The sequence below is a fragment of the Pyrgilauda ruficollis genome, unplaced genomic scaffold (assembly GCF_017590135.1).
Source record: "Pyrgilauda ruficollis isolate IOZ18807 unplaced genomic scaffold, ASM1759013v1 scaffold308, whole genome shotgun sequence".
Classification (NCBI taxonomy): domain Eukaryota; kingdom Metazoa; phylum Chordata; class Aves; order Passeriformes; family Passeridae; genus Pyrgilauda; species Pyrgilauda ruficollis.
The window spans coordinates 76,625-143,330 of NW_024524467.1; the positions used below are offsets into that span (position 1 = coordinate 76,625).

Below are 66,706 nucleotides of genomic sequence, written 5' to 3' on the forward strand. Positions count from 1 at the left end.
TCCACGTGGGGAAAATCCATCCATCCACGATGGGAGATTCTGGATTTTAACCTGGGTGCCAGTTTGAGCTGTGAAAGGAATAATGCACTTTTCATTCCGTGTTTTCAGCTCACAAATCCTTCCCTCCAGTGGTGCTTCCCAGGTTCATCGTGTTTGTCAGGGATTATTTTCTTTCTGAAATCACCTGGTGTGCTCGGTGCAGTCAGACACCTCCCATGCCAACATCCTCCCCCGAGCTAAACCACGTTGTGCTTCGCTTTTACAAGATCTCAGATAAAGAACTCGGTAATTTCTGGTAATTAAGGCCAAATCTTAGTTCCAAGTGGGGCTGTGGGTGCAGCCAAAGGAAACGTGTGGTGGTTGAAGATCCGGTGGATGAGTTCACTTCGATTCTGTCACTGTTGCTCCTTGCAGATGTCTGTCAGTGTGATGTAAAATCTGTTTTTCTGGGGTGTGTTCTGCTAATAACAACGTGCTGGGAGGCAAAGAGTGAAAAAATACAGACTTAACTCAGCAGGGAAAAAAAGATAAAACTTCCACAGCAAAGAGCTTTAAATTTGCAGCTCTGCAGTAATTTTTGGGCTGCTTTAATCTGCAAAATATTCACTTTTCATTTTAAACGTGCCTGCTTGTTTCCTGAAGAAAATTTTGGGGTTTTTAAGGATTTATTCTGCCACTTCTTCGCTGGCTGAGTTTTGCAGGAATTAAATGGTCTCCAGAGGAGAACAAGAGAACGGGGCAGCCAGGGAGATCTTTTTGCCCCTTGAGCCAAGCTGAATTTCCTTTGTGGCCTTTGGGATTTGTGGCAGGGCCACGTCAGGTGTTGGGTTTTACCTTTCCAGCCCCGAACAGAAAAAATTCCTTTCTGCCCGTGGATCTCTCCCGTGTCCCGAAGAGCAATTTAACAAGCTTAACAGAAGCACTTGCAATTATCTAACAGCACCTGAAAATTGCTTGCTAAATGACAGCAGGAAGTTTCATTTGCATTCCATATCTGATGTTCCATCTGCTAATCCTCCACTGAGCCTGCCAGGAAAAACAATGTCAACAGACTGGAATTTTATTAAAATCAGAGAGCAGGGATGCTGCTTCCCACTTTTCCATCACTCCCTGCGAGGTTCCAGCCTTCTGGAATATTTTAATTCCTTCAGCCGTTGTGTTCCTGGTTGTTTTCTTGAAATGGGATTTAGTCACAGGGTTTTTTATAGCACTCAGCCCTTCCCTTTTGAGTTGTCTTCCCTCCCCCAGGAAAGCTGGAGCTCCCTGTTTGCTCCTGTTTATATAAGTTAATCTTCCATGTTGTGACATTTTTCCCCCCCTCATTAATGAGAGCTCCTAATTGGGCCTAATGAAACATTTACTCACTCTGCTAGACAATATTATCTGCCAGCTCGACAGAGATAAGGCTCTGTGAAGAAAATAAGCTTTTGAAAGATCCTGGGTGAGATAGGAAAGCCATTTATGGGCCAATATTTTCTTGTTTGGTTGGAGAAGGCCCTGGCGGTGCAGCTGTGTAACCAAGCCATGGCAAACAAAATCCATTATTTATTGGCCTGCTTGGCAAACAAGGACACCTTTGACTGCATCAGGTTGGGAGGTCGATTTACTGAGCCTTGCCCCCAGCCAGAGTCACTTTTTTTTTTTGTGTTTATGTTCCCCTCAGATTTTCCATTTGGCACTGGGGAAAGCCAGAGGAGCCTGGAGGAGGGGGAGCCTGGGTCTGCACAATTCCACAAGTGGAATTGTGCCTTTTATTTCTGCCCAGGTGCTTCAGATCCAGTTACAGCCCGTAAAAGGAGAGTTTCCTTCAGCCAGCAGCAAATACAGGACAAGGAGAGAAGTCCTGGAAATGTTGGAATGATTCAATTGCCTCCCTTCCTGCGGAGTGAAATGGAAATAATTTTAAAATGCTTGAAGTGCGCGGTGATTTTGTGGAATTCTTGATCAAAACTGGGTTGCTTGAGCTATTCCAAGGATATAATAAAGATATTCCAAGGATTTAAATGTCCCAGGCCAGGTTGGAAGGGCTTGGAGCAAGCTGAAGGCGTGGAAGTGGAAGGGAGGTGGAACTGGATGAGCTTTAAATTCCCTTCCAACACAAACCATCCTGGAATTCCAGGATAAACAGTTATTTGTGAGGCATCCAGGAAGGAGAGCGAGGACTTGAGGCACAGAAAAGACTCTTCTCATCTCATTACCAACATCCCTGAAGCATTTTTAAGGTTAGGAGCCTTCTTGGAGTCAGGAAATTTGCATCCCTGATGGTGCAGGGGCACAAGGATGGGGTGATTGGGATCAGGAATGTGGCTCTGGCAATTGCAGCCTTGGAATGACCTGGAATTCCAGGAATTGGATCAGCTCCACACACTGGGGGGAACTGTTTGTTCATCAGCCCCTCACTGGTTTGTCTTCACTCCCTCAGGTTCCCTTGCTGCTGATCTGTGCTTCTGTTTTGGGCAGAATCCTGGGGAAAGCTGGGATATCCCTGGAATGGGAATGTTCACTGGTGTGGTCCCACCCAGGTCATCCCCTCAGCAGTGGTTTTCCTGGAGGAAACTCATCCTCGGGGGTGGGCTGAGCCTCATTCCTTCACTTTTTGTCTTTTATTTGTCTTTTATGGCACTGGAATATCGCAGGAAGGCGGGAATTTCAATCCCCACGAAACTCGGTGAGAGCCATATTGTGTAGTTCAAGTGCTTCTGCAGATATTTCATTATAAACCCCTAATTTTTATCTTAATCTAATGCTAATTTTTTTTCCAGAAAAGAGAATTTTGATGATCTGTTGCTGTTTGTTCTCCACAGATTCTTCTGCTTACTCCTTCTGATCCTGAGCTGCAGCCAGAAGAAATCTGGACCATCCTATGGAAAAGAGTGTTGGAAGTACACAGGGAGCAGAGGTAGGCTGTGACTTTGGAATTTCTCCTGAAATAGATCCATAAAGCCAAGGTTTAATTATCAGATCTCAAGAAGTGCGGTTAAATTCACAATAAAATTCACACTTCCTAAAATTCTGTTGTTTGCTTGGTTGGCAAAACCATCTCCACTGGAAAAGGAAAAACCCCAACCAATCCAAAAAATGCAGGGAAAAGAGGGAAATTCCTGGAATTCACTGCTGAGCCCCATTTCCAGCCTGGCCAGGGTGTGCCTGGAAGTTTGGAGGGAATGCCTTTGGCTCTGGTTCGGCAGGAGCCTCCAGTCCAGCTTGTTTGTCCTGCTGGGAATTTGCATGGGAGGAGTGAGGCTGTGATTTGTAATATCTGAACCAGGCTCCAGGGCCACTGGAATTTGCCACAATTCCCTGTGTTTGTCTGGAGGTGTGGAAATCTGAATAGCAACCTGAACAAAATGCTCAGTTCATCTCTCTAAAGCAGAGCACCCGGGGGGCCACAAGTAAATGGATTTTTGGGGTGATTGCATCTCATCCCTGTGAACTTTCCACCCTGCCTTTCTCCAGCACGTCTGTGCCATCTTCCTTAGCATTCCCTTGGGATGCACTTAAAAAGAAATAAATTGAATTTACACTTAAAAATTTTAATGCTGTGACAGTGCAAAGTGCACTTAAAATTCAGATGATGCAGCTTGTCTGAAGTGAAATTTATTTATCTCAGGTAAGGGATTGGTTGTTGGTGTTAAAATTGAGATTCCTCTGCGTTTAGTGCTGTTTATTCCGCCCTGTTTCAAGTCGGATCTAAGGCACCTCAATCCTGTTGATTTTTAGGAATCCTCTCGAGGGATTTTTAAGGCTCAGGAGGACAAATAGATGAAAGGAATAACGTGAACTTGAGTTTCTTTTGCGAGTCCCAGCCCTCTGTGAGGGGTTCTGGCCAGCAGAAGGCACCACCAGCTCAGCTTTGCGCCGCTCAGCCGGCGTTCCCGGCTGCATCGCCACACTTCCAGCAGGATTTGGCAGGAAATTCATCACCCCCCACCTCAGGTCCTCACAATTCCCACTGAATGATGTGTCCCCGTGCTTTTGCAGGCCTGAGGCGTGGGGGTTTCCCCGCGCAGTGATGCCCGGGATGGGGGCGTCGCTGGCCGCAGCCGTTCTCCCGTTCCTCATCCTCTCCGGACATTGGGCTTCAGCTGAGAACATCAACTTCTACAACATCAGGCCTCCACTAGACCGTAAGTAGCTTTTTGGGGTTTTTTTTAATGGAATTCTGGCCTTTTCTATACAGAATTCTAGCTTAAAATTGTAAATATTTGCCCCATCCTCGCGGTGCTTTGGGTTTCAGCTGTTCATCTCCAAAGAAACTTTAAAATAAACATTTTGCTTCTCAACCTGCAGCACTTTGCCCTTAATATCTGACAAGCTGACTGAATGAAAATGAATCAAATCATTGCAAAATTAGAGTGCACGAGGAGTTTGGCATTTTAAGGGCTTTTCTTGTATTATTTCTGTCTCCCTGCAGAGGAAATTATGCAGCGGTTTCCTTGTAAATAATCCAGAACAGGTGGTTTTGGTCTTTTATCTTGTTGGGGGTTTTGTAAGGGGAGGAATAGGTGTTGCTGCATGCAATTAATTCACTCTGAAGGTAATTAAAAACCTCGTGGGACCTGTGAAGCCAGTTGGCATTAATGGCATCTCTTTTTTTTTTTTTTTTTTTTTTTTTTTTGCCTCTTATCTGGCATCACCAGTGTTCCATCCCTTCATTTGCATTATCTGCAGCCAGGAAAAAAAGGATAAAAAAAACCAGCCAGGATATAGTAGCTGGAAATAATACCTGCCCCTAGTGAACCCTGCACCTTCCAATAATTCATTGAATTAATGGAAATAAGATTTTAAAAGACCTTTTGTTTAGAGGATCCAACTTCTCCTTCTGAGTGGGAGTTCAGGCTCTGGAGCTGCTTTGGAAATGCAGTTTTTCCATCAAAGGAGAATGTAGATTTATGTTTGCTCCACGAGGAGGGAGATAAACTCTTCCTTCTTCCCTGCTTTTCCCACCACTGCCTCAATTTTGGATTATGAGAGCGAAAACATGAGGATGTATTTTGAGTTCAAGCCTAGAGAAAACAAAAAGCTTTCTGCAAAACTTGTTTTATTTGTCTGACAGCGAAAAGATGTAAATATATATAATTCATTCCTGTAAATACATGTGTGTACAAGCATAATTTTGAATATCTTAATTTTTTTTCTCAATACTTCCAACCGGCTGTATTTTAATGCTTTTTTAACCCTTTCCAAGCCACTCCATTCCCAAACAGTTTCAAGTGCTTTACCTGTGACAACGCGGTGGACAACTACAACTGCAACAGATGGGCTGAAGACAGGTGGTGTCCTGAAAGTGAGTAAGGCTGGATGAGGAGATATTCAATATTTGTGACATTTAACCTTGCTTTTCCCTGACTCACCCCCTTGGAGAAGTCAGGCTCATTCATGGCACTGATGTGCCAGCACAGTTTTGTTGTTGGTAGTGCTGAGTCAGGTAATTTCTGCTGGTGTGATAATTTTGGCCATTCCAGAGTGTAAAGCAACAGGGAAAAGTTATTCATCTCCATCTCCCTCATTTTTATATAATATATATCAAAATATTATTATACAATCATTTAAATATGGTAATATTTTAATATGAATTTAAATGTTAATATTCAATTTATTAATAATATTTTAATATAACATTATTTAAAATAATTTTAGTATTTTTAATAATAGATCAGTATTAATTACCTGTGTATGTTTCTGTTTGTATATATATAATAATGTGCCTCCCAAGAGTCAATTTTAATCTTGTTAAAAAACCTGAAGAATTTCCTCTGTAGCTTTATTCCCTCAGAGTGTAAAGTGGCAGTCAAAAATTATTTATCTCCATCTCTCTCAGTTTTATGTAATATATAACAATAATATTAATATACAGATTTTTAATAACATATCAGTATTAGTTAACTACCTGTGTTTTTCTGTGTATATGATTATGAGTTTCCCAAGAGTTCATTTTAATCTTGTTTAGAACACCTGAAGAATTTCCTCTGTAGCTTTATTTTCTTCAGGGTTGTAAAGCAACAGTGAAAAATCATTTATCTCCATCTCCCAGTTTTATATTACAAAAAAAATTAATATTCAAACAGATTTTTAATAATACATCCATATTATTTAACTATGTTTCCCTGTGTATATATACATAATTATGTGCTTCCCAAGAGTTAATTTAAAGACGTTGTTTAAAAAACTTGAAGAATTTCCTCTGCAGCTTTATTCCCTTTCCTTTGGATGCCATCCCAAAAGTTCTTAGTGAGCAGCAGGACCTGCCTGACTGGGGCTCACACCTGTGCTGGGGAGGATAAAGCTCAGAAATAATGGAAACGTTTCCTCATTTTTCACCCCGGTGACATTCGCGGGAACGGTGGGAAAGGGGAAGAAGCAAAGCAGAGGAATGAGGAAACCAACCTGAAACCACGCAGGAACGTGCTGCCAAAAAGAGGAGAGAAATAAAAATAAACGCGTGGGTGATGGCGCTAATTAGTAATTTCAATCAAAGCAGCCTTGCTGGAGGTTTGAAGGGTCAGCTGAGATTTCACAGGAATTAATTTCTTGCTAAATGCTCTTTTCATCGAGTTGCAAATCATTCCGTCGAGCGATTTTCTGGGAATGTTTCCCTGAGCTGTGTGTGGATGTGAAGGGCTGTTCCCAAGGATCAGTGGTGGCAATCCAACCCCTGATTTGCTTCTGCAGGCACTCGGTACTGCCTGACCGCTCACCTCTTCACGGCGCGTGGGGAGAGCACCTCGGTCACCAAGAGGTGTGCCACGGGCGAGGAGTGTCACCTGGTGGGGTGCCACCGCCGCGGGGACAGCGGCCACACGGTCAGCGCCACGCTGCTGCTCCTGCTCTGCTCCTGCTCTGCTCCTGCTCTGCTCATGTCCTACTCCTGCTCTGCTCCTGCTCTGCTCCTTCTCTGCTCCTGCTCTGCTCCTGCTCTGCTCCTGCTCTGCTCTGCCTGCTCCTGTCCTACTCATGTTCTACTCATGTTCTACTCCTGCTCTGCTCCTGCTCTGCTCCTGCTCTACTCCTGCTCTGCTCCTGCTCTGCTCCTGTCCTACTCATGTTCTACTCATGTTCTACTCATGTTCTACTCATGTCCTACTCATGTCCTACTCCTGCTCTACTCCTGCTGTGCTTGTGTTCTATTCACACCCTGTTCCTGCTCCACTCGTACCCTTCTCCTGCCCTACTCCTTCTCTACTCATACTCTACTCGTATCCTGCCCCTGGTCTATTCCTGCTCTCTTCTGCCTGCTCGGGTTCTGCTCCTGCTCTACTCGTGTTCTGCTCACACCCTGCTCCTGCCCTTCTCGTGCTCTGCTCCCTGCTCCTGCTCTGTTCCTGCTCTACTCCTTCTCTGCTTTGCCCTGCTCATGTTCTACTCGTACCCTGTTCCTGCTCTGCCCTGCTTGTGTTCTACTTGTGCCTTGCTCCTGCTCTACTCCTGCTCTGCTCTGTCCTGCTTGTGCTCTACTCGTATCCTGCTCCTGCTCTACTCCTGCTCTTGCCCTGCTCCTGGCCTACTCCTGCTGTGCTCCTGCTCTACCCTGCCCTACTCCTGCCCTGCTCCTGTTCTACTCCTGCCCTACTCTTGCCTGCTCCTGGGGCTGGAGGTGGCCATTCCAGGGCTGGTTTTTCCAGGAGGATGTGCCAAGAGCTGCTCTGCACAGGGGAACAATGGGATTTCTGCATGCTCTGCACTGGGAGCAATGGGATTTCTGCATGCTCTGCACTGGGAACAATGGGATTTCTGCATGCTCTGCACTGGGGAACAATTGGAGGGGAAAACTGAGTGGGAACAAAGTTTTTAGAGTCAGAATTTTTCGGCTTAAGAAAAGCTGATATGTTGCAGAGCATATTTTGAGTTGATGTGTTAGAAAGGGAAGCTCTGTTTTCTGCAGTGTCAGTGTGGCTCTGTGACATCCCACTCCAGCTTGGGGACACACCTGGGGATGAGTGACTCCAGGAAAAAAACTGTACTCCTGATTTGGATAATTGATTCATGGATAAATTGGATTTTAGGATGATTTTTAGCATATCTGCTTCACCTTCTGCCCTGGCCAGGATGGGTCTGTTCAGCTCAGCTTTGCGACACTGAATGCGCATTTCTCTCTTAAAACCGCCCCGAATTAATTACCCCGAATTAATTACCCCGAATTAATTACCCCGAGTTAATTACCTTGAGTTAATGACCCTTTTCTCCCGGCAGGAGTGTGTTTCCTGCTGTGAAGGCATGATCTGCAATGTGGAGATCCCCACCAACGCCACCAACGCGGTGTTCGCCGTGCTGCAGGCGCGCAGGACGGCCGCGGGCAGCCGCGCCCTGCCCAGCCTGCTGCCACTGGTGACACTGGTGGCACTGGTGACAATGGCACTGTCCTGACACAGCACCCCCAGACAGAGCTGCTGGGACAGTCCCCGGGCCAGGAACCCCCAGGCTCTCCGAGGAGAAGTGGATTTCATCCCCCTCGTCCCAGCAGATTTAAGGAAAGGCGCATCCTGCACTCCTCGCGTGTTTTAGTGGGAATCCTTCCCCGTCAGTATTGGAAATAAACCCCACAAAAAACCCCCAGTGGGTGGAGCAGTGGGGAGGACTCGAGGTTTAATTCCCTGTTTTCTGAGGAAAATGCACATTTTTTTGGGTTTTGGGACGGAGCTGTGACAATCACAATCAAAAGGAGCTTTGAGTGGTTTGTCTGGAAAGGTGGGAACTGGATTTAAACCTTTTATGTGCAGAAACAACTCGGAGTTTCTTATCAAGGTGTGTTTGAGCTTATCTTGATTTCATAGCGAGCACCTCTGGTTTTCATAGAGAACAAATATGAGATTGGGTTTTTTTCTGCTTGATCAGAGCTCTTATTTCTCCTGGCAATAATACAAAGTTAATTATTTTCTTTCTGTAAAATGTCTCATCCTCCTCATGTTTTAAAGCTGTGGGAAATGTAGAATTCCTAAAAATCCTGTTGGAGCACCCAGAGCAGGATTCCTGATCTTCAAAAGCAAAAGGATTATTTCATTGCAATTGAGTCTCAACTCAGAATATCACAAAAATATTATTTTTGTGATATTGGGATATCACCACTTTCAAATCACAGCTATGGTCAAGCAGCTTCATTATCCTAAAAAATCCAAGTGGACACTTGGAATAAATAAGGAGGGAATTCTGCTGTGTTCTCTCTTGATTTGCACAGGTTTTTTCCAGGAATGTTATTGTCCTGGTGGATGTTTTCAGGAAGGATGGATCACTTAAACTGACTCAAAAAAGAGATTTGGAGCTGTTCCCTAAAAAATTTGAGTAGCTACAAATTTGGCTTCTTTCACATCAATATTGCCTTAATTATTTGCTAGTTTGTGTCACTAATTGTATTTAGTTATAAAAAAGATTTTGAAATATTTCCAGGCCTGTTGACATTCCGAAATTTCCTCCACAGTATTCTTAGAATGCAGAAAGGTGACTGAATTCGGTCTGTGGCTCCTGGACAGGCGATTGTGCACCTATAAAATTTGGATGGAAAAGCTTTTTCCTTGCCAAAGGAAATGGTTCTTGATGTCTGAGTCAAGGTTTTCCAAGATCTGGATTCTCATGAATCTCTCATTCCTCAAGATCTGGATTCTCTCTTTTCATATCTGGATTCTGTGCCACCCAGCAGGGCTGGAATTCTGCTCTGAAGCCAGGCTGGGAGAGCTGGGAATGTTCACCTGGAGAGGGGAAGGATGAGGGGAGAGCTTCCAGCACATTCCAGGGCCTAAAGGGAATCCAGGAGAGCTGGAGAGGGACTGGGGACAAGGGATGGAGGGACAGGACTCAGGGAATGGCTCCCACTGCCAGAGGGGCAGGGATGGATGGGAGATTGGGAATTGGGAATTCCTGGCTGGGCTGGAATTGCCAGAGCAGCTGTGGCTGCCCCTGGATCCCTGGGAGTGTTCAAGGTCAGGTTGGATGTAGCTTGGAACAATCCTTGTGAAGGCTGCCCTGGAGCAGAGGCTGGACAGAGTTCCAGAATAAAGCAGGGATTGATTCAAGGATCTCCTCCATGGATGCACCTTGGGCAGCACAAGAGCCCAGCCAGGGCTGCACCCAGGATGAACCCAAATGGTCCCAAAATGCACGAGCGCTCCCGGGGTCTCTCCCTGGGATCAGCTCTGCTCCATGTGCACATTGCAGTTCAGTGTCCAATTCCAGCTCAGCCCCTGCACTCCCATCCTGCTTGTTTTTCTCTCTGCAGCCCACGGGGTTTGTGCTCCTGGGCTGAGATTTGGATCATTTGTCCTTGGTGCCCAGCTGGAGCAGGAATTGTTTTGTGTCCCTGCTCTGTGCACAGAGCTCAGCAAGCCTTAATGTGAAGCTCAGAACTGCACACTGAAGCAGCACAGAGTCTGAAACACAGAAAAGCTGAACCTGAGGCATCGTTGGGACGGTGGGAGGTGTCCCTGGATGATCTGGGTGCGCTTTAAGATCCTTCCCAACCCAAACCATTCCAGGATTCTCTGATATCCCATAATTACCTTCATCCTTCTGCTCCATGAAGGATTTTTCCAGATGAAAGGATTTTTATTTTTTTTCTGGTGGACAAACCATTCCAGGTTTCTCTCTGCTCCACGGGGAATTCCTCCAAGTGGAAGTTGGCTCCCACATTTTGGGTCATTGGATTTTTCCTGCACAAATTGCTCCTAAATTCAATTTTGGGGAATAATTCTTGGAATCTCAACGAGGCCTCCAAGAGCTCTGTGGTCTTGTAGGGGTCACTGTCAATAATTTACAATAATCTCAGTCCTGAGGGGTTTTTTATAGTGGAAATGCAATTCCAGAGCTTTTGGGAATGGCAGGGAGGCCCTAAAAAACTGCTGCAGCAACAAAAAAAAGCACATTTCAGGAGGGCTTTTTTCCTCTGTTGAATGATTTTTTTTTTCCCCTCACTGGAAAGTGAAGAAATTATGAAATGAAGATTTTAAACCTCATAAAATGCCTCTGCTTTTGGGAAAGAATTGTTTGGGATAAACCCCAATAAATCAGCTGAAGGTTTAAGGATGCAGCCTGGGCCTGTGAAGGGATTTGACCTTGGATTTTATTTTTTTAAATCAGAATTTTAGAATTCCAAGAGTGGAGGATATTAATGATGAGGTTTAATCATTGGGATGAATCAATCCCTTTGTTATTGCAAATCTTGGGATTATTTTTAATGGGGAATTGAATATGCAAATGCTCTTAATGCAATGCAAAGAGGCACTTGGTAGAAGAAATATGGAATTTAAGAGGGAATTTCAGTTTTTCCCCTTGCTTCATCTCTTTTAATGGAAAACCCTGCTTGGATTTGATGTTAAATGCTGATTTTGTAGGAAAAACATGCTGAGAAAAGAGTATTGAAATTCACCATATTTTTGGCAGGATTAATGACTGTACAGAAATCCGACCTTAATTTATGGCAGAATTTTTATATTAAATATTTTCAGGTATCACAATTTTCAGATCTCTATCTGAAGAACTTTAAAAAGTATTACTGGATTTGATAAAACCAATTTTCAGTGATGTCCTTGTCTCAATTTGGGTTCAGATGTTGTAATTTAAATTGCAGGTGTTGTAATTTAAATATATTCAATTTTTCATGTGATAACACCAATTTTCAGTGATCTCTTTATCTCAGTTTGGGTTCACAGATGTTGTAATTTAAATATATTCCAATTTTCTTTTGATAAAACCAATTTTCTGTGATGTCTTTATCTCAGTTTGGGTTCACAGATGTAGCAATTTAAATATATTCAATTTTTCATTGCCTAAATCCACCCCTAAACTTTGGGAATGATGTTTCTGTAAATCCATCAATTTTTGAACCTGAAAATAATTCAGAAATAATGACAAATCCATCCGCTTGTGCAGTTAAATGTATTTTTTATGATATATATATATGTGTGTGTGTGTAATATGATTTTATTTACATTGCACTGGACAGCCTATAGAAGGTTTATTTTTAAAACTTAAATCCTGATAAATTCTTCATTATTCAGTGTTTGGATGTTTTCTTATTGCCGTGTAACTGCTTTAAATCTTCTCCAGAAATGGCACTTTTAATAAAAAATATTCAAATATTTTCTGGTGGAGAGCGTTTTTGCTGACAAATATTGCTTGGTAAAATCTTAATTTAAATTAAATTCTGCCCTGACTTCAGCTTAATTTAAATTTCATTTTCTTTGCTGTATCCCAGGATTATTTTTGGAAATATTTGCCCTCCCTTTTTCGGGTAATTTATTCTGTTAGAGACCCTCGGTGCCCAGAGGTATTTAAAAGCTTGAGGAAAACTTCATTTTATTTGCATTTTTTTAAAACTCTGATTGCTGGAATCGTGGCTAAAAGAATTTTAATTGTAGTTTTGTAGTGTTTTAATGAAGATAAAAAGAAATCTCATTTATTCTGCATCAAGGAGAGGCAGAAAAAGCAGCTGCAGGCTGGGGGCAGAGAGTGGCAAACAGAAAAATAAAAATATATTGAATATTCATAATTATTTTTGAATATTTAAAAGGGAAATGATTTAAGGATTTAAAGGTCACCTCACAAAATTCATTTGGGGTAATTTGTGCCAATTTCAGTGTGGGTTGTTGGGGACTTTTATTTTTTAATTTTGTGAGGGGAGTTGGGATTTTTATATTTGTCTTTTTTTTTTAGTTTTTTGTATATATTTATTTTTAATAGACTGTGTAATAATTTGGGAGTTTTATATTTATCTTGGAGAATTTTAAAGTTGTTATAATTTTTTTTTTTTTTTTTTTTACTTTTTGTGGTTTCTAATTTTTGGGGGGTGATTTTCAAATTCTTTGGGTTTTGTATCTCAATTTTTTACTGTTACTTTTTGGTGGCTTTAAAACATTTTTTATCCTTTTTCTTCTTTCTTCTGCTTTTAAAAGTTTAACAAATCCAAGTTTAAAAGTGTGACTAATTCAGGTTTAAAAATTTTAAAAATCCAAGTTTAAAAGTTTGACTATCCAGGTGTAAAAGTTTGGCTAATCTAGGTCTCAAAGTTTGAAAAATCCAAGTTTAAAAGTTTGGCTAGTCCAGGTTTAAAAGTTTAGCAAATAAGAGTTTAAAAATTTGACTTACTCAGATTTAAAAGTTTAACAAATCCAAGTTTAGATGTTTTTCTAATTTTTGGGGGGTGATTTTCAAATTCTTTGGGTTTTGTATCTCAATTTTTTACTGTTACTTTTTGGTGGCTTTAAAACATTTTTTATCCTTTTTCTTCTTTCTTCTGCTTTTAAAAGTTTAACAAATCCAAGTTTAAAAGTGTGACTAATTCAGGTTTAAAAATTTTAAAAATCCAAGTTTAAAAGTTTGACTATCCAGGTGTAAAAGTTTGGCTAATCTAGGTCTCAAAGTTTGAAAAATCCAAGTTTAAAAGTTTGGCTAGTCCAGGTTTAAAAGTTTAGCAAATAAGAGTTTAAAAATTTGACTTACTCAGATTTAAAAGTTTAACAAATCCAAGTTTAGATGTTTGGCTAATCCAAATTTAAAAATTTGACTAATCCAGGTTTAAAAATTTGGCTAATCCAAGTTTCAAAGTTTGACAAATCCAGGTTTAAAAATTTGACAAATCCAAGTTCAAAAGTTTGCCTAATCCAAGTTTAAAAATTTGGCTAATCCGGGTCTACAAATTTGGCTAATCCAAGTTTCAAAGCTTGGCTAATCCAGGTTTAAAAGTTTGGCTAATCCAAGTTTCAAAATTTAACAAATCCAAGTTCAAAAGTTTCATTTACTCAGATTTAAGAGTTTAACAGATCCAAGTTCCAAAGTTTGGCTAATCCAGGTTTAGAAGTGTGACTAATCCAGGTTTAAAAATTTGGCTAATCCAAGTTTAAAAGTTTGACTTTACTCAGATTTAAAAGTTTAACAAATCCAAGTTTAGATGTTTGGCTAATCCAAGTCTAAAAATTTGACTAATCCAGGTTTAAAAATTTGGCTAATCCAAGTTTCAAAGTTTGACAAATCCAGGTTTAAAAATTTGACAAATCCAAGTTTAGATTTTTGACTAATCCAAGTTCAAAAATTTGCCTAATCCAAGTTTAAAAATTTGGCTAATCCGGGTCTACAAATTTGGCTAATCCAAGTTTCAAAGCTTGGCTAATCCAGGTTTAAAAGTGTGACACATCCAGGTTTAAAAGTTTGACAAATCCAGGTTTCCAAGTTTAACAAATCCAAGTTTAGATGTTTGGCTAATTCAGGTTTAGAAGTGTGACTAATCCAGGTTTAAAAATTTGACAAATCCAAGTTTAGATGTTTGACTAATCCAAATATTCCGAGATTTTAAAATCTAATTCCTATTGTAACTTGTCAGGCCATTAGGTTTCTCTGCCTCCAGCAGCTCTGTTTCAATTTTATTTAAATTTCCAAAAGCTCCTGCGATCTCCCCTGTGAACATTCCTGAAAAGTTTGGGGTTCAGCTGAAATATCACCTTCAATGCCCTTTGTAATTTCATTTCATGGGCTTTATATTTTTAATTCAAATGTTCTATTTTCTTAATCATTATTATTCTTAATCAGTTTTCTTAATACCTCTTTGTATTAAACTTCTTTCAGACAGGGAATTTAAAAAAATATATCCAGGAAAATACTGGATGCACATTTTTGCATCAAAATTGGCCTCAGCCTCTGGCTGTAAATGAAACTTAAAAAGTCTTTGGGCTTCAAAGGACAGCTGAAATAGAAATATTTTAATGGGAAGTGGGAAGATTAGTTTTGTTAGGCTCAAGCTAGACCTAAGAAAAAAAATCCAAAATAAGTGTGGAAAAAAGCAAAATTCTGCAGAAAAAGGAAGACTGGGAAAGTGCAGGAATTAGGAGAGAAGGAGCAAGGAATGTGCTGTCCCTGCACAGCCTGGGGAGAGAGAGGCTCTGGAAAAACCAGTGACAGGGAAATTTGGGAATTCTGGGGGGAGGAAAGGCAAAACGCGTGAGGAAACTTGATCTGGGGAAATGTTCCTTAAAGGCAGCGTGGGGACTGAAAATGCCCAAGGATTCATCCTGCAATTCCAGGGTGGGAACTGCTTGTGGGACCTGAAACTGCGGCTGGGACAGGGAGGGAAGAGCTTTGGGAAGGAGAGAGATTGTGGGGCCCAGCTGTGACTGGGATCTGGGTTTGCACATCCCACTTTGGGATCTGGGTTTGCACTATTCCAGTTTGGGATGCAGATTTGCACATCCCAGTTTGGGATCCGGGTTTGCACATCCCACTTTGGGATTTGGGTTTGCACTATTCCTGTTTGGGATGCAGATTTGCACATCCCAGTTTGGGATCTGAGTTTGCACATCCCAGTTTGGGATCTGGGTTTGTAGGTCCCAGTTGTGACTGGGATCTGAGTTTGCACATCCCAGTTTGGGATCTGTGTTTGCACATTCCAGTTTGGGATGCAGATTTCCACATCCCACTTTGGGATATGGATTTCCACATCCCACTTTGGGATATGGATTTGCACATCCCAGTTTAGGATCTGAGGTTGCATATCCCAGTTTGGGATCTGGGTTTGCACATCCCACTTTGGGATCCGGGTTTGCACATGCCACTTTGGGATCTGGGTTTGGACATCCCACTTTGGGATCTGCGTTTGCACTATTCCTGTTTGGGATCTGGTTTTGCACATCCCAGTTTGGGATGCAGATTTGTACATCCCTGTTTGGGATCTAAGTTTGCACATCCCAGTTTGGGATCTGGGTTTGCACATCCCAGTTTGGGATCTGGGTTTGCACTATTCCAGTTTGGGATGCAGATTTGCACATCCCAGTTTGGGATCTGAGTTTGCACGTCCCACTTTGGGATCCGTGTTTGCACATCCCACTTTGGGATCTGAGGTTGCATATCCCACTTTGGGATCTGGGTTTGCACATCCCAGTTTGAGATCCAGATTTGCACATCCCACTTTGGGATCTGCATTTGCGCTATTCCTGTTTGGGATCTCAAAGGAACAGAGTGCAGCTGCTGCTGCTTCCAGAGACACCTTAATTCCTGACAATCCTTGTCCAGGGGAATTCCTGCTCGCAGCAGGATGCTGGCACAGGCAGCAGGACAATTCCCATCTGTCAGCAGCCCTTCCAGAGCTGTCATTACCCCTCAGCTCCCTGCAACTGCTGCGGAATTTGCTGTCCTAGGGCGAGGAATTTCAGAGCTCCCCGCTGTGACCCCCGGCCCTGGCTGCCATCAGTCCTGTAAATCTCTCTGCCCTCAATCCAGATGATTTTGGAGATAGTAAAAGTGGCTGGATTTCAGTGGGTTTGGGGGTTTTTTGTTACTTTACTGCTGAAAAAAAACCCGCAAAAAAGGTGGGGCGTAACTGTTTGGAGAAGGGTCTCAGTGGTTTGGATAAAAGGATAATCTGATGGATAACAAACAAAGAAAAAGCTTCCATAAATATCCAGAGTGCTGCTGAAATGGAGCCCAAACACCATTCCAGCATCTTTGGGTCCATCTGGGTGTCTCATCCCAGAGCAGCTCCATCCCCCTCACGATGGAGGCTCCAGAACTCTCCTTGTCCTCATTCCCTTCATTTCTGCACCTCATTCCAGCGTGATGATTGATTATTCCCATTTTTTATCTTTTAGTTGTTGGTGTGATGGGGCTGAAGGCACCTTTGCAACCCAACAGAAATCCTTTTTGGGTTCTTTTGGGGTTCTTTTTGGGCTGTTTTTGAGCTCTTTTTAGGCGGTTTTTGGGCCCTTTTCAGGGTCTTCTCAGGCCCTTTTCACTCCCTTTTTAGATATTTTTCAGGTCCTTTTTATGCTCTTTTTAGGCTCTTTTCAGGTTCTTTTTATGCCCTTCTCAGGCTCTTTTCACTCCCTTTTTTGACCTTTTCTGGGTTCTTTTTAAGCTCTTTTCATGCCTTTTTTAGGTCCTTTTAAGGCCTTTTTTATGCCCTTTTTAAGGCCCATTTTAGGCTATTTCCAGGCTCTTTCCAATCTCTTTTCAGACTCTTTTTAGGCTCTTTTCAGGATCTTTTAAGGCTCCTTTCGGGCTCTTTTCAGCCTCTTTCCAGACTCATTTCTGGTTCTTTTCAGGCTCTTTCCAGGCTCTTTTCAAGCTCTTTCCAGGCCTTTTTTAGGCCATTTTCAGGCTCTTTTAAGGCTCCTTTTTGGCTCTTTTCAGGCTCTTTTCAGTCCCTTTTCAGTTTCTTTTTAGACCCTTTAAAGGTTCTTTCCAGGCTCTTTTTTGGCCCTTTTTAGACCCTTTAAAGGTTCTTTCCAGACTCTTTTTTGGCTGTTTTTAGGCCCTTTTAAGGCCCTCTTTAGGCTCTTTTTTGGGTTCTGTGGGCTCTGTTTCCCAAATCCCAAGCCATATATGCAACAAGGACACGTGGCCTTTATCCTGCTTTTTTCCCTGGCCAAAAGCTGGAGGCCAACATCTCTCAAAAAGGGAAGAATTAATGTGGGGCCTCAGGCTAAAAACTCTCAGGTTTCCTTCTCCCTCACAAAGTGAAGCAAAAGGATCCATCTGCCAGAAAAAACCCCAAACTTCAGAACATAAGCTGGGAGGGTTGTAAGAAAAAACAAAACTCTTTGGAGGGGGAAAAAATAAAAAAAAAATCTATTTTTGTTTTATTCTCATGGCTTGCTTTGGTTTTTCACCAGGAAATGCCTCTGCAGATAAAATAATAAATTAAAATAGTATATTTTTTAAAAATCCCATTTGTTTCTCCAAACTACAAGTCCTGGTGTTATTTTGTGCCTTTTTAATGGGATTTTATTTGGGATTTTTGGTCCATTTAACCAGATTTCACCAAAACTAAAAACATGAACCCTTATCTTGCCCTGGTGTCCAGATCCAGCTCTTTAAATCCCTGATACTCCCAATGATTAAGCAGTAATTGAACCTCTGGAAAAGCTTCTCCTCATAAAGATTTTGTGGAAAAAACCCTAAAATGAGTGGTGTAAGAAAAAAAAAAAAAAACACTTTGGAGGGGGAAAAAATAAAAAAATCTATTTTTGTTTTATTCTCATGGCTTGCTTTGGTTTTTCACCAGGAAATGCCTCTGCAGATAAAATAATAAATTAAAATAGTATATTTTTTTTAATCCCATTTGTTTCTCCAAACTACAAGTCCTGGTGTTATTTTGTGCCTTTTTAATGGGATTTTATTTGGGATTTTTGGTCCATTTAACCAGATTTCACCAGAGCTAAAAACATCAAACCTTATCTTGCCCTGGTGTCCAGATCCAGCTCTTTAAATCCCTGATACTCCCAATGATTAAGCAGTAATTGAACCTCTGGAAAAGCTTCTCCTCATAAAGATTTTGTGGAAAAAACCCTAAAATGAGTGGTTTGAATGTTGGGGTAATTCTAATTCTTCTCCTGCAGTAACACTGTGTAACTATCTCTATATTTGCTCTCTCTAAAGTAATATTTATGTGTCAGAAGGGATATATTCAAAGGCAGTGAGCCTGGTTTAATTAACAATTAACAAATGTAATTTTATGTTATAAATGTTAAAAATATTCCTAAAGAATAACGTTAAAATGTTAATAATATAGATAATATTTAAACAAGTAGATAAATATAAGACATCTTTTAGGTCTAAAACATTACTATAATAGGTATAAAATAGATAATAATATATAAATACAGTATAGAAATAATCTATAAATAGATATAAAATAAATAATAATGTTAAAAATGTTAAGATAATTAAACCAGGGCTAAGCTGGCCATGTTTGTCATCCCAGCCAGTTTTGTGTAACCCCTGGCATTAAAAATTTTAATTCTGGGACCTTAAAGGACCAAAATGTCCTTTGTGAACTAGAGAAGGGACGGGGTGACTGGAATTCTCCTCACTTTCAATAACAAACAGGGCTGAATTTTGAAGTTGCTGCAATTTATATTTCACAGCAACCTTAAAAATCCCCCAAAATACCAAATCCACATTTCTAGGCTGGTCCGTGGTCTGGAAATCAGGAGGAAAATCAGAAATGTTGCCCAGAGAGAATAAAAATCATCCTAATTTCTATGAATCCAAATGGTTTTATTGCTGAAGCTGTCAGAGGTGCATTAAGAGCAGATTTTGGAGGGGTTTAAGCTGATGACTGATCCTGCCTGGGTTCAAAGGGGACAGCCAGCAGGAACACGAAATTCCTGCCAAATAAACCCAGAGCAATTTGTCTCACGTGAAAAGCTTGGCTGGCTCTGCCCTCCTCCCTCTGATTGTCCCCAGTTTCGATGCAACAACACCGGTTGCACCCAAAAATCCAGTAAAAACTACCAAGAAGGGGATGAATTTGAATTTTTTGGATTTTATTTTGGTTTTTTCCGTTGCAATCCAAGGCCAAGGCGTGCTGGGGAAGCACTGGGGTGATCCCAAGGGATGGCAGAGCTGGATGTCACCCGCTCCAGGGGACAGGGAACTGAAGCTGCAGAGTGCACGGCAATTACATCAAATTTGCTCAACTTTTTCCCGTATCTGCTGAAATCTAGGAGAGCAGGAATGGACTTTGGGAGGATGGGACCCTGGACAGGCCTCAATGGCTCTGTGTTTCCTGCCTGGATCCCCTCAGTATTCCCATTGTTAGCCTGAACTCCAGAAATCCAGGGAGGTGGAGCCCCTGGGAAGATGTTCGTGGGCAGGGAATTGTGTTTTCCCTCCTGCCCAGCCACTCCAAATCTGTACTTTTAATTCTAATTAGAGATTCAATCACTTTTATTTATATTATATTATATTATATTATATTATATTAATTATATTTAACTATATCTAAATAATATTTAATTATATAATATATTATATAGATTGTATAAAAATTTAAAATATAAATTATACAATGTAATATAGATATATTAATATATTTGCTAGAAATATATTTATATTTACATTACATTTTATTATATTTGTTATATTTATCGTATTATTATGTAATAATATAAATAATTTAAAATTAATAAATATTATAAATAAAAGATAAATGTAAATAACACATAATACTTATTTAATTAATATATTTATTTATTTATACTCTGGAATGCTTTTAAAGCCCCCCCAAACCTGCTCCTGGTGAGGAGGGGTGATCCCAAAGCTGCAGATTTCCCAAAGTGGTGTAACCCTAGCGTTGGGCACTGATAGGGGGCAACAATGGTGTTATTCATGCTGGGTTCAGGGACTGAAAATGAGTTTGGGGAGGCTGAAAATGATGAAAGGGGAAATCGGGGCTGGGCTCTGCTCCACAATTACAGAGGAAAAGGGATTTTGTGGGGAGAAACTGCATTTTTCATTCCAGGGGAGCAAGATCCACTGCTGGCTGTTTAAGCCATTTCCTAAGTGAAAATCGGATACATTAAATATATTTTATAAAACCAGATACATAAATATATTATATATAAGGCAAATGTACGACATTAAATGTATTTCAAGTATTTGATAATATGCTGGACCAATAGATATTGGTGTTCATCCTTTGTGCTTCCAAGCAGCCTTTCCCTCCACCCCTTCCCGTTTGGGATCTGATTCTTCGGGATGTCAGAGCCGGAGCTCCTGATTTCACTCTGGATGGTGGCACCGCCTCTGCCTTCCCTCTCACGGGGAGATCCAGGCTGGATCCTGAAGGTACGAGTTCCAAAATTCCCTGGGAATGAGGGTTTCCTTTCTGTGTGCGGGTTTGGGGCTCACACACCTGCAGGAAAGGGAGGAACGTTTTCCCCGTGGAATTCCTTACCACAAAAAGTTTGTGTTCAGTTAAGACCAGCTTTGCCCAGGCTCTGGCTTTGAAGAAATGTGGTTTGGTCAGAGCCTAATTTACGATCTAAAGGGAAGAATAAAACCCCCTCTGTGACAGTTCACTGGAAATTTCCAGGAGATTTTTGTGTAAAGGTTTTTCAGCACTCACCAAAACCTTCACCTATAAATCAGCTCAGGTTGAGGGAAGGATTTTTGATTTGCAGGTGCTGCAAACGTGAGCAGTGTTTGATTGTGGGACAACCTCTCCCTGTCTTAAAATGCCCCTCCACCTGTGGTCCAGGAAAATAGGATTGACTCCTAAATCTCTCAAGAACGCTTCCATAAATTCCCCCACTAATATAATATCAGCCATAAATCATTTTGCATGAGCAAATTGCTCTCGAAGGCATTTTGTTTCATGTTCCCCTTCCCCCCCTCCAGTTTCTGCCATCAATCTTTAAGACAGTGATCTCTTTCCAGCCTTTCAGATTAACAAGATAAATTATTCACTAATGTGTTGGAAAAACAAGTTAGAACTCCCAAATGCTGCTTGGAGTGTCCTGCATCCCTGGAAAAGGGCTGGGACTGCTGATCCTTGTCAAGTTGCTCTCAGAGTCTGGTTTGAGGAGTTTTTGGAGTGTCCAAGGCCAGGCTGGATGGGGTTTGGAGGAAGCTGGGATGGTGGAAGGCATCCCTGCCACGGCAGGGGGGGAATGGGATGAACTTCAAGGTCCTTTCCAACCCAACCCATTCCATGAATCTGTTGTGCCCGGGCTGAATTGATTGTCCCTTTAAGGGGGACAACCTTGAAGGACCCTTCCAACCTGAAGGAATTTTCCCTCTGATTCTGTCGGGAAATGTCTGTGGGTTGAGCAGCTCCCACCCACCCTTGGAACTCTCTCTGATGTGAGGTTTGAGCTCTGCTCTTTCTTCTTCCTCCCTCTGAGGTTCTCCCTCCTCTGCTGGTTGGGCCCCTTTGTCTCTCTCTCCTTCCTGCCCTAAATCCATGGCATGGGAGGATATGGGTGTCTGCAGAAGGCTCTGGGAAGCAGGAGAGGGAGGAGAAGCACAGGGAAAAGCAGGAGAAGGAATGTGAGGCTGAAGGACTTGGGGAAGATCAGGATCACCAGATCTTTTCTTCCTTTCCAATGGACCTGTTCCCATTGAACTGGATTGAATCCCAGTCCAAAACTATGCTGGGAACATGGAATGGGTTGGATTGGGAGGGACCTTAAAGCTCATCCCATCCCACCCCTGCCATGGCAGGGACATTTCCACTATTCCAGGGTGCTCCAAGCCCTGTCCAGCCTGGCCTTGGGCATTTCCAGGGACCTGGTGAGCTTCAACTCATTCCCATTCCTGATTAAAATCCTTGCCTCTCCCATTCCTGAGCCACGGTTGCTGCTGCTTGCCTGAGCATCCATCGTCCTTGAACAGGGAATAATTTTTTCAGCCTTTCTGTTTTTCGTGCAATGAACTCATCTTGGTGATGAAAATTTTTCTGGGATGAAAATAGTCCAGAGAAAATGAGTTTCCACTGTGCTATTTTAGGAACAGAATCATTCAAGTGGCAGCTAATGAGCTTGAAAATGTGCCAAAAAAAAATTATCAGCAGGAAAAAGCGTGAAAAGGGGTTTGGCTCCCACAGGTTTCCACTTCCAAGGAAGCAATAAATCACATTCACCATTTGAGATTCGTAGTGAAGATTTGAAAAAAAATAATTAAATCTGAATTTTTAATTTTGCGGGAAGAACCACAAAAGCACATTTAGGATTTTTTTAAAGATATCTGTGCATTCCAAGAGGAAAAAAAAATTGGGAAAGCAGCACTTCTGCAAATCCTCTGCGGGGCAAGGGCTGGATTTCAGTGGATTGTGCAGGTTCTGTGTTGCCCAGTTACTATCGGGGAGCGTTTGTGGGAGATCTCATCTCGCATTCCTCCCTGCTCCTGTGGATCCCTGCTGCTCCCAGGTGAGGGATTTATCTCCGCCCTGATGCAATTTTCCAGCTCCTCTGGTTTCTGTGAGGAGCAGACAGCTCGGCTCCGTGCCTGGGACACGAAAGGGTCCTGGGGAGGGAGCAGAGAGGAGGAATTGTGTTTGTTCTTCCTTAGAAATCCTTCCACATATTGCCTGCTCACCTGGTAGATGAGAGGATTCCTTGGAGCAGCTGTAATGCCACCACTCTCATTTGGAATTCCCTGGAAATTGCTATTAATTTAGGGGGAAAAAGTGAAGTTGTTGTGATAAATATAGTTTATATGTTATATAATATTGCATATACAAAAGAGATGGAGGGACAGGACCCAGGGAATGGCTTCCACTGCCAGAGGGCAGGGATGGATGGGATATTGGGAAGGAATTCCTGGGTGGAATGGAATTCCCAGAGCAGCTCTGGCTGCCCCTGGATCCCTGGAACTGTCCAAGGCCAGGCTGGATGGGGCTTGGAGCAGCCTGGGACAGTGGGAGGTGTCCCATGGCAGGGGAATGGAATGGGATGAGCTTTAAGATCCCTTTGAACCCAAACCAGCCTGGAATTGTGTTCAGAACTGCTTCCAGAGTGGGTGGCAGCAAGGGCTCAGCTGAACTGTGAAATCCATGTCCCAGCCGGGCTGGGTGGCAGTGCCAGGAGCCAAAGGGACCCGCAGGGGACAGCTCAGCACTGAGCTTGGACTGGGAACGAGTGCACGCTGGGCACGGCCTGGATCCCAGGAGTGAGTGAGGAAAAGGGAATGGAATCTGGGATCAAACCCTGCTGGGGAAGCTCCTGGCAGGAGCTCAGCCTGGATTGCATCACTTCGATCCCAGAATCTTCCAGGCTGGAAAAGTCCTCTGAGGTCATTGAGTCCAGCACTGCCAAGGCCACCACTTGTGTCCCCAGGTGCCACGTCCATGTGGGTTTGAGATCCCTGCAGGGATGGGGACTCCTGGATCGTTGAATTTGTATCCCAGGAACTCTCTGCTCATCCCAAAAAAGATGCTGGAACAGCAGGAAGGAAACACAGCAGGGCTTTCAGAGCTCTGTCACAGTCAGTTCCCACCACTGGAGTGAAATAACTGCACCAAATCTGTCCAGGCCATCTTTGCCTTCAAATTCCCAAAGTTTATCTCATCCTCTCTCACAAAGATTCCTTTTCAGCCAGCTTGGGAGCAGCTTAAGGGAAAATGAAGGGAACAAAGATGGGATCTTGGAGTGACATCCCTTAATGAGACCTCTTGAGCTTTCTCATTGACTCACAGCAACTGCAGACATCCAAAATTACACCAAGATTTTCTCCCCTAGCCCATAAATAGTCTGTGCTTAGGGTCCCCCACATTGTCTCCATCTTCTTGGCTTCTTCCCAGAGCTGCTTCTTTTGGCACGCTGGAGCTGATGGGAATGATCTTGTAGGAAGAACAAAGTGCATTTTTTTTCCAAAGGAAATAATAAATCTGCTGTGGGCTTTCAAAGCCAGCTGATATCATCAGCAAGGGAGGCTTTTTATGTGTTTTGAGAATGTAGGAAGAACACAGATGTCAGTTTGGACCATTCACATCTTAACTCTAAAGAGGTGCAAAGGATTTCCCAATGGATTTTCCTCTTTCTTTTGTTTATTTTCTTTTTTTTTTTTTTTTAATAAGCTCAAAAAATATATAATTTATGGAATTTAATTATAGGGAAAAATTAGATATATTTATTTCATTTCCACAGAATCCCAGGATGGTTTGGGGTGAAAGGGAAGTTAAAGCTGATCCCATTCTACCCCTGTCCTGTCCCATCCTACACCTCCCATTGTCCCAGGTTGCTCCAAGTCCTGTCCAGCCTGGCCTTGGAGACACTTCCAGGGCTGGAACATCCACATCTGTGGTTGATGCTAACTGAATTTTATTGCTGGTGTACTTCAGTTCAGGGTGGAAAGAGGAAAAACAGCAAGAAATCCTCAAAAGTTGTCCAAAGCCCCTTAGGAGCTCTCTGGTGTTTGCATTTTTCTGCCAATCTGAGAGGAAGAGTAGCCGGAATTCAGAGCCATTGTATTCCAAATTTTCCACCAGAAATTCCACAAAACCTCCAACCCCACCTCTCCTTAGGCTCCTTCTTAGTTTCCACTCCAGAATTAAAGTCCTGGTGCTCCTGGCAGACAATCAGAGGCAAACAGGGTCTCTTTCATTCCTGTCATTTGTCTTCCTTCTTTGGCAAAAAAAAAAAAAAAGACTGTGGGGAAAAAATTAACCCCTTTTTACACCATTAATTATCTTTTTTTTTTTTTTTCTTCATTCCATGCTTTTTCCAGCTGCTGCTGATCCAGGAGTGCTCCTTCTGTGGAGAATTTTCCATCCAGCAAAAGGTCTCACAGCTGGCGTTTCTACACTCTGTCCCTGCCTCTGGAATTTTCTTCCTGGCCCAGGAAAGCCTGGCAGAGCAGGAAAAACACCCTGTGAGTTTTTTCCTCCTTTTTTGGAAAACAAAAAAAAAAAAAAAAAAAAAAGACTGTGGGGAAAAAATTAACCCCTTTTTACACCATTAATTATCTTTTTTTTTTTTTTTCTTCATTCCATGCTTTTTCCAGCTGCTGCTGATCCAGGAGTGCTCCTTCTGTGGAGAATTTTCCATCCAGCAAAAGGTCTCACAGCTGGCGTTTCTACACTCTGTCCCTGCCTCTGGAATTTTCTTCCTGGCCCAGGAAAGCCTGGCAGAGCAGGAAAAACACCCTGTGAGTTGTTGGGTGGAATCTTCTTCTCCTTGGGCACGTTAAAAGTGGAGTTTAGAAATTGTGGGGTGTTGTTCAAACAGACCACACACCTCAAAACGTCCAACCCCATCCTTGAACATTTCCACGTTCCCACACCTCCTTTGGGCAACCTGGAATTGTTTCTCCATGTTATGTTGCCCCTGTGCCATTGAAATATTCCTATTTTTCCCCTCCAACTTTCCTTCACCTGCCCCTCTTTTTTACCTCACTCTTCCCTGGAATATTTCCTTGTTTATTTGAGGTATTTATTTTTTTTTAATTGAACTAAAGATGTGTTGAGTTTTGTTCTATCATGCAGTTTCTCTCACAGGGATGTCCAAGAGGAATTGGTTTTGGGAATTGTCATGGAAAATTAAGGGATGTGCTGAATTCCTTTTATTTTTGAGGTGCTCTGCTGGTTGGGGTGTTAAACTGGAGAGAATTAGAATTCATATGTATCACATTTTTTCCTCTGCTCAAATGATCCTTAAACCAGGAAGTGAAATGAGGGAGACAGGAATTCCCAGTTTATCCCGTTCTTCCTAAAATGCTGGGATTTAATAACACATTTCCAGTTTTACTACTGGGAAAGTAATCAAAATGCTGGAGACCAGCAACACCACGGATTTTTCCTTTCACTCCTTCTGCAGGACTGGAAAATTCAGTCTTTAAACTGCTCCTTCTGGCTGTGGGTATCTGTTGAAGGTTATTAAATGTTGTTAATTATGTCACTAATTCCAGGTGAAACCCAGGACTGTTCGGGCATGCAGGAACCTCAACCCCACGTTTGCAATTTCCCCATAAAACACCAGAAGCTTGGGATTCATCTCCATTCCAGGTTGTGGAATCTTCTCCCAAAGGACTTCCTTTGGTGGAATTTTGGTGGGGAATTTTGAGCTCCAAGTGTCCGAACTTGGTGCTTTGATGGTGTTTCTTGGATGTAAATTTTAATATTTGGATGCTGATTTTGGGCTCTTTCTGGCTGGCACTGCTGGGTCTTGCTGATGCTCCCTGGGGTCAGCACACAAACACCTCAGTTCCTGAGATCTGGAGGAATTAGGGGATGCCTGCAGGGTCATAATTTGGAAAATCTTGGGATGCAGCTCTGGGATTTCTGGGATTCCATTAGCACATAGGGCTGGGTCATATCCATCCTCTTATCCACCAAATCCTTCTCCTCAGGGCTGCTCCAACACCCAGCCCCAATTCTACCAGCCCAAAGGTGCTTCATGCTCCAAAATCTTGGTCTAAATCCAAAAGTTTATAGAAAATTAATCCCCCTTCAGGGACTACCCAAAATAACCAAACTGTTTCCAGAAACACCAAATGCTGGGTGCCCTTTGCTTCAGCAAAGGTTTAAATGGGATTTAAAATGGCAGAAGGCTTTTAAAAACGAGGACACAGCAAAATTTAATTTGGTCAGACATGTTTTGTTTGATGCTGATAGTGGAGAGCTATAAATAGTAATAAAATGTTATACTTAACAGCAGAATTACTGATCCGAGACACAGATAAAGCCCAGCTTTGTGCTAGACTAGACTAGGTCTGGCAAACATAGAATGAAATTATTACAGTCCCAGTTTAGCTCTTTCCCCAGTGTTTATGGGGAATTTGAGGAATCATTTCCAGCAGCTGATTGTTCTAAAAAAATCAGCTTTCATCTCCCTGAGCCATGAGCTGAGCATTCATGAACCACCCCGAGCCAGAAATGAATAAAAACCATTGAGAGCTGGCCCAGAAGGCAAGGGCTGAGCTGCAGATCTGGGAGCCACTGGTGGGGTTCATTCCTGGCCACTTAGGGAGCGTATGGAGAGGTGTGAAAATGAAAATCTATTTTTACTGAGTGCCCACAGGCAGAGCCACAGCCCTCAAAGCCAGTCCTGGAGGAGCAGATGTCCCTCAGCAGCAGGACAACGCCAGGATTTGTTACCAGCAGAGCTGGAGCTGCCCTCTCTGAGCACTCATTCTTTCATGTGATATTTTAAATTAATGAGTTCATAATTGCTGTTAATAACTGGATTTTGATGGTGCAGGATTTCCCAGTTTGGCTTGGCTTGAGACACCCCAGCACTTGTGGAATTTTTGCTTCTTTTTGGCCAAGGTCAGGACTAAATGTGTGAGATGGTATTTCTTACTGGGACTCAGATGTTTGTTAGTTCTTATCTCTGTCACACTCTCACGAACCCTGAGTTCTGCAGCACTGCACTCTGACACACTAAAAGTGGAGCTGTGTGTCTCTCTACAAGGCATTTTAAGGATAAACTGTCCAATTAAGAAATGACACCTCAATTATTTTCACTTTTATTTTCACCCAATAACCAACCACCCGTGCCTGCAGTGTGGACTTTTTAATTAATTACAAAAAAACACCCAAAACTGTGGAGAAGAAGGTGAAGAAGAAAGAGAAGAAAGAGAAGAAGAAGGTGAAGGAGAAGAAGGAGGAGAAGAAGGAGAAGAAGAAGGAGGAGAAGAAGGAGCAGCCTCCACCTCAAAACCTCCATCTTGCTCTACTCACATCACTATTTTCTAAACCCTTAGACTCTGGATTTCCCACCCTGTGATATCACACACTTCTATCGTGAAGGAGAAGAAGGAGGAGAAGAAGAAGAAGGAGAAGGAGGAGAAAAAGAAGAAGGAGGAGAAAAAGAAGAAGGAGGAGGAGAAGAAGAAGAAGAAGTAGAAGAAGAAAGGAAGAAGAAGAAGAGCCAGCCTCCACCCCAAAACCTCCATCTTGCTCTACTCACATCACTATTTTCTAAACCCTTAGACTCTGGATTTCCCACCCTGTGATATCACACACTTCTATCCAAACTCCACAGCCACAATCCCAGTTCTCACATTCCATTTTGGAAGTTTCTCCAGGGCCTCAGGTCAGTGCAGTGTTCTCCTGGGGGTCAGTGCCTGGCAGCACAGAAACTCTGAAATTCCCAGCACCAGGGTTCCCACCCTTCCTGGGCTTTTCTGGTAAATGCTGCCCCAAAGACCCCAAATCAGGGCTCAGACTCAGCACACGTGGGGCCGGGCTGCTCCTCAGGAGAAGAGAGAAATGTCTTTCCCAAAGAATCACCCAGCTTTTTGTTTTTTTAATGCTTGACATCAATTACTCCTTTAATCCTCACCTCTGTCTGGGAGCCTTAAAAGGATTCACAGTTTATTCCATGACTGACGTGATTTTATGAGTTCTTTTCACAACGAGGTTTCCCACAAAGGTTTGAGATCCCTCTGTGCATGCACACCCAGGCAGGGAGGGGTTCACTCCTGTGGATCCTGATGGGATAAATTGATTCATCTAAACCCCGTCTCCATGAAACAATTTGACCTCCTAATCTCCCTGCAGGACCACGAGGCTTTTGTAGCCTTCCCTGAGACTTGCAGCCCTTCTAATCCTGATTGTGGGTTGGGATTTTGTGATTTCTGTCCAAGTTTTCTTCTTCCTGATGCTGTCTTGCTGCTCCTTTTCACTAAAGCTCCTTGTTTTGTTACGATTGATTCATTGGGATGATTCACAGGCTCTGGGAGCAGCAGACAGATTGCTCTGTTCTGTCCATGGGATCTGTGGGGATAAATATGGAGATAATTAGGGTGTGTTATTAAATCCCATGCGTCAGGTGAGGGTTTTGGGTCTGTTGGGTGATTTGAGCTGAGTCAGGAGGGTGTCCACCCTCTCTTAGCAATGCTCAGGGTCTGTTCTACTCTTCTAATCTCTGAAAGGAGATTTCTTTCCCTGCCCATCTATTTTTGGGATGAGGTCGGCTGCCGCCGCCCTCTGTAGCGAACCACGGAATTTTTGCTGTGCCTCAGCCACTTCCACAGCTGCCACCTGATAAAATCCAGCGAGATGCTTCCTTTAACTAAAAGAGGGGAGATTAAATTGGATTTTAGGAAGGATTTCTTCCCTGTGAGGGTGGGCAGGCCCTGGCACAGGGTGCCCAGAGAAGCTGTGGCTGCCCCTGGATCCCTGGCAGTGCCTAAGGCCAGGCTGGAGCAGCCTGGGACAGTGGAAGGTGTCCCAGAGTGGGATGGGATGAGCTTTAGGGCATCTTCCAACCCAACCCAGTCTGGATTCTGGAATTCTTGGCCCAAGCAATGCCCTGTCTCTGGGCTGCTGTTCCTTCTTTCCCACACGGAATTCCCGGTTCCTGCCCTCTCCATCCCAGTGCCTGCTCAGCACCGAGCTCGGGTCCTCCACGCCCAGCCCTGACTCAGTCCTGACACCCAGATCTGCTTTTTAAATCTCCTGCCCGAGCAGTTCCTGCTCCAGAACTGCCCCAGCCCTGCTCCTGCAGCAGGGCAAGGACAGGGATCCTTCCCTGCCCTCACAGAGCTGTGTTCCTTACTCCTTCGAAGGTTTTCCCAAGACTTTTGATTCATTGCCTGTTCTTCTAGGCCTCATTCCACTATTTTTTTTTTTCAAGTCCTTCACCCTCCATCCTCTATCTGAATTTTGGGACACAGTGGTCTGAGGAGATCTTGACTCAGTGCTCAATTCCACAGCATTTTTCATGCAAAAGCCTAAGGAATTTTTTTAATTAATATTTATGCTTTAGTAACCCTAAGAAGAAAACATGGGCATCTCTGAGATGCCGTGTAGGTAAATAATAAGGGATTAATTCATTCATTTTGTGATTAATGTGATTTTGTGATTAATTAAGAGATTAATTGTGATTAAGTAAAAGTATTTAATTAATTAATTTTCTGACTCACAGGTTTGAGTCAGACTTTGCAGCTTTTTCAGGGCGTGATCAATGCTTATGTCAACAGAGCAAATTTTAGGAAAAGGTTCTTCCTCCAGAGGGTTATGGAACACTGGAACTGCTCCCCAGGGAATGGGCAAAGCCCCAAGGCTGCCAGAGCTTCAGGAACGTTTGGACAACACTCTCAGGAAGTGTTTTTGGGAAATCCTGTGCAGGGCCAGGGGCTGGACTGGATGATCCTTGTGGATCCCTTCCAGCTCAGGATATTTTGGGTCTCCGTGATGATAAATGGCATTATGCAGAGGAGAGAACGCGTGGCAGCGCTCAAAACCCAGAGGTCAGAATCGTCTCAAACCTGTCTGAGGGAGGTTCCGTTGTGGGGATGCTCTTCCCATGAGCACTGGAAGAGGAAGCAGGAGCAGCAGGGAGCAGGAAAGACCGGTGGTGCCCCCTGATTTGTGTGCTGGGAGTGAGGATGGCAGTGGGAGAGAGGAGCTGCAGCTTCTCCCAAGGGCATTCCTGCCTTTCTGAGCAGCTCTCAGCTGGCAGCCAGGGCTGATTTCATAGTAATGCTCTTTTTTTTTATGAATTGGTGCTTAGGCTGGTTTGAACACTCTCTGGTTTGAATACTTTCTGGTTTGAATACTTGGTGTTTTGAATACTTGGTGTTTTGAATACTTTCTGCATGACTAATTAATGTCCCGAAATGAATGAAGTCGTGCTGTTAAACCTCACCCGGTGTGTACAAACTACCCTCGCTCGACGTTTTTATCTCGGAATTCTCGGGGAGGGGGCATCGCCTGTTATCTAAAAGCCACTTAGCCGAGCTGAGATGTGATGTCATGCTCTGGAAATACGTGGGGCTTTTTGAGCTCAGCCTGCCGGGACACAGACGTGACTTCGCTGTGATAAACCTCATTAAGGTCCTTAAAACCTGCGAGCAGCAGAGATAACAAACTGCGAGCTGGCACGAGATGAAACCCCGCAGCCTGGCAGCCCGAGCTCTGCTCGGGTGAAGCTTTGCGGAGCTCTGGGCTGGGATCAGCCGTGATTCTTCCCGGTGATTCAGCGCCGGGAGACGCTCCCGGCTGGAGCAGGGAGCCGGAGCTCCCCGCTGACCCTCGGCAGCAGCAGCGGAAAAACGGGAATAAGGTAATCCCACCGGCTGGAATGTTTGTGCTCCGCTCTGGGATGGTGCTCCTGGCTCGCAGGATTCCTCTCCTCCTCGACTGCTGACTCCCTGTGCTTTTGAACTCATCCTTTGCTATCCATAGATTTTTTTTTTTTTTTTCCCCGCCTGGAACAAAGACAAGCAGGATAACCCGCTGATTGTTTGATCTGTCCACACCAGCCCGGAATAAAATCTCGTTTTTAATGAAGCACCAAGGAAAGCCGGAGCTCAGCACAATTCCCTGCCCGCCGGAGATCCTAATCTCTCCTTGCCGGCAGAGCAGAGCGGGCACAGCCGCTCCATGAGCCGGCCCCGGCAGGGAGGCGAGCCCACCCTGGATCCCGCATCCCCGGTTCCCGCATCCCCGGATCCCGCATTCCCGGCTCCAGCATTCCCGGCTCCCGGGCTGCCCCGGCCGCCGAGGGAGCGATGGAAAATCCCTGAGCCAGAGCCTGGAAAATCCGTGCCGCAAAGGTATGTCCCTGTCTCTGTTTAACCGCCCAAACCCCTTCTTTCTATCCCTTTTCCCTATTCTTTTCCCTATTCTTTTCCCTATTCTTTCCCCCATTCTTTTCCCTATTGTTTTCTCCATTGTTACAGCGGAAAAAAAGCGATTATTTTTTTGGTGGAGAAGTCACTCGGGTCGGCACGTGCTTAGCAAAACAAACCCGTGCCTGTGTGGGGTTAAAGGGAAAATGTCCATTTTGCCTTCGCTCAGCTCTGGCTCGGCGATTCCAGCCGGATTTGGGGACCCCTCGCTCCCCTCCAGAAGCAGAACCGGCTCCCCGAGGGATGAGCCCCGGGATGAGCCGGAGGGGTTTTTCCAGGAGCCCCCCGTGTTTGGAACCCGCCCTTCCCTTCCAAACACCCCCTTCTCCCCCCGAATTCCAGGGTTTTTTTGGGTCACAGCCCCAGGAGAGGGTGCTCCGGGTGGTTTTGGCTGCCGGGAGGCGATGGAGGCGCTCCCGGGCTGGTCCTGCCCCGCTCCCCAGCGGGGCTCTGGGGTTTGGCAGGAGGCTGGGACTGTGGTTATCACTGCTTTTTAATGTTTTTTCTGAGAGCCTCTTTATGGAAATGGGGCTCTTCACGAGTTGTTTTCCGAATGAAAGCAAAGGGAATAATTATATTTGTTGGGAGTAAAAGAGAGTCACGGTGCTGCTGCTGCTAAAGAGCTTCCTGCTCTTCTTCCCTGTTAATTAGAAATCCTGCTCTCGAAAAAAATCATGGAATATTTTGGGTTGGAATGGATCTTAAAGCTCATCCTGTTCCAATCCCGGCTGTGGGCAGGGACACCTTCCACTGGCTGCTCCAAGCCCCACCCAGCCTAGCTTTGGATTTAATTAAATTAAAAATGAAATTAATTTCATAGATAAATAGTTGTGTTTCCAGTTGCAGCCAGTGTATGTGCTCTTTCCTGCTTAAGTGGAGGGAATATTACCAATTTCTTAATAATTATTACATTCTATTCCTAAACAGCCCTTGCTAATACAATGAGCTGGATAATTATTTTCTATATCCACATAATTTCTCCTATATTTTGGGAATTTTTACTTGGCAATGGACATGGTCAGCTATGAAAACCTGCCCAAATTGTGGGAGTCCCTGCAGGAATACCCATAATTTGTAATCCACACTGGTTGATTTTTCCAGGGTCAGAAGCCCAGGCTGTGATTCATTTTTTAAAATCATTTCAAGATTCATTTTTCAGGCCACACCAGCTGCTGGGCTGGTGGATTGGGAACTTCCAGTGGGCAGAACTGCCACAATAAATACATTTTCTATATAAAAAATAATTATTCTGCCACTTCAGAGACCTTGTTCTGTGAGAATTGGTGCAAACCACAGAGATCCCAGTGGGAAGTGGGTGGAAATCCCTGGTGTGACTATTAATACACCTTCAGAACAACCCCTGCTGGATTTTTCCCTGCTTTTCCTGCTGTGGAAAAGCCATTTTGCACCGAGATGGGAGGACCTGGCTGGCTCAGAGCTGGCGCTGGTGGTGTCAGGAGGTCAGGCTGGCTCCGCGTCGCGCTCCAGCCCCGCGGAATCCCGCGGATCTCAGAGCCGTGCGTTATTTTCCTGCTGTGGAAACTCAGTGGTGCCATTCCCTCTGCAACCAATGCTGGAAGCAGCCCAAGAAAATACAAATTTTGATATTTTTGCCTGGTTGTGTTCAGTGCTGAGCTTGCAGAGCCCAGCTCTGAGAGGGACGAGGAGCGGGGATGAGTTTTCTCCACCAGATCCGTGTTTTCTCGGCGGCAGAACGAGCTGAAAACAAATCCTTGGTGAGACAAATGATCCCAAAATGATTTAGCTCATTAGGACTCTGGGATAAAATTATTCCAAACATTCCCTCATTAGTTATGCAAACACTAAGGACGGGGTTTAACCAGGCTTGCCCTCGAGTCTAACCCCGCTGCTTCCCTACAGCCCCAGGAGGTGCCAGCAGGGAGGGAATCCAACCCTTCCCATTCCCACTGGATTTATTTTTTAGGCCAGTGCTGACATAAAAACATCTGAAAAGTCCTCCTGGCCATGCTACAGTGGGAGGCTTGTTCCCCGTAAATCTAAAACTTTATTTATGCGTCAGCGATCCGCTGGTTCCATTATTTGGCGCTCGCGTGTCTGATCTCCAGGCTGATTTCCTGCCACTCTCTGGTGTAAAAGTAAAGGATAAGTTACAACGGAGCTTGGAAACGGAATAAATTATTTGCTTTCAGCTCTGCTCGTCAGCAGGGCTGGGGTTTTCCAATGGAAACCCAAGTTGCATCCCGCCATTTGTCGATCAGTCCAGTTTCTCATGGCCTGGATGAATAAAGGGGTTTAAGGAGCACTAAAAATAAACACTGGACATCCCTCAAGATGTTTTTTAGGACCTGAGGGCAGGAAACTCTGACCCTCCTCCTTTTCCTGCCCCGTTTTGCTCCTCATGTCTGTCAGATTGATGTGATGGAATGGGCAGGGCGAGTCCTTGGGGTCAAGGGATCCATGGCCCAGCTCGACCATGGAGAACTCTGGGGAGAGCTGGAAGTGTCTGCTGGTGCTGCTGATGGTCTGGCTCCACAAAACTCACTCAGGGAGACCTATTTAGTGAAAATGAACTCATTTAGCTGGAAAACAAACTGTTATTTCAGCCCTGGGGCGGCTGAGGCGGGCCCTGGGTGAAAGGTGCAGTGTCTGCCTTGCCGATTGGAATCTGCCTTTGGAAAGAGGTCTTGGCTCGGTGGCAACACTGAAAGGAGGTGGCAAGGTAGGATTTCTGGTGCCTCTTTGCCACTCTGGAGAGATTTGTACCTCAGACAATCCCTCCTTGTGGTGTAATGGGAGAGCAAGAGCAAAAGTACAAATAAATCCCATGATTATACCACCGCTTTTTAAAAACTATTTTGAATTCTTTTTTTTTTTTTTTTTGGTAGTTTGAACAAGGCTTGCAGGAAATCCATCTTTTTTCCTACAAAGTGAATAATTCCTCTTTTTTTTTTCCCTGTCCTAGGCCCATTTTGCCCCTGGTGAGTTTTCTGTGTTTTTTTGTGGCGTGGTGTGACCTACTCAGAGAGGAGCAGAGAAACAAACTGTTATTTCAGCCCTGGGGCGGCTGAGGCGGGCCCTGGGTGAAAGGTGCAGTGTCTGCCTTGCCGATTGGGATCTGCCTTTGGAAAGAGATCTTGGCTTGGTGGCAACGCTGAAAGGAGGTGGCAAGGTAGGATTTCTGGTGCCTCTTTGCCACTCTGGAGAGATTTGTACCTCAGACAATCCCTCCTTGTGGTGTAATGGGAGAGCAAGAGCAAAAGTACAAATAAATCCCATGATTATACCACCACTTTTTAAAAACTATTTTGAATTCTATTTTTTTCTTTTTGGTAGTTTGAACAAGGCTTGCAGGAAATCCATCTTTTTTCCTACAAAGTGAATAATTCCTCTTTTTTTTTTTCCCTGTCCTAGGCCCATTTTGCCCCTGGTGAGTTTTCTGTGTTTTTTTGTGGCGTGGTGTGACCTACTCAGAGAGGAGCAGAGCCCTTATCCCTCCATGGCCATATGTTCCCAGAAATAATCATCATTTTCATCAGAGCTGCTATATGGGCTCTTCCCCGTCCACTTTGTTGTTCCTGGTTGAGTTTTTATAAATCTGCTGTGGAAATGTTATGGGTTTCACAGAAGTGTGTGTCTGGAGGCAGAACTCCTTCCCCACCAACAATGAAGTATTGTTAACCCCATAAAAATCTATTTTGGACATCTGTACACCCAATAAACCCACGGTTTATCCCTTGGCACGTGTTAAAACGGGGAAAAATCCAGTATAAACGGCCATTTGTTCATTGCCCAGTTGTGCCTACGTGATCCCAGCTCAGCCCCTGCTCCAGTGATTCCCTGTGAATCCACAATATTCCCATTTATGGGGCTGCCAGCAGTGCCAGGGCAGGGAGTTAAGAGTGGGGCTCTCTCCCAAGGGATGCTGCAGATGCTCTCAGCAGGAGCTGTGCCTCGTCCCCGGGCTTGGCTTTGCTGGAAAACTCAGGAAATCCTCAAAGTTGGGATGGATTTGGGATGATGACATAAAATATCCCTCCTGCTGCTCCATCGGTGTGTATTCCTGAGCAAGCTCTTCCAGGGGCTTCCTATTTTTAGATAAATTGCTAAATATTCTATAAAAATTGCTAAATATTCTATGTAATCTGCTAAATATGCTATAGAAATAGCTAAATATTCTATATCAATTGCTACTATTTCTATATAAATTGCTAAATATTCTATATAAATTGCTCAATATTCTCTATAAGTTGCTAAATATTCTATATAAACAGCTAAATATGCCATATAAATAGCTAAATACTCTATATAAATTGCTAAATATTCTATATAAGCTGATAAATATTCTATATAAACTGCTAAATGTTCCACATGAACTGCTAATTATGATAGGAAAAGATGAGAGGAATTACCTCACTTATAATTACAATTTTATCCTGTTTTCCTTTTACGTCTTTTATTTGTTTAATGCCAATTATTCCTGTATTTTATCAAATTCTGGGTGGGTTTTTTTTGGTTTTTTTTTTTTTTTTTTTTTTTTTTTTTTTTTTTTCAATCCCTTTAAAAAAATTTTTTTTTTTTTTTTTTTTTTTTTTGCATTCTCTTCAAGTGCCTTTAATAGAATAACATAAATTCCTCTGATGGAATTCTGCCTGCAATTATTTCCTATCAGTCAGCCCTGAGCTTTTGTGTGGCTCTGCTTTCATCTCCTGAGCTGCTGTGCAGACAAATTACGACTCTCAGGCAGGTGCCTGACTCGCTGTGGGATGATCCCTGTGGATACTGCAGGGATTTGGCTGGAAAAATGGAAATATTTCAGCATCAGGCAGGTTGCAGAATTCCTGGGGTTTGTCCCGAGGAGGGAGTTAAGTGCTAAAAGAAAAAAAAAAAATAAAGTATAAAAGCAGATTAACAGAGGAAATTATTGGGATTCAGGATTGGTTTGCAGTGCAGGGAATAAAAGGACTCTGGAAAAGGGGAAGTCATGGCAGGAGAGTGTTTTCCTGGTGGTTTATATCCAGAAATGCTGATGGCTGCACACTCCTAATCTTGCCTCATTCTGAGCTTATTAAATGTGTGTTTTAAGTGCCCTGAGGCAATTTTTTAAAAAGTCCTCCAAAATATCTTTTCTCAGGAAATTTCGTGAACTTAGTCCTTATTAATTAATTAATTGATTATTCTCCTCCGAAATAGTTGGAAATTTTTAACTCAGCTCCTGTTCCCTTTCACTGTTACCATTCCTTGATCCGGGCAGAGATTCCCAGCTGGAATCCCTCACAGGGTGAGTCCAGTGTTTGCCAGCTCTGCTCCTGGAGTGCAGTCGGGGTGATTTCAGCTCATTGTCCTTCTGTGCCACAAAATTCACGCTGCTGTTATGGAAATCAGGAATTTTTGGCTCTGGCTGGTGGAGGGAAGGGCTTGACAAGCTCATTTTTGGAGATTAATCAGCTGTAGGATTGATTTTTAAATGTGTCTGGAGGAGAAGGTGGAGTAATGCCATAAATACATGCCACAAAGTCACCTGAAAATGAGGATGGTAGGAAGGAGAAGGACAAAAAACCAAAATATTCTTTCTTAAACCCCTGGATTTCTCTTTGACAGCTCCTGCAGATTTTAATTTATTTGTTGTTTCACATCAACAAACACAATTTTTTAATAAACGAAGCAAATTCCATCAGGTTACTCTTCAGAAGTTGTTTTTGAGGAACTGAAAAAAACACTTTAAAAAAACCTTGAAAAAACACTTATTAAAATTTATTAATAAAATAAATTTGGGCAGATGTGCTTCAGCAGTGCTCCCAAAGAGCCCTGGTGGGACAGGGAACAATGGCTCTTGTCCCCAGAAGAATGGGAGCCCTTGATGAAATGTCAGCATCTCCAGACCTCGCTCTGTGCATCTGCTGCTCAAGTCATGGGGTCTCGTGGGCTTTCCTGGCCAGAATCCCAAACGGCAGCACTTTAATTCCACATCCCAAATATTGATTTAATGGGGGCTCTGCACGTGCAGTTTATTTAGAGTTGATTTGTGTGCTTGTAGAAATGATGCTTGTTCGATTGTCTTCACATACGGCTTGTGGTCAATCTAAATGTATGAAATAAAACACACCATTTTAAGATTTTTTTTAATTTTTTTTTAATGTATTGCTCTGTTTTTATACAAATTTGGCCTATTCTGTCATGTTATTATCTATATTTAAATATTTAACAGGGTTGAATTTATTTTTGTATGTTTTATTTTCTCTACACCTACCAAGCTTTTTGTTTTTGTGCACGACCAGCCTTTCCCAACCTTCAATATTTCACCAAAGGGACTTTGTTTTCCTGGGATTCTTGTGCTCATATAACAAGATTCTAAAGGCAAACCAGTGCAGGGCTGGATTTCATAGAAATCCCGCCTGCTTTTAGGGCTCTCCTTCTTCCCAGACATACATTTGGGGCTAAACTGCCGGGGAAGCAGATGCCAGTCTGCAGATATTAAGAGTTAAAATCTCTTGAGATGTCTTCATGCTCTTAAGGAGCTTCCAACCCACTCCAGGGAGATCCAAGGGGCCGGCGAGGGCGGCGCCGGCGCTGGAGGAGAGGGTGAGCGCCGCGGGGTTGGGATCCAGCGCCGGGAGCCGTCCATAAATACCAAATTTGGACCCTTGGGATGCCCGCTGGGATTTTGTGGAGGTGTTTTCCAAGGAGGTTGTTTGGTGGATAAGAGTTTTTTGGGGTATCCATGGAGGTAGGAATGAGGAGAGGTTTGTGGGGAGTGAAAACGTTGTGGGTTCCTCACATCGCAAGGAAAGGTTAAGTGGCCTTGTCGTCCTCATTTTACCTCCTGTCTCTGCTGGGTGATGAGTAGATAAATATACCAAAAATGCACCTAAAATATCTATTTTATCCATCTAAAATATCTATTTTATCCATCTAAAATATCTGTTTTCTGTAACTCCATAAAGCCTGTACACAAATACAGACATCTCTGTATTGGTCAGTTGGCCTTCAAGGATGGAGAAGGTTTTAAAGTTGTTTTTTCAGTTGCATTTTAAGGATGGAAGTTTCACTGCTATTAAGTTGTTTTCAGCCTGTATCTACCAAGTCATGCTCTGCTTAAACATTTAATAGGGTACAAAGCATCTTTGGTGCATCTTACAATGTTTTAAAAATGAATATTACCATCTTCTTATTTTTTCCAGATAACAGAGATTTTAAACAGCTTCTACCTTGGGTTTAGATGTAATATTCAAGTGGGAAAAGGGAAAGAGGTGTTTTTTTTCAGTGGTTTTTATCCTCAGGAGTGGTTTGTTTTTTTTTTTTGTGGGATTGCTTTATGGAGCAAATTTTAATTGAGGTAACCAAGAGTGTTGTTATATGAATAAATATTTACCTGCTTTGAATTTTATATCCACTAAAATATTTTATCTGGAAATGACATTTGGTGTTGTTGGGTTTGCTGTTCAGATCACAAGGCCTTGGCTTTTTGGAACTGGCAAAATAAAAATCTTGAGCATGACCTAGTTTAACAGCAAATTCCCAGCAACATTCCTGGCTCCAAGGACATCACATGCTCCACATCTGAGGAAGCTGATTTTTACAACTTTGGGTCTTATCCTGGTTTGTTATTCCATTTTTTTCCTCGGTTGGGATGCTTAAAAGTTTTCTCTCTTTCTTTCTTTGTTGGATTTTGGGATTTTTTGGGTTTTTTGGTGTCTAGTGAGGTACTGATGGGAGTGCAAGGTTTCCTTGGCTGAGGTAGCTGGAGGATGTTTCCATCATGGAATGTTCATTAACTTACCAACCTTCCCTTCCTCTTCCTGGCCAAATGCCCTGATGGATCCAAGTGAGAAGTTGTGTAGCTTGACAAAATCCTCTTTTCCCTAGGGAACCACACTGAAAATGGGATCTGAAGGATGAAAAAGGGGAAAATAAGCAACACCACAGGCTGGATCCAGCTGCTTTTGTCCCTGTCTGCAGTGAAAGGGGACTGGGGGGAACCATGGGGTGGGATTTGGTGGTGGGATTTGAGGTGGGAAACCCCCCTGGATGGAGCTGGGCCTTGTTTCTCCCCTCACCTTGAAAGTCTGCTGGCAGTAAAACTTTTTAGCACTTCTAATAATTGAAAAGTCCTGATTTCCTCGCTGGAATTAAATGCCTTTTAGTGGATTAGTTTGAATCACATCCACTAAGAGCTTGATCATCTGCCAGCCCCGAGAGTTGGGCCAAAGCTTTGTAAATTAATGAGCTCAAGGTGATTAGGACAGGTTGGGTGCTTTGGACCCTGCACCAAATTGTCCCCGTGCAAGGTGTGGAGCTCTGGGCGTCTGTCACTTCTTTTTCCCATTTTCAATTGCATTCCTTGGGAATCCAAGGGGGCTTTGGGAAGGGATTTTCTTGGCTTGGCTGCCAAAACCATGAAAGGAACCGTGTGATGCCACGTGAAAATTATGTTGAGGTCCCAAAAGTAGAAGCAACATTATAAACACGCTGGCTGCTGGGATAATTCCAATTCCAGTCTCAATCCAAGGTTATTTATCCTTGCATCCAGGATCAATCCATGGGATGTTTTATGGGAAGATGAAACACCTGAAACTCTGTGGGAAGGAGTTTTTAAGTCTTGCAGCCACGTTTTTGTGTGAATGGAAAAATGCCTTGGGACAAATATGTTGGTACATCTTTATATAAAGTGTGGGATTTTCACAGAGTTTTGTGGACACCTGAGCATCTTCCCCATGGGTTCTTGGCTTGGAGTCAAGGAGAGGAACTGAGCTTTTATTACCCAGCAGGGCAAGTTGTGAGGATGGCTTTAGCACACACCTCATTTGTAATTTCTTTCTAAAATGTGAAATTTCTAAAAATTTCTTGCAGTAAAATGTGGCTTTTCTTGGAGGAAGGGAACACTCTGGTGGTTCCTAAACCCTCAAGTGGTGGAAAAATGAAAAGTGTGCACTGCACATCCCAATTCCCACTGGTGTTTGTGGTCCTAAGGACAGTTTGATGGAATTATTTTCAAGGTGATCTGTCCTGAAAAGATTCCATGTGCTTCCAGCAGCTGTCAGCAGGATCTGGCAGGGCTGGGCCAGTGCCCTTGCGTCTGTCTGAGCTTTGTTTGTTGGATTTTTCATTTTATTTTGGGTAAAAATTTAATATCTGCTTGTTCCTTTCAAATCCAAAATTCCTGCAGCCCACCCAACTGGATAATACAGCACTTCTTAAGCTGGTTTTGGGTTTCTGATGTGTAAAACTGAGCACTGAGGTTGCTTAAAGAAAACATCATCATCACCAGGTCTTTGTCTGCTGGTGAGAAGTCTCCTGAGTCCAGCCCTTCTTGGGTGGAACCTGCTGGGCAGATCCTGGGGTGAGAATTTGGATTGTCCTTCAGGTGAGACTCCATCTGCAGAGCTGCCTCCAGCTCTGGGTCCAACATCAGAAGGTGCTGGAGCAGACCCAGAGGAGGCCCTGGACATGCTCCAAGGCTGAACCCCTCTGGAGCCAGGCTGGGAGAGCTGGGAATGTTCCCCTGGAGAAGGGAAGGCTCCAGGCAGAGCTCAGAGCCCCTGGCAGGGCCTGAAGGGGCTCCAGGAGAGCTGGAGAGGGACTGGGGACAAGGGATGGAGGGACAGGAGCCAGGGAATGGCTCCCACTGCCAGAGGGCAGGGATGGGTGGGAGATTGGGAACTGGGAATTCCTGGCTGGGCTGGAATTCCCAGAGCAGCTGGGGCTGCCCCTGGATCCCTGGGTTCCTGGAAGTGTCCAAGGCCAGGCTGGAGCAGCCTGGGATGGTGGAAAGTGTCAAGGCTAGAACTGGGTGATGCCCAGGTCCCTTTCCAGCCAAACCATCCCACTGTGTCTCCAGCTGTGGCTGGAGGCTGCATCTCCCACCCCATTCCATGCGCTCCAGGTTTGGGAAACAAGCAGCTCGTTGGGAATGGCTGGGCTGGGAGCTTCTGCCAGAACCTCTCTGTGTCTGTGCCCCGATTTAAACACATCCCAAAAGAGCCCTCACTGGGTTCCTGCTCTGTGCTGATGGGGTGATAAGATGGGAGCTGTGCCTGGAGCTGGACATTGAGGTTCCTGTGAACCCTCAGGGTAGCACTGGAAAAATGCTCTTTTGTTCCCAGTTTTGCACAGGAAGCTCATTTTGGTTTCTTTTAATATCACAGCTCGATCTGGCAGGGAGTCAGAACTTCAGCTCCATGAGCTCATATCTCTGGCACAGAGCGTGGCTTGGAGCTCCACAAACCAGCCCCTGATAATGAATGAAAAATGTGAAGTATCTGCAAGTCTGTCATAACAGGAGAAGGTTGTACAGCACATTTTTTATTTCTTCTCTTCCCCTTCGAGGTGAAAAATGAATTTTTCTGAGCTGTGATCAGGATTCCAGAGGATGAGTAAGACTGGGGGGGAAGTTCTGGGTTTTGCTATGTCCTCTCCTTGGCTGTTGGGGCTGAACATCCACCTGATCTCCCAGAGTGGTGCCTCCACCTCCACATTTATCAGGAAATTGGAGCCATGAGGGGTGAATGAATGGATATTTTCATATTTATTTTTATATTTATGGCTGCCTTCCATAAATTTAGGAAGGGGTCTTAAAGCCCATCCCATTCCACCCCCTGCCACAGGCACCTTCCACTATCCCAGGTTGCTCCAAGCCCTGTCCAGTCTGGACTTGGAATTTTACTTTGTTTTTATTATTTCCTTTTTGGTATTTTTAAGTTATTATGTACTGAAAACCTCTAAAGGAAAGACTTAAAACATTGATTGTTTCCTATGCTGAGGCAGACAATTTTCATGGCCAGGCTGGGTGAAATTTTAAGATTTAAGGTGTGGAAGAAACAAATTCCCTGTGGAGGGATGAGACTTTTCCTGCTTATCTGTTAATTCTGTTGCATGGAGGAGAAGGCCTGGCTTATAAACACAAAACCAAACTGTTCAAACTTCTCTTTGTTATTTTTATTTTTTTTTTAAATTTATTTCTCTGACATTTTGACCTGGAGCAATGCTTTTGGTCAGGTGATTCAGGTAAACAAAGAGCACACACCTGAGCAGAGGTGGGAAACTGTTCCCGAATTAATTCCTGGTGCTCCTCCCACTGCTGGGTGACTTTAAAAGAGCTCAGGAAGGTTCTGGTCCCTGGTTTGGTCCTGCTTACCTTATCCTGCTGCTCTTGAGCCTTTGGTTCCCTGTCCTCTACAGAAAGGTAGATTTTAAATCACTTTTTGATTTGTGAAGGGTTTTTATGGAGAAAATGAGGGACCTGGATGGCAAAGGAGGAGTAGGGACTGTTTTGGTTGGTCTCCAGTGCTTGGGAGCCCAAATTAATTAATTTAGGAATTGTGGTGCTCAGAGCTGTGGCCTCAGCTATGAGTTTATGTGTAGAGCTGCACTGGGGGTAGGAGGGGCCAAGATTTTGGGTGGATTCTGAGATTTCTGCAGATTCTGAGATTTCTCCTTTGCAGGAGGATGCTCCTCTCCTTGATGCCTCAGGTTCAGCTTTTCTGTGTTTCAGACTCTGTGCTGCTTCAGTGTGCAGTTCTGAGCTTCACATTAAGGGTTGCTGAGCTCTGTGCACAGAGCAGGGACACAAAACAATTCCTGCTCCAGCTGGGCACCAAGGACAAATGATCCAAATCTCAGCCCAGGAGCACAAAGCCCGTGGGCTGCAGAGAGAAAAACAAGCAGGATGGGAGTGCAGGGGCTGAGCTGGAATTGGACACTGAACTGCAATGTGCACATGGAGCAGAGCTGATCCCAGGGAGAGACCCCGTGAGCGCTCGTGCATTTTGGGACCATTTGGGTTCATCCTGGGTGCAGCCCTGGCTGGGCTCTTGTGCTGCCCAAGGTGCATCCATGGAGGAGATCCTTGAATCAATCCCTGCTTTATTCTGGAACTCTGCCCAGGCTAGGGCAGCCTTCTCAAGGCATCATCCCCACTCAGGGCCTCAGTGTCCCTCTGGAGAAGGGATTTGAGGCCAGTGGGAGCTTTCCTGCTGGTTTCAAGGAAAACAGAGCAGCTCAAGTGTCTGCTCTTGGGAATTTCAGATTTCCACCTGGTTTTGGCGTCATTTATTTTGAAATATTTTAGCAAATCTTCCTGACTTCCACTGGGCAGCCTGGGCCAGGGCCTTACCACCTTCACAGGGGAGGTTTTTTCCCAATATCCCATCTAATCTTCCTCTCTCTGAGTTTAAAGCCCAAAGTTGTGGCTGTCCCTGGATCCCTGGCAGTGCCCAAGGCCAGGCTGGATGGGGCTTGGAGCAGCCTGGGACAGTGGAAGGTGTCCCTGCCATGGCAGGGGATGGAACAGGATGAATTTGAAGTCCCTTCCAACCCAAACATTCTGTGATTCCTTGATTTTGTGTTATAATGTGAATCATTATATTAAAATATAGGATAATTATAATAATATGCAATTAGATGTAATAATAAATTATAATATTTTCATATATAATCATTGCAACCATCTCTGGCACTGCCAAATGGAGGCCTTCATTTCCAACCATGACCAGATCTGGCTTCGCTCCTGAGTTGGCTGGAAGTGCTCAGTGCTTGGTGCTCACAGAAAGAAGAAAATTTCTTTTTGTAAATATCTTTCTTCCCTTATTCCTTTGAGATATTTACATAATTCAACATCATGGAAATTAAAGCAGTGTTTCAGTGCCAAAGACTGTCTGTTGGTGAGCCTGGTCATTATATTAGCAAGTAATCAATATTTTTGTCTTTAATATCCTTGAAAAAGCCATCCTGACCTGACTGAATTTTTTCCATGAGGCCTCAGTGACATATAAAAAAATTTAATTAAAGTAGTGGCACAAAGAGTAATTTGGAACTCCTTTTATCACACCTGTGTCCATGTATCCTCTGGACCAGTGGGATTTTTGAATTTCCAGCCCCATTTCTAGTTAGTCTGTTGGCTTTAGGGAGCACATTTTCATCATGCTTTAATCTAGACTGTTTTAATTTAATTTTTTTTTTTTCTTTTCTGTATTGTTGTGGACTGGCCAGGTTGTGCTCTCTGCTCTGTCTTGCATAGGCTGTGCTGATCTAGGGGCAATCCTTTGGTATTCCCAAGATTCCTACACCCTTCTGGAGGTGGTTTCTCAATGATTAGGGCACTAAAAAATAAATATAGTAAAATATAATTATATGTCAGCATGTTGCTTGAGTTGGAAAAAAAAAAAAAAGCCTGTACAAAGTTGTGGTTCAAATATTTTAAATTTAAATGTGTTTATTTTGTCTTAAATATTCCTTGTGCTTGTTTTGATTCAAGGATCTCCTCCATGGATGCACCTTGGGCAGCACAAGAGCCCAGCCAGGGCTGCACCCAGGATGAACCCAAATGGTCCCAAAATGCACGAGCGCTCACGGGGTCTCTCCCTGGGATCAGCTCTGCTCCATGTGCACATTGCAGTTCAGTGTCCAATTCCAGCTCAGCCCCTGCACTCCCATCCTGCTTGTTTTTCTCTCTGCAGCCCACGGGGTTTGTGCTCCTGGGCTGAGATTTGGATCATTTGTCCTTGGTGCCCAGCTGGAGCAGGAATTGTTTTGTGTCCCTGCTCTGTGCAGAGAGCTCAGCAAGCCTTAATGTGAAGCTCAGAACTGCACACTGAAGCAGCACAGAGTCTGAAACAGAGAAAAGCTGAACCTGAGGCATCACAATGGGATCACCTCTAAGGTCCTTCCAACCCACACCAGTCTGGGATTTCATCAAAATTGTTCCAAGCACTTGGGTTTTTCTGCATCCTGGATATCCCATCCCTTTCCCAGCTCAGCTCTTGCTCCCTTTCCCTGCTGGTCTCAGGCAGTGTCCAGCCCTTTGTTCTGGCTCCTGGGTGTGTTTATTGGGCTTCACTCCTCTGGTTTTTGTTTATATTCATTTTTTTATTACCCAATTGATGGTTTTCCATTCTCATGGGCACTGGGTGTTTTCCCTGTCACCCTCAGGATTTATCTCATGAACATTCCAGGAAGATCCTCAATTATTTTCCCACCCCTTTTAATCTGAGCCCACTTTTAGGAAGTTTTATTCATGCCAGCATTATTTCTGCCACAAAACAGAAATATTCTGCCTATTGTGAATAAAATGCTCTTATTTTGGAAAAATTTCTGCTATCCAGGCACTGTAGTTTCAGGGAAATTCACTTTGTCTATCCTTGGGCACTGTTGTTATTTGCAGTTAACCCTGAATAAACACAGCAAATCATCCATGAGCTCCAGGGAATTATTTCTGGTGGGTTGAAGCAACAACTGGATGAAGAAAAAAATTAGCAAACCCAAAAAACACCTAAAACCCACCAGAATAACTGAAAAAACAACAAGAAAATAATCCTTTTGTGACATTGCTTAAAAATTATAAGGTTTGTTTTGGGTTGAAATCCATTAGAATGAGAACCTGGTTCTCAGAACTGGCAAAGCTGTTGAGTACTTGGTTTATTTTATTTATTAAATAAATATGAAATGATCTATTTACTCTTACTAAAAATAAATTTATTCCTCAGCTTTCTGACCTGCTGGCAGACAATTGTGGATCACAGGAATATTTTCCTGTTCAGCTGTGGAACATAACAGACTTTTTCATTATGATATTGTGATATGCCCATACTTTTCATTATGTGACAAAAACACATTAAAATTGATTGACAGTGACATCTACAAGGGAAATGCAGGGAGGGTAATGAACTTGTGTAAAAATTGAATTAAAATTTAAATATACAAGGAAATGGGTGCTGGGGGAGTGAAACATCCCTGCTTTATTTCTGGAGTTTTCTGCAGTTAATGCACTTTATAAATAGTTTCCTCCAAAGTGAACTTGGAACAGCAAAATTCTTCATTTTAGCATCAGAAAAATAAATTAAAATTAATTCAGTTATTCAGAGCATTTTGTCCATCTCTACATTGTAATGACATAATCAAATCGAAAAGGAGTGACTTTCTGCGCAAGGGTAAAGAATTTTCTGTGGGAAGGCACCAGGACTCAGCTTTCCGGGACATTTATGTGATAAAAAACAGGGAGAAATCCAAAATTTCCATCTCAGGAATATCCACTGAGAACCCCTCATTGTGGTGTTGGAAGTTTGAAACCATCCTGGGAGCAGTGGCTAAAATGGGGATGGAGTTTTACAGCTTCCCATGGCGCTGGGGATGAGTTTTCTCTTAATTAGTCTTTTTTTCATCATCAAGTTAGAAAAATAAAGGAATTAAATGGCTTTTTCTGTGAGGAAAAGTGGCAATTAATTGGCCTTGGAGTGCAAATAACACTGGAAGTTCTTATGGAGCAGAGGGTTTGTTTTGGGTTCTGCTGGATTTTGTTTTTCTGGAAAAGCTAATGAAAATCGTCGTGAATTAAGGATTTGTTTACTCCGTGGATTAACCAGACAGCTGAAAGTGCATTAATTAGTCAGTTCTCAGTTGGGTTTATTTCATATTATTTAATGATATGTAGCTTTTCTAATTTATACCAAAATAAAGCATAAATTAAAACTGGAGTAGGATAACTTTGAGTGAAGCTTTTGGAGAAAAATATCTGAAATTTGGTGTCACAGGATAGAAAATACAAAATCAGATTAATTTTGCTCTTTAATTATAACTAATTATGGCAATTTCTTCAAAGAGATTTATGACAAAATCTGTTACAGTCGTTGTGGAGCAAAGGGTGGCAGAAGAAATGATAAAATAAAAACGTCTTATTTATTTTGATGTAGAAACTGACTTATAAATTTGGATTCACACAAACATGAGCTACTTTATGAAGATAAAAATGAGAACGAGGTACTTATCTAAAGGATCCTTGTACGAGGCTCAGGTCCTTGGTCATTAGATTTTACGGAGGTGTCGGAATTATAGAGCTGGGAATGGCCAAGCCATTCCCAATTCCCAGTTATTTCCGTGAGGGTTGACGTGGCATCTTCTCCAGCCTGGTTTGAGATGTTCCCTTTGGAAATGTGGAAAGCAGAGGTGTTGTCCTCCTAAGTGTCCTCTCCTTTTGTGGTTCCCTGGGTTTTTGGTGCCTTGTGCCGAAGGGAATTCACGTGCGGGTCACGAAATAAAAAATGAGATGAACTCTATGTGAACTGTCAGGGGAAGGGAACCCTTCCATGGCCTCATCCCTGCGTGTCCAGGGCTGGAAAAATGACACATGGTGTTCATTAACTGCTCCATGCATATGTTAAATTATTTGGGGGAAAAACACGGCATTACAGCGGGAATTGGGAAAAGCGGGACTCATTAATATCGCGTAATTGAGGAGAGGAAAGGAATAATAACGGTGCAATCAGTGATGGGTCAAAACACTCCTCAGAGGGGAAAAGGCTGAAATTTTGGCTGTGTTCATAACAATAAAACCTCATTTGGGTGAGGTGACGTTGGCGGGGCTGAGCCGTGGCGCTGCACAAAGCTCGTTTCGGGCGGACGCCGCGCGGTTGTGGCTCGGTGCCTAATCTAGCATGGCAAATGTGCGAGGTGATGTCCCAGAGGAACTGTCACAAATCCCGCCAGAGAGGCATCAGGAGAGCGGGGACACAATGGTGCAGATTGATGTCTGGCTTTATTAAAGCACAGTTTGGCGCAGGAGGGACAAACTCCCTCTTTCATGTCCCGTCAGCCTCTAATCAAAGAGTTTCTTATCAATACTTCTGGCGCAAAGATACTGAATGCAGAATTGCAGGGAAATGGGGGGAAAAAATATCTTTTGGAGGTGCCCTTTTCACCAATTAGATCTGGAGATGTCACTAGGCTGGGGTTTAATTTGGCCCGAGCACGCTTGGTTAATTGGGTAGAACTCATTTTTGTAATCAGGAGGGTTTGGAGCTTTGGTGCTCTGCTTTGGTCTCCCCCCAATTATTCCCTGTAACAGTCTCACAGCCAGAGCCAGAATCCTGGCTGTTGGAAAACGATGGGATTGTTTGGAGACCTATTTTCCCCATCATCGCAATGACTCTGCCTTGTCATTTTTTACTACTTGAAATATTGCTGTAGCGCAAATAAAATGCTCCAGGAGTTTACCCAGGATGACCTTGGGCTCAGCGGCTGTTCCTTTGATCCTTTAAAAATACTGAGGATCCTCCTGCTCCCAAGGTTGTCCCAATTTTCTTGATGTAGTAAAAATTTAACCTTAAAACCTCATCCCGTTCTGTTAAAAATTCTGTTTCTATGTACCTACCAAGCTGAAACATGGACTAGAAATGTGTTTTCTTGATGGGTTTCATGTCTTGATTACAGCTCAGATAATTTTCCAGTTCTTGTCATAAACATGGAATACATTCTCCTGGTTTTGTTTTTTTGTTTTTGTTTTTTTTTTTTTTTAATTTCATTTGGTTCTTTGGCATTGTTTTGGCTGCATTTTATTTGCTCACACTGCAATGTTCTTTCCCTTTTTCCCAGTAATGGGGATGCTTTTGCTTGGTTTAAGTAGGAAAGATGGTCCAGGATGATCCCAATTGCTGTTTCCACACAGAGCAAAATATAATTTCATGCATAAACTCTGTTCCTTGGGACTTCATTTTGTTGGTTCCCCAGGAGAACATCACCACCCTGCCCCCTTCCAGTGCTGTCACCAATGCTGGACCAGCAGTCACAGTCTCCCTGTCCTGAAATTCCTTCCCTGGGTGTTCCCCTTCCTCCTTTTGCCATGAGAGTTTCCCGAGGAGGAGGAAGGCAACCTGTGATCCACAGAAATCTCATCCCTGCCTTGGGAAGAGGAGCCCTATAAGCTGCCCCAATGAACTCAAATATTTTTTTAGGGAATAATTTAGTGCTGTCTTCCCTCCCCTTGGTCACTGGAACTCAGCTACTGGGGTTTTTTTCTTCTTATTAGCAGGAAAATCCCAGGATTTCTGTGCTCATGCATGGTTTCCTTATCCTGTCTGCGTGGAGCCGGGCTGTCTGGGGGCTCTCCATGCACTGAGGTCAGCCCGTGTGCTGAGGGGCTTCCAAAATTCCCAAACTGAGCAAAATCCTGATCTCCCACATCCCCCCAGGCTTTCTTCCCTTACTGCCTCTATGGCAGGCCATGCAAAAACCCAGGAATAGATCTTGAAATTATTTGTTGGATCATCCATGTCCATTTTCCTGCTGATTCAGAGGTGTTTGTGGTCACGGGTTTGAATATTCTGTGTAATTTAAAGGAAGGGAAAAGTGGCATCCCTGTACCACATTTATGGAGTAAAATGGGGATGAATTATGTCTAACTTGGAGTATTTCACCTGCTCAGCTTGACAATTAATTTGCAGAAATTATGTTTTCTTATATTATGGAGTGGCTGAATTGTAAGTTCACTTTTTTCCCCTGTCTTTAATGCCAAATATTAAGTGTCTTTGATATTCCAGTAAAATATATTTATTCCATCCTTGTGTTTTTATCAAGCCTAACTATCCTGAGGATAAATGGAAATGACCCCAAATCATTAAAACACGGAAAGATTTAAGAAAAGTTTCACTGGTGAGACTGAAAATATGAGTGATTCAGGTTGAAAACAGAAGCCAAGTGCTGGCTGTAAAATAACCTTGGAATCACATCCTGTGAAAGATTAAATTGTATCAGAGGGAACATATTGTCCCCCCCTTCACTTCCCCAGGTCTGGGGCTTTTAGCTCAATGAACTCCAGGCTTTGTAATTAGCAGCAAGGCGATTAGATGGGCCACGTTCCTGGGAGTAATTAGTGCACTAATTGTGTTTGATTGTTTAATTACTCTTGCTCGCTGTAATTGAGGAGAGGCAACGAACCCCTCTGCAAGAGCTCTGAGAGGTTCCTTGGATACAAGAGTTTTACTACATCCCCTTTTATGGGGAGGGGGATGCACATTTAACTATTCCTGGGGTGAAACTGCCAAGAAAATCCCCTAAATGACACGTGGAAAAAAGCTGGATTTGGAGGCAATTCATAACAATTCCAGGTTTTTTTTTCATAACCTTTTGACATGTGTGGTGGAAACCAAAAGAAATAAATAGAATAGACACAAAAAGGCTGAGCAGGATAAATGAGAATGAGGAAAAAGGCAATTAGAGCTGGAGAAGTTGAAAATAGTCCTTGGGATTGTTGTCTGGGATCCGGCACAGCTGCCAGGTGGAAAACATTCCATCGCCGTTCCGATTTGTCTTTGGACAGTGATGACATGGGCAGAGAGATGGCTTGGATTTGGAAGCTGGAGGGAGGTGAAAACTAACCCAAATATTGTAAATCCAATCATGGAAAGTCCAACCTGCAGCTTTGTGTGTCCTGGAAGAAAGGCAGAAGGAAAACCTGTGGAGTTATTTGGGAAAGTCACGCTGGGGATGTGCATGAGGGAATTCCTGGAGGGAAGGCTCCGCCTCCAGGAACAGCTCTTCCAGCCTTGTCAGGAGTTCCTATGGCTTCGTTTCCCACTGAGGAATAATCCCCCTAAGGCAGAGGAAGGATGGACCAGCTGAGCCTGCCAGCAGAACAGGAACAGCCTCGTGCTGAGGCCTTGGTGGCTCCTCACAGATGGCACTGCCCGGCCATGCTCTGATTGCTGCTTTAGGCCTCGGAAAGTCTCCTGCCCACTGACAGGGAATTTTTCCTGGCTTTTGCTGGCTTGTTTCTCTCAAGGAAGAGTTGATTTAGGGAGCTCCGAGATGGAGGCCCCTCCAAGGGGAAGGATAAGAGGAAATGTCAGGATGAAATTAGTTAGAACCTTGTAGGAACTTGGAAGTGTGGCCCAGACAGCAAGGAGGAGATGGAGGAGGAAGGCTGAGATGAGCTGTCTGCAGAATCATCAGCCTCCTCCTGTGAGGGAGAATCATCAGCTTCCCACCAACCAGCCAGCTTCCCACTGCATTGGAAATCCAGGAAGAGCAAGGAAATGCTCCACCACCCCTGGGAGCAAGATGGAGGGCCCTGAACAGCACAACCTGTGCCATACTTGCGTGAGGAGAACCACAGAAATACCCATGAATCAGGAATTCTTTCCTGCCTGGCTTTTGCTGATTGTTTGTATGGGAAGATTTGGTGTCTGACTCCCTTTTTCCTCCCTTTTTTCCCCTTCCTGGAATGGTGCTTTTACTGCAAACTTGCAGCTGGCCCAGCTCATGGTCATGGTCAGCCAGCTGAGCCTGAGGAGGACAGACGGGACAAAGCCATCCTTAAAAATAACTGTCCCCTCCATCAACACTTTTCCCTTAAATCCAGAGCCCTGATATCCGGCCTCCTCTCCAGGGAGGGTTGGGACCTTCCATTGTCCCCAGCGCCGGTGCCAACGAGGCCGAGATGTCCCCTCCCTAATGAGACCTGACAAGTGGGCAACTGGGCTGCTGCTCGGGGCCTCCGATGGTTCATTTGCACCGTGGCGGGGCAAAGGGCAGGCCGGAGTAATCCGGAACGGGAACGGCCATCCCGCCTCCGAGGTGCCGCTGGAGCAGGGCTGATGGAATTACCAGGGATTTCTGTGTCAGCGCCCTCTCTCAAACTGACTGCGTGATCCAAATGATCCAAACCCAGACGTGGGACTCGCGCGACCGTGTCCCGCCACCGCATTCCGTGCGGGACGCGCCAGCTTCCGTTAGGTTGGGATGAGCGCTCGGCTCTGGGCAAAGAGCTGAGGGAATTCTGAGGGAAAAAAATGTCTGCCCGTGCCTCGTATCTGCTCTGCCAGCAGAGGTTTAGCCCTGGAGTGGCTGGTACGCCACCAAGAATTCTTGAAAATAAAAGTTTTGTACAAAGTTTGGCTGTTTTGGCTGAAAGTCCTGGATAAAAGGGGCTTGAATGAAAAACCCTTTACGCCCTTGGTGAAGCTTCTTAGGGCTTATAGGATTCCTAAAGAGAATCCACCATTGTAGAAAATTAGAATTTTGTAGGATTTTGGGAACCAAACCAAATTTTTGCAGGTTTTAAGACAGTGCATCCATATCTATATATCTATATTTATATCTCCTTCCTTACATTTTATTTTTGTGTGAATGTAACACCAGAGAAAATGGGTGTGCTGAACACTGAATTAACATATAATTAATTGAATATTTAATATAGAAATTTTGGATATTGAGTTCTTAAGTATTATTACTTTAATGCAAAATATTTTTTGCCACTCTGTAAAATATCATCATTACCTTGAACATCATTAACTTGCCCCCCATGAAAGACAGAACTACATGTAGCGCTGTGTTCATGCTCAAAATATTCATGGAATATTAAATATTTAGGTTTCTGGCACTGGATATTTCCATTCTTGCAGAAATTCCTGTTTTTACCCTACCTGTGTGTATGGAAGGAGCAGGTGGAATGTGCTCATGGTGACAAATGGTGACAATAATGGTGGCATGTGCTTGCTATATAAGGACTTCGCTAAATTCCATGGTTTTAAATTTTGGCCCTGCTTGCCTTGCTCTGGACAATTTTCTAACCCAGATGATTTAAAAATTGTAATTATTTGCCTGTAATTAAACCTGTTTCAAACAGAAAACGAAGGTGGGGCAGTGAATTCTCTCTGTTCGTTCACGGTTTCTTGCCACTCGTTAGTGGCTGGCAATTAAGGTCTTTGCCGTTACCAGAGGAAGGATGTGGCTATTTTTAGGGAGCAGCTGGAGGGTTCCTGACACCAGCCACTTTTCCAAACTGAAGGCTGAGTGCTGCCACACAGGGTTTGGAGAGGGGTTGGGTGAGCAGTCAGTCCCACAAAAGGGACGCTGGGAAAGCCAACGTTCCCAACTGAAAGACTTTCATCAGTTCTGCAAAAACAAAAGAGTTTTGTGCTTCGGATGAGCAAACCCAACAAATTCTTGTCTCTTTGGGAGGAATTCCTGCCATTATTTCAACCTTGCTGTGCTTTAATTTAAAATACCACTATAATGGTTGGATTTGATGATATTGGAAGTCTTTTCCAACCTTGATTCCATGACTGTTTGTCCTTTATGTTGATAATTTGTTAATTATTGATGAGAGTTGGAGTTGAGCTGTGATGAGCTCCTCTTTTTGGGATGTGAATCCTCATTTTTTGGTGCTGTAGCTCAGGATTAATTCCTCTTTTTTTGCTCCTGATGGTCTCACTGCAAACTGCTGATGTCTTAAAATGAAGAGTGGGGCCTGTGAAACCTTCCTGGTGTTGTTTGGGATAAAATAAAATAGTCCCAAATTCCAAATTCTGCCTCCAGATCCCACATGGACCCATTTCTTTCATCTTCCACGTGGTTGGGAGAGGTTTGTTTTATTTCCTGTCTGCTTCTAATCAGGATTTCATTCTCCCCTGGCTGCGAGGGATCAATGGAGTAAATCCAAAATTCCCTCTTCATAAGGTTAAAACAACAAAGTTTAAAGCACTGGGCTGTACATTATCTTTTTTCCCTCATATTTTTTTATGGATTTCACTGTGTTTTAATAAAAAAGCTGCTTGCAGATAACAGCAAGGACAATGTCAACCTTTGTGCTGCTGGTCCTGGGTGCATTTCTGCTGTGGGACAAATATTTGGAGGTGACATCCCCAACCCCGTCATATCTTTCCTGAAAAAAAAATAAAACAAGAAAAAAAATTATTAGATAATAACCACCACATATTCAGAGCTGCTTAGGAATTATCTGGGTGTTGCAGATCTTTTGGTTGATCAGGATGGAAAAACTCATCCCAACTCTGTGTGTTCTGGATGGATTCCAAAGGAAACCATCGGCTCCAGCCGGGCTCAGCAGCTGCATCCTTTCAGGATTTTCCTGTCCCATGTGATTTTTGAGGCACTTTCATAATTTTTAAGGGTTTCTAATAATCTGAGATGTGTATTTATTGATTTTTTTTTTTTAGCCTTGTCTGTCCCTGGGTGGCTCCACACAGCCTGGGATTGGGATGGTCTCAGGAATGGCGCCACAGTAGTTATTTGGTTCTGCTTTAATTCATTCCCATCAGTCAGGGACTTGGGAAAAATACACCAAATTATTTATTAATGGTGTAATAAAGGGAATAAACCCCTTTGGATCATGGACGATTAAAATCCAATGGTGACTTAGTTTGCAGCTCTGAGATGGAGGCTTTTCCAAGAGGAAATGCCAAGATAAAATCAGGAGGAACCTCATAAGATCGTGGAGATGTGGCCCAGCCAGTGAGGAGGAGTCAGGAGGAAGGTGGAGATGAGGTGTCAGCAGAAGCACCAACCTCCTGTGGGACCAGCCAACTTCCCACTGCACTGGAAATCCAGGGACATCCTTTGTCCACCTTTTCCAGCAACCTGAATGTGCTGTGGGGAACAGGGTTTAACAAATCAGAACCAACCCGCTGACACTGACAGGAAAAGCTGGAGAAATTTGGATCCAAAGAGAAAAAAGTTGCTGTTTCCTCCTGAAAAGCAGCATAGAACCAGATTATGGGGTCATCTTGACTCCATTATCCATTCCTTTTAACTCCATATTTTCCATTTCTTTCAGCCACACCATATTCTCGTGGATTTAAGTGTTTCATCTGCAAAAAGGCCTCAGATAATTATGATTTCGGTGTTTGTTGATGCCAAAATAACCAGAGGAGTAGGAGGCTCCGGGGTTGGGTCATGGGGGCGAGGTGGTGGCCAGGTCCTTGTGGGTTTGCTCTGCTCATCCTCGCTCTCTGCCAGGAAAGAGGGATTGGCCATGGGAACGGCTGCCCAGGGAGGTGCTGGAGTCACGGTCCCTGGAGGTTTGTAAGGACAGCCTGGACGTGGCCCTCAGTGCCGTGCTTTGGGTGACAGGGGGGTGTTGGACTAGATGATCTCAGAGGTGTTCTCCAGCCTGGATAACTCTGGCACTCTGTGTCTCTGCCCAGGTGGGGATTCTCGGCCGCCGCATGAGCAGGTCCTGGCCGGGCCATGGCCTGGCCGCCGGGGCTGCTCCTGCTGCTCCTGCTGCTGCCCGGCCGCGCTCCGGCCGCGCGGAGCCGCGACTTCACCGCCAAGGACATCGTGTACCTCCACCCCTCCAGTAAGTCACCTCCCCTGACGCCCTAGGCCTTAGCTTTTCTATGTTTCAGACTCTGTGCTGCTTCAGTGTGCAGTTCTGAGCTTCACATTAAGGCTTGCTGAGCTCTGTGCACAGAGCAGGGACACAAAACAATTCCTGCTCCAGCTGGGCACCAAGGACAAATGATCCAAATCTCAGCCCAGGAGCACAAACCCCGTGGGCTGCAGAGAGAAAAACAAGCAGGATGGGAGTGCAGGGGCTGAGCTGGAATTGGACACTGAACTGCAATGTGCACATGGAGCAGAGCTGATCCCAGGGAGAGACCCCGGGAGCGCTCGTGCATTTTGGGACCATTTGGGTTCATCCTGGGTGCAGCCCTGGCTGGGCTCTTGTGCTGCCCAAGGTGCATCCATGGAGGAGATCCTTGAATCAATCCCTGCTTTATTCTGGAACTCTGCCCAGCCTAGGGCAGCCTTCTCAAGGCATCACACCCTGGGAGAGGAACAAGGATGAGAGAAATATCAGTTATCTCCTGAGCCTTGAGCTTCTGGATTTACACTCAAATTTCCACAGGAACCCAACCCAAAATCCACCTCCAGTGATCATTTCCATGGTCTTCAGGAGCCACTGGAATATGTTCCAGCAAGGCACTGGGCTGCTGAGTTTCTCTGTAGCACATTTAATCCTGTCACCTGTTTCCTTCATTTTTCCCACTTCTTCTTGAACCATGGCTGTGTTTTTGTGTTGGCTCTGCCTTTAACCTGGTTTTACATGGAATCATGGAATGGTTTGGGCTGGGAGGGACCTGGCTTGTACAGTCCCCACTCTCATAAGGCCAAATTGGTGTGGAAGAAAACCAAGTTTCTGTGGGAGGTGTCCCTGCCCATGGCAGAGGGTGGGACAACACGGGCTTTAATGTCCCTCCCAACCCAACCCAGCCCAAACCATTCCATGATTCTGTGTAAAACTGGACCAAAAGGGTGAAAGGACACATGGGCTTACAGGCAGCTGCTGAGGCACCGACAGCTCCTGCCTTGACTCCAGTAACTCCTGGAGCAATGGAGTTGTGCGTCTTTGGATCTTCCCTGGACCCTCACCAGTCTGTTCACTTTATCAGACACAGACTTATCAAATTCCATGAGAACGGGATGCCCATGGAGCTCTCCCTGCCTTCTCTTCCCACAGAAAACTCACTGCTTCATAGGCTGAAAAATTTATATTCTGTGCAAGCAGGATGAAATTCCTGTTTGATATCACAACTGTGACCTGTCAGAGGTGCAGGGTGAGAGGGATTCATTTAATGACTGTGTTGTCCCAGCCCCACCAGGGTTGCTCCTGGGTGATTTCTTGTTCCTTAAAAGCTGAAAGGAAACAAGCAATGAAATCCTCTTGCTTCACCTCTCATTCCCAAACAGGATCCAGAGCCAGGGGAGGAGGAGGGTGAAGATGTGACCCTTGAGGCTGCCGAGGTTCAAAGTACTGATAAATGTGACCTGTTCACCATTTGGCTTCTGGGAAGGTGGCAGCACCTTGAGGAGGGATTGAAAGTGCCCCAGAAGTGCTGCCAGGAGAGCAATTAAGGAATTAGGCCTCGTTTGGTGTGATAAATTAGGACAGAGGCTGCTGTTCAGGGCTGGGGGTTCAGCAAAGTGGTTTTGTTCCCTCTGGGACCATCAGCCTGCCTTGAACAGGAGCAGCTCTTTCCCTCGGTGGGACAATTCCCAGAGTGTTTCAATCCACCTGATATTTTGTTATCAGCACTGATAAAGCTGCAGTGTTGGATGTGAGCTCTGATTCCAAGGGAAGGAGCATTCCCAGGTCCCATTAGCTCCCTTTGAAGTCAGCACTGGGCACTTTGGCTGGGTAAACACAGCTGGAACGAGTCCACAGCGACCTAAATGCGTTGTGGGGGTTTTACAAATCACGACCAACCTGCTGGCACTGACAGGAAAATCTGGAGAAATTTGGGTCCAAAGAGAAAAAATGTTGTTTTCTCCCAAAAAGCATCATAGAACCAGATTACAGGGTCATCTTGGCTCCATTATCCATTCCTTTTAACTCCATATTTTCCGTTCCTTTCAGCCACGCCGTATCCTCATGGATTTAAGTGTTTCACCTGCGAAAAGGCCTCGGATAATTACGAGTGCAACCGCTGGGCTCCGGATGTTTACTGCCCCCGAGGTAACCACCCACACCAGGGCTCCATCCCAACCCAGCTGTCCCTGCCAGGGAGCCCCGTTATTCCCAGGAATGTGGGATATGGGGTTCTGGAGTGAATCCCTTCAGCTTTTCTGTCTCCTTGCAGTGGATGAGGTTGAGGACTTGGAGCTATTCCCTGTTTTCTTCTGGCTCAGATGGGGATTCAATCAGGCTGGTGTTGCTTTCCTAAAATTCCAGACTGGTTTGGGTGGGAAGGGACCTTAAAGCTCATCCCATTCCACGGGCAAGGACACCTTCCATGATCCCAGGGTGCTCCAGCCTGGTCTTGGATGCTTCCAGGGATCCAGAGACAGCCAGAATTTCTCTGGGAATTCCCTCCCAACCTTTCCCCATCTTCACAGGGAAGGATTTTTAGGAGTTTTATTTCTCTTACTGGTGAATACAGGACCAGTTCTGGCTGTGTTCACCTCCCTCCCCTATGGCACAAATCCACATTTAGGGCAGCCACAGCTGGAATTTTAATATTTTCAGCGATTTGATCCCATAAATCCCCTTGGAGTCTGAAACTGGGAACAGCTCAGAAAAACCCTTTAATGAAATACTAAAAATCAGATCTGAGCTCCCCAGATCTCCCCTCCACTTCACCAGTTCTCTTCTGAGACAAAGAAAATAAACAAAAACATCACAGAACACCGAGTTTATCCGCAGCCCCAGTGAATCCCTTTTAGTTGGGTTGTTTTGGGATTTTGCCTTTGGGAAATATTTATTTTGGAAGGAGATGACCCCAGTGTGTTTGCAGCCTGTATCAGGCTCGTTATCAGCCCCGAATTTGCTTCCTTTGAGCTCAGATCAGCAGCAATAAAACCCCCCAGGCTGGCTGGCTTGGGATCAGCCCAGTATTCCCAGACATTCCTTGTTTTGACAGGAGAAAAGGGCAGTGGGGAACTGGGCAGATAAATATTTCTCATGTTTTTTAGGGACAAGGTACTGCTTCAGCCAGCACATGATCTACAATAAATACATTTAAAAATTTCTTATTTTTTTAAAAATTCAGTGATTGGATAAAAAAATCCAGCATTTCTTTATTTCTTTCCTATTTGTCCTGTTGGTGGAATCTCAGGGAATGGGAATTGGGCAGATAAAGATTGTCCCATGTTTTTTAGGGACAAGGTACTGCTTCAGCCAGCACATGATCTACAATAAATACTTCCAAAGTGTCTTATTTTTTTAAAATACTGTAATATGATGAAAATCCAGCATTTCTTTCCTATTTTACCTGCTGGTGGGCTCTCAGATAAAGGTAATTAGGAAGATAAAGAGTGTTCCATGTTTTTTAGGGACAAGGTACTGCTTCAGCCAGCACATGATCTATAATAAATACATTTTTTAAATGGCATTTTAAAGAAATCCTGTGATTTGATAAAAACCCAGCATTTCTTTCCTATTTCTTCTGCTGGTGGACTCTCAGAGAAAAGAGATTGGACAGATAAAGAGTGTTCCATGTTTTTTAGGGACAAGGTACTGCTTCAGCCAGCACATGATCTACAATAAATACATTTTTTAAATGGCATTTTAAAGAAATCCTGTGATTTGATAAAAACCCAGCATTTCTTTCCTATTTCTCCTGCTGGTGGGCTCTCAGGGAACGGGAATTGGGCAGATAAAGAGTGTTCCATGTTTTTTAGGGACAAGGTACTGCTTCAGCCAGCACATGATCTACAATAAATACATTTTAAAAATGGCTTTAAAAAAAAAATTCCGTGATTTGATAAAAACCCAGCATTTCTTTCCTGCTGGTGGGCTCTCAGGGAATGGGAATTAGGAAGATAAAGAGTGTTCCATGTTTTTTAGGGACAAGGTACTGCTTCAGCCAGCGCATGATCTACAATAAATACTTCCAAAGTGTCTTATTTTTTTAAAATCCTGTAATATGATAAAAATCCAGCATTTCTTTCCTATTTCTTCTGCTGGTGGGCTCTCAGAGAAAGGGAATTAGGAAGATAAAGAGTGTTCCATGTTTTTTAGGGACAAGGTACTGCTTCAGCCAGCACATGATCTACAATAAATACATTTAAAAAATGGCATTTTAAAAAAAAAATCCCGTGATTTGATAAAAACCCAGCATTTCTTTCCTATTTCTCCTGCTGGTGGGCTCTCAGGGAACGGGAATTGGGCAGATAAAGACTTTTCCATGTTTTCCAGGGACAAGGTACTGCTTCAGCCAGCACATGATGAGGGCCAGCGGGGAGAGCGTCTCTGTCACCAAGCGCTGCGTGGCCCTGGAGGAGTGTCTGAGCACGGGCTGCACCTACATCAGGCACGAGGAGTACAAGGTGTGGGAAACAGAGAAAAAATCACGGAATTAGGGGTGGCTTTGGAAATGTAGTATGTGCAGGTATAGATAAAAATGAAAAAATAGAATAACATATATAAAATATATAATATATAATATAAAACATAATATATCATATCAAATATATAATATATAATGCATTATATATTATATATTATATATAGTATATTATATACTATATATAATATAGTATATTATATATTAAGGTGTGCACGTCCTGCTGCGAGGGCAGCATCTGTAACCTGCCGCTGCCGCGGAACGCCTCGGACGCCGTGTTCGCCACCCTGTCCCCGCTCAGCGCCGCGCCGCCGCTGTCCCCTCCCGGCCTGGCGACACCGCTCGGGCTCGGCCTGGCGCTGCTGGCACCGCGCTGGCTCGCAGGGACCGCCACAGCGACCGCACAGTGACAGGGACAGGGACAGCCACAGGGACCGGACAGTGACAGGGACAGCGAGACAGCGACAGGGACCGCACAGTGACAGCGACAGGGACAGCCACAGGGACCGGACAGTGACAGCGACGGGGACAGCCACAGCGACCGCACAGTGACAGCGACGGGGACAGCCACAGCGACCGCACAGTGACAGCGACGGGGACAGCCACAGCGACCGCACAGTGACAGCGACGGGGACAGCCACAGCGACCGCACAGTGACAGCGACGGGGACAGCCACAGCGACCGCACAGTGACAGCGACGGGGACAGCCACAGCGACCGCACAGTGACAGCGACGGGGACAGCCACAGCGACCGCACAGTGACAGCGACGGGGACAGCCACAGCGACCGCACAGTGACAGCGACGGGGACAGCCACAGCGACCGCACAGTGACAGCGACGGGGACAGCCACAGCGACCGCACAGTGACAGCGACGGGGACAGCCACAGCGACCGCACAGTGACAGCGACGGGGACAGCCACAGCGACCGCACAGTGACAGCGACGGGGACAGCCACAGCGACCGCACAGTGACAGCGACGGGGACAGCCACAGCGACCGCACAGTGACAGCGACGGGGACAGCCACAGCGACCGCACAGTGACAGCGACGGGGACAGCCACAGCGACCGCACAGTGACAGCGACGGGGACAGCCACAGCGACCGCACAGTGACAGCGACGGGGACAGCCACAGCGACCGCACAGTGACAGCGACGGGGACAGCCACAGCGACCGCACAGTGACAGCGACGGGGACAGCCACAGCGACCGCACAGTGACAGCGACGGGGACAGCCACAGCGACCGCACAGTGACAGCGACGGGGACAGCCACAGCGACCGCACAGTGACAGCGACGGGGACAGCCACAGCGACCGCACAGTGACAGCGACGGGGACAGCCACAGCGACCGCACAGTGACAGCGACGGGGACAGCCACAGCGACCGCACAGTGACAGCGACGGGGACAGCCACAGCGACCGCACAGTGACAGCGACGGGGACAGCCACAGCGACCGCACAGTGACAGCGACGGGGACAGCCACAGCGACCGCACAGTGACAGCGACGGGGACAGCCACAGCGACCGCACAGTGACAGCGACGGGGACAGCCACAGCGACCGCACAGTGACACGCCACAGCGACCGCACAGTGACAGGGACAGGGACAGCCACAGGGACCGGACAGTGACAGGGACAGCGACAGGGACCGAACAGGGACAGGGACCGGACAGTGACAGGGACCGGACAGCGACAGCGAGACAGGGACAGGGACCGCACAGTGACAGGGACAGGGACCGGACAGTGACAGGGACAGCGAGACAGCGACAGGGACCGCACAGTGACAGCCACAGGGACCGGACAGCGACAGGGACCGCACAGTGATAGGGACAGGGACAGCCACAGGGACCGGACAGTGACAGCGACAGCGAGACAGCGACCGCACAGTGACAGCGACGGGGACAGTGACAGAGACCACGACAGGACAGGGACAGAGATGGGGACAGTGACAGAGACAGCGACGGGACAGCGACAGTGACAGAGACCGCGACAGCCACAGGGACCGGACAGTGACAGCGACAGAGACCGGGACAGGGACAGAGACCGCGAGAGCGACGGGACAGTGATGGGGACAGCGACAGGGACGGTGACAGTGCCAGGGACAGGGTCGGGACGGTGACAACGACAGTGACAGTGCCAAGGGCAGCGACAGGGCCAGTGACAAGACAGCGACAGGGACAGTGATGGTGACAACGACAGGTGACAGTGGCAAGGACGGGGCCAGCACGGTGACAGGGACAGGGCAGGGACAGCGGCACGCTGGCCCAGCTGAGCCAGCCCGGCCTGGTTTTGGCTAATCCCGAGTTTAGGAGGCGCCGGAGGAGAATTCCCGCTCTGCGTCCCGCGGGCTGCAGGGACAGATCCCGGGGAGGATCCCGGCACCGCTCCGGAAAAAACCTCTGCGGCTGGAAAAGCCACCGAGCCCAGCCTGGCTTTGCTAAGTCTGGCTTATCTCGGCGAAGAGCTGGCTCTTCAAGTGTTACGTCACTGCTGGCGTCACCGTGTTCCCCTCGGGAACAGCCCGCTGGTATTCCCAGCTCATTAACCCCGCCGGCTCATTAACACGCGGTAATTAACACGTGATGGGGGATGCAGCGTTCCCACGGCTCCTGCTCCTCTGGGATGGGCAGGGATTGGCAGCGAGGAAGCAGCGCCTGCGAAGGAGGAGATCCCGTCAGCCGGGGGAAAACCGCTGCAATTCCCAAATTCCACCAGAGAAATCCCTAAAAATCCGCATTTCCAGTGGAAAACCGCTGGAATTCCTAAATTCAACCGGAGAAATCCCTAAAAATCTGCATTTCCAGCAGGAAGCCGCTGGAACTCCACCAGAGAAATCCCTAAAAATCTGCATTTCCAGCAGGAAGCCGCTGGAACTCCACCAGAGAAATCCCTAAAAATCTGCATTTCCAGCAGGAAGCCGCTGGAACTCCACCAGAGAAATCCCTAAAAATCTGCATTTCCAGCAGGAAGCCGCTGGAACTCCACCAGAGAAATCCCTAAAAATCCACATTTCCAGAGGAACATCGCTGGAATTCCCAAACTCCAGGAGAGAAATCCCTAAAAATCTGCATTTCCAGCAGGAAGCCGCTGGAACTCCACCAGAGAAATGCCTAAAAATCCTCATTTCCAGCAGAAAACGGTTGGAATTCCCAAATTCAACCGCAGAAATCCCCAAAATCCTCATTTCCAGCGGGATTTGAAGTTCACACCCCTCAGCAGGAGGATGAAGAGCTGCTGCTCCCCTGATTCCCGCTGGTTCAGGGGGAATATTTCCAATATTTTCCCATTTTATCCCCAAAGCCCACAATCTGAAAGAGAGGAAATTTATCCCAAACTTCTGGGATTTTTATTCCCTGGATTCTGGGCTGTTTGGGTGACCCGTGGTGCTGGTTTTGCTGGGAAATCACGGATGCAATATTTTATTTTTGTAGGTCCAGGAGGGTTTGGAAATGCTGGAAAAGATTCCAAAAACCGCTGATCTTGCCAGGGAAAAGGGATGGTTTGCAAGTCAGCGAGCCTGTAATATATAAATGATCAAAAATATATAGAAATATAAATATATATATTTTAAAAATCACTTTTTAAAAAGAATCCACTTTGTCTTGCAAAGTCAGTAATAAAAGCAGGGTGTCATGGACTTGCTTTAAATTGTTTTATAATTAATTTTTTTTAAAGAATCATTAATTATTCTTTCAGGAGCTAATTTTTTCCTATTCCTGCTCCAAGGTCACTTGAGCTCTATCAAATTCTGGTATTTTTAAGGCTTAAAATGGGTTTTTTTTGGGAGAATTACAGGGAAATGCAGATTCCTGGAGAGCTCCCCAGCTCACAGAATCCATGTGGGATATTCTGCAAAATCAGGAATCTGAAGGAAGGGCTCAGTGTGTTTTACATGGGATATTTTTAAAATTATATACATATATATATATATATAAAAATTATAGATTTACATCTTTATAAAAATTGACCTTCACCACTGTTTGTTTTGAATGATTTCTTATAGAAAATCAACATTTTTTTTGGTCTCACCCCCAGCCAAACCTGGAATTTTGCTCTCCTTTCACCCATCTCTGGTTTTAAGAGTTTTAATCTCTTTTTCTATGCAAATTCCACCTGGCTCTGGAGATTCCCCAAAAATAAAATATCCAAGCCCGTCCCTCCTGTGGCATTTCCCTGAATGCTTTAAAAAAAAAGGAAATTAAGGAGTCTGAACCCCCCCTGCAGCAGTTTGGGGTTCCCTGAGCTCCTGGGGGGTTCCAAACCCCACAAATGCTGAGCTGCTCCATATTTATTCCATAGGGATCCTGCTTTGAAATGTTTAATTGTTTGTAACAGGTGTAAATTCTTGTACATTTGTATAAATAAAAGGGTTAAATATTCACTGTGAGGCGTCTGATAAAATTCCAGCCGTGGAATTAGAGGGAACGCCAGGAAAAAAAAAAAAAAAAAACACCCAGGGCAGGATAAATGTGACAAAATTCTGGAAAATATGGAGTTTTCCCCAGGGCAGAGAGGGAAAACAGAATCCAGGGATCCAAAAATAAACAGGAATTCCTCAGATGTGTGTCCAGTACAAAACAATTTACACCAAATCATTTACACAATTTATACCTGGAGCTCAGCAGGAGGAACACGTGGGAATGATTCATTATTTACAGGGGGAATTGAAATAAAATTCCCTAAACACAGCTCAGTTTTGGGGGATTTTTTGGCTACTGGGACATAAAGGAAAGGGGACAGGGAGCAGTCAGGTGTTGCTGAAGATGGGCTCCATAAATAGCAGGATAATAAATACAATAATAAATAGCAGGAGTTAAATCCCTGCATTTCTTTGATTCCTGCTCATATTCCTGCCTGCAAGAATTCATCTTTTGGCCCTAAATTCTGAATTTCCCTGATCTTTCTCTCTCCCCCAAATTTCCTTTTCTGCACACATCCCTCACTCCTGCACCTCCTCTCACCTCACCAGGATTTGTCAATATTCCTGGAATTTTCTGGATTTCAAACTGGAATTTCTGCAGCTCACCAAAGCAATCCTGGGGAACGTCTAAATAACTGCAGGGCAGCATTTCATTCTGCTGTAATTAATTAATTAATTTCTTACTTCAAGGCGCTTCAACTCCAGGTTTTTTGGGAATGATCTGAAGGAAATCCCTTTTTCCTATTCCTGCTCTATTAAATTTTGGTATTTTTAAGGCTCAAAATGTTGTTTTTTTTTTTTTTTTTGGGGTGGGAATTACAGGGAAATGCAGATTCCTGGAGATCTCCCCAGCTCCCAGAATCCATGTGGGATATTCTGAAAAGTCAGGAATCTGCCCATGGAAGGGGCTCTCCTGAATTTTGTGCCCTTGGGATGGAATTTTCAAGGGAGGTTTCTTGGAGGAAGGAAATCCCAGCTGGCACAAAACCCCCCAGGTATTTAAGCCCCAAATAAATAAATATAAAAAGAAATAATATCCCATATTTCTATATATTTTTATATATGAACATATATATTTTTACCTATATAAAAATATTGCTTTTAAAGATATTTTTATACACAAAGGGGATTTTTTCAGCTCCTCAGCAGAGTGACAGAAATGTCCCCCCGGGTGTCCTTGTCCTCAGCACAAACCCGGATTATCCATCCCAAACGTGCTGGCTCCTCCCTGCCCTGCGGAGAACTCCAGTCCTGGAGAATTCCAGACGTTTTCCCAGACTCAAGCGAGGCACCAAAATTCCAGTTCATCCTCTGGGAAGAGCCAGGGTTAGCTCAGAGCTTAGTCTGGGCTGGGTCTAACTGGGCAGGCTTGGGGGAAACTGCTTTCCAATGGGTGAGGGAGGGGTTTCTGTTCAAGCAGAGACCAAATTTGAGCTCAGCTTTGCTGCTAAAATTTGCAGGTTTGAGAAATCTGAAGTTCAGATTTAGGGTGTGACCGGGAGCAAACAACTCAGTCTCATTTCGTGTGACCAGGTTAAAGAGTCTGACCCCAAACCTTTAACTCTGGCGTTAACGAGGCACAAAGTCCAGCTTTGCATGGCTAAGCCAGGCCTAAACTGGCTCGCCTAGAGGCTGACAGATGTTTTTTATGGAAACAGAAGGAATTCTGCCCTGGAAAAGCCAGGACAGAGTTTGATTCTGCAGTTGAACTTTTTTTTTTTAATTTTTTTTTTCCTGCATAAAGCCCAAGCAGCTGTGGGTTTATGTGATGGGAGTTAGAGCTGGTTTTAACGGGATCATGTCACACTGCTGGAAAAGCGGCCCAAAAATTGGAATAAAAATAAAGCTGGGCTCATTCCAGTGGAAAAATCGGTGCTCAGGTGAGTCCTGGATGGCTGAGGGAAGTAATTCCTCATCCTAATTGCAATTAAATTCATCAACACTGAGGAAAAGTCATCGACTGAATTAAAGTGCAGGAGTTTGAATCCCAGGCTGCTCCAAACCCATCCAGGCTGGCCTGGGACATTCCCAGGGATGCCAAAATCCCACAAATAATCCCACAAAGAATCCCACAAATAATCCCATAAACAATCCCATAAATAATCCCACAAAGAATTGCCGTGGAGCAGAGCATTCTCCTCCTCAACAGCCCAGCCCAGCTCCAAGATATATTTATATATTTATAT

The 66,706-nt window shown here is 44.5% G+C and overlaps 2 protein-coding genes across 2 annotated transcripts; both read left to right on the forward strand.

Moving 5' to 3' along the window:
- The first annotated feature begins 4,021 nt into the window (after window positions 1-4,021).
- Window positions 4,022-8,364, forward strand: LYPD6B (LY6/PLAUR domain containing 6B). Its single transcript, XM_041473909.1, has 4 exons — window positions 4,022-4,127; window positions 5,189-5,287; window positions 6,673-6,803; window positions 8,191-8,364. The coding sequence occupies exons 1-4, from the start codon at window positions 4,022-4,024 to the stop codon at window positions 8,362-8,364; spliced, it is 510 nt and encodes a 169-aa protein (XP_041329843.1).
- A 23,255-nt stretch (window positions 8,365-31,619) lies between these two features.
- On the forward strand, window positions 31,620-60,514 carry LYPD6 (LY6/PLAUR domain containing 6). Its single transcript, XM_041473910.1, has 5 exons — window positions 31,620-31,698; window positions 55,461-55,615; window positions 57,677-57,775; window positions 59,957-60,087; window positions 60,314-60,514. The coding sequence occupies exons 2-5, from the start codon at window positions 55,504-55,506 to the stop codon at window positions 60,512-60,514; spliced, it is 543 nt and encodes a 180-aa protein (XP_041329844.1). The 5' UTR covers window positions 31,620-31,698; window positions 55,461-55,503.
- The last annotated feature ends 6,192 nt before the right edge of the window (window positions 60,515-66,706 follow it).

What these genes read in the sequence shown, in the direction of transcription:
- LYPD6B (XM_041473909.1), top strand. Translation starts at nt 4,022, where the DNA reads ATGGGGGCGTCGCTGGCCGCAGCCGTTCTCCCGTTCCTCATCCTCTCC. An exon ending in CATCAGGCCTCCACTAGACC is followed by an intron (nt 4,128 to 5,188) that starts GTAAGTAGCTTT and finishes ACCCTTTCCAAG; the next exon opens with CCACTCCATTCCCAAACAGT. An exon ending in AGACAGGTGGTGTCCTGAAA is followed by an intron (nt 5,288 to 6,672) that starts GTGAGTAAGGCT and finishes TTGCTTCTGCAG; the next exon opens with GCACTCGGTACTGCCTGACC.
- LYPD6 (XM_041473910.1), top strand. Translation starts at nt 55,504, where the DNA reads ATGGCCTGGCCGCCGGGGCTGCTCCTGCTGCTCCTGCTGCTGCCCGGC. An exon ending in GGATGTTTACTGCCCCCGAG is followed by an intron (nt 57,776 to 59,956) that starts GTAACCACCCAC and finishes CATGTTTTCCAG; the next exon opens with GGACAAGGTACTGCTTCAGC. An exon ending in TCAGGCACGAGGAGTACAAG is followed by an intron (nt 60,088 to 60,313) that starts GTGTGGGAAACA and finishes TTATATATTAAG; the next exon opens with GTGTGCACGTCCTGCTGCGA.